The 72,089-nt window shown below is 34.3% G+C and overlaps 1 protein-coding gene and 2 non-coding genes across 3 annotated transcripts; 2 read left to right on the top strand and 1 right to left on the bottom strand.

Annotated features, from left to right (window-relative positions):
• Positions 1–9,462: 9,462 nt before the first annotated feature.
• LOC149570169 (uncharacterized) lies at positions 9,463–10,332 on the bottom strand. The gene has a single exon (XM_089817109.1). The coding sequence runs from the start codon at positions 9,700–9,702 to the stop codon at positions 9,463–9,465; it is 240 nt and encodes a 79-aa protein (XP_089673235.1). The 5' UTR covers positions 9,703–10,332.
• A 25,136-nt stretch (positions 10,333–35,468) lies between these two features.
• On the top strand, positions 35,469–35,551 carry TRNAL-UAA (transfer RNA leucine (anticodon UAA)). The gene has a single exon. It is a non-coding gene; the product is annotated as a tRNA-Leu (tRNA).
• Positions 35,552–35,626: 75 nt separating this feature from the next.
• On the top strand, positions 35,627–35,697 carry TRNAG-CCC (transfer RNA glycine (anticodon CCC)). Its single transcript has one exon. It is a non-coding gene; the product is annotated as a tRNA-Gly (tRNA).
• The last annotated feature ends 36,392 nt before the right edge of the window (positions 35,698–72,089 follow it).

Below are 72,089 nucleotides of genomic sequence, written 5' to 3'. Positions count from 1 at the left end.
TCATAATCCCAAAGCCTATAACCAAATTCATTAATGCCATATCCAACAAATACACATTTCTTTGACTTAGCCTCCAGCTTGGTTCTATTTTTAGAATCTATATGAGAAATGCTTCACAATCAAAGGTTTTGAGAAAAGAATAACTCACCTTCTTACCAGTCTATGCTTCCTCTGGAATACCACAACTCAAAGGAGTAGAGGGACCTCTATTAATCAAATATACAATAGTATTAACAACTTCCTTCCACATGTTTAAGGGCAACCCTACATGCAACCTCATGCTTCTTGCACGCTCCATTATAGTCCTATTCGTGCATTCAACCACTCCATTTTCCTATGGAGTCTTTAGAATAGTTTTTTTTCTACGAATACCATTAGTGGAGAAATAATCTTCAAATTCATGACTATAATACTCACCATCATTATCATATCTAAGACATTTTAATTTCTTACCAGTCTCATTTTCAACCAAGCATTTCCATTTCTTAAAAATTTGAAATACATCAAATTTCTATCTAAGGAAATAAACCCATACTTTTCTAGTTGTATCATGAATAAATGTAACATAATAATGAGAGCCACCAAGGAAAGATACTTGAGTTGGTCCCCATATATCTGTATGCACAAACTCTAATCTCTTACTTTTCTTTTCCTTCCCAGTCTTCACAAAAGTCACTCTCTTTTGTTTTCCATACACACAACTTTCACAAGAATCCATATTGACACATTTTAGACCTGGTAAAACTTTCCTTGAATGAAGTACTTTCATACCTTTCTCACTCATGTGTCTAGGTTTGTTGTGCCACAACGTTGTATTAGAATCTATAGTAGCTTTTTGTTCTCCCTGTTCAACTGCAACAACTATTCTCGAACATTCATTTTTCTTTGAAACAATCAAAGTAGAAGGAACAATGCGACTTATACAAAGATATAAGGTGCCTAATTTCACACTTTTTGCTATTACAAAGGAACCTTTTGAAACCTTCCAATTTTTATCATTAAAAGTAACTACACAGCCCTCATCACCGAGTTGCCCTACTGAAATTAAATTCCTACTCTACCTTAGAACATGTCTTACCTCATGTAGTAGCCAATGATTCCCATTCTGTAACTTAATCTTAACTTTTCCCTCTCTAAATATATGAAAAATTTCATTATCCCCCAAATAAACAAGCCCAAAATACCCTTGGACATAATTAATAAAATAACCTCTATGAGGTGTAGCATGAAATGAAGCACCAGAATCTAAAATCCATGAATCATCAACAGTTTCTAAAGATAGAAGCAAAACATCCTCTTTAGATTTGTTACTTACCACATTTCTCTCCCTGTACCCTTCTGGTTTATCTCCTTCATTGTTCTTTTGAGTCTAGCAATCTTTCTTCTTATGCCTTATTTTACCATAGTATCAGCAATCTCTCGTTCCTGTAGATTGAGACCGCTTCCCCTTTGATTTTCCTGTTGATTTTCCATGATTTTTGGAATTATTTCCTGTCTCAGTCATTCTATCTTTTCTTTGTGTGTTCAAAGCACTTCCTGATGTAGATCCACCTGAGGATTTTCTACGAGTTTCCTCACTCAAAATAACACCAATCACATCATCATATTTTAGGATATTAGATCCAAAAACATAATTACTCATAGCCATTACCAAGCCATTCTAGCTTTCAGGAAAAGAACACAAAATCAAGAGAGCCCTAATCTCTTCATCAAAATTAATACTCACAAAAGATAACTGAATGGTAATAGTATTAAACTCATTTAAATGATCTACAACAAATCCACCTTCTGCCATTTTTATATTAAATAAACACTTCATCATGAGAAATACCTTATTTGAAGCGAAGGGCTTTTCACACAATTTCACTAGGGTTTCCATCAACTCTTCCATAGTCTTTGCTTTTGTAATGTTAAATGTCACTGATGGTGCTAGGCATAACCAAATGTTTCGAAGTGCCTTTCAATCTAAAAGATCCTAGTTGTCATTTGACATAGATCCCCGATTCTTGGTTTTTCCTTCCAATGACTTCCATAAATCCTTCTGATAGAGATAGTCCTCCATTTGCATTTTCTATAATTGAAAGTTCTTCCTATTAAACTTGTCAACCCTTAGCTTACCCTCGTCTTCCATCACTCCCACTCAACCCTGAGACTCCCACTCAACCGTTAGACCTTCTTGTAGAGGATCGCTAAAAAAATGACAACGGTCTAGCTAAAAAAAAAAAAAAGATGATCATCTAGCTTTGATACCACTTTTTAGGATTAACCTTAGATAGAAATAATAGTTACATGAAAATATAACTAATATCAAAAAATAATAGATTGCATAGAAAAGAACACACGACACTAAGATTTAACATGGTTCACCCCCTGGGCTACGTCCACCAAACAATAAGTCCAATATTATTACAATCTAGTGATTACAACTTGATTATAATCTATAATCCCTTATAGCTCAATACTACTACAAGAACCAATTTTTGCATCACACATTATGAAATATCCCTAACCCTAAGCCTTTTTATACAAGCTTTTTGCTGCTTGCAAAATTAGGGCTAGAATAATAGAAACATAGTAGCTAATGCCTTTTACAATATAAGGTCATTTTTGGCTTGGGGTTGCTTCCCCTTGACCCTGTCTTGGTGGCACTACCCCCAAACCCCTGTAAAAATAATTAGGAGGGAAACTACACCGAATAAAACTCTAAGTTTGATTAGGCTCCACACCACAACAATCTACCACTTGGAGACTAATCAAGCTCCACAACAATGACCCATATCCAACATAGAAGCCTTGTTGTTTTCAACTCTGAGCATTGAGATCCTAACAATAGTAAGTTTCTGTGTAGTGGGACTGCCAACCCTAATGTGTTCTATCATTGATGCGTAAGTGTCAACAAATTGCAGACATTCAAGATGAAAACATACAAAGATATTTACTTTGGTATGTTACTTTATCTAGACCCTAGTATCCCTTTATAGTTAAATATTTATTTCATGCATATTTGTGAGTTATTTACCTTTAGATACATGTTTATCTTAGAACTTAGATGTAAATCAAAGTGGGGGAAAATGTAATAGTAAAACTAGTGCATCCATGTCAGTTCCCATTTAATTTTGGCCCTATTTTGAAAGAATGTCTTGATATGATTAACAATGAAATTTGCCACATTTTTGTGTTGATTCAAAATAATTTTATGGCATTGATCATCCCTCTCTCATATTCACCTACAATAATTGTTACACATCCACCTTTATCCCTATCTATCCACATTTATGCTTACAGATTTTCATCACTGGCCTACATTTTCATATATTTATCTTTAATCCCCCTATATATGTCATATAAACTTTATAGAGTCACTTTCGTGACATGTGAGAGGGGATCCTACATGGCATGAATTTGGCCCAAAAATAAAATAAAGAATTAAATGGTAGACTCCATCCTTTTCTCATAGCCTTTGCGAGTTGACTTACAATACCAATTTATGTGATATTTTATTACACCTGGGTAAATATAAGAACTCATTGAATAATAATTCACATCTAATCCATATAAATTTATTAGATTATCATTCATATTTAAAAATTCATTGTTTTTATGAACATTTAGAATTGGAATACTTAAAAGAACACTAGTTTGGATAAGAAATAATATCTACATCACTTATATGTTAATATATTCTTTATTGATCTTTATCACAATCATAATGCCAATGTAATGTATAGTAGGAGAACTCAAACCTTGCAATATGAAAATCTCCCATAAGCATTTTAAAAGACGGGCTCTCCCTTATTGAATATCATTGATACTTAATTGTTCACAAGTAGTTTACTAAAAACAACACCACTTTGGATAAGAAATAACATCTAGATCACTTGATTGCTAGTCTATTTTTTATTGATATTTATAAAAAAACATTAATCCAATAGGATGTTGTAGGATAACTCAAACCTTGCAAAATGACAATCTCCATAAGAGTGTTTTTAACTATGGCTCATCCTTAAAGTGTTTTGGAATTTAGTCAATAATTAATTGTCAACAAGTAGTGAGTATAGTGAATTAGATAACAAAAGTCTATGATGCTCCATATTAGAGCACATGTTAGAGTCTAGATTTGTATGACATGGAATCAACCTAGTGTTTTCTTTATTATTCTAAGCTACCGACTTATCTAGATTAGCTATTTTCTTGTACCTAGATGCACAAAATCTATGTGGTATGTGGTTTGATGCTTAAATCTTTACCATTGTTCTTGAAGCCAAGTACATTAAGTGATGCAGTGCAAGGTAGGAGAATCCCCAAAGGAGATGTCCAAACCCCCAACAAATAAACACACAATGGAAACACAAAAAAGAGCAACAATAATGCAAGATCACAACTCTTTATTCATAAAAATAACCGATTGCATGCAATATGGGTGACTATAAGACCTTCTAGGTTTGGGCCAAATACAAACAACAATTACAATATCAGTTCTACAAGATCCCACAAGATCCAACTTATAATCCCAATCCCAACTAGTCCAAAACCACAATTGGATAAAAACACCAAGAAGAATCCACACTTGTACCCTCAGGTCCACCAAGCAATCCTCTGGTTCTCAAGTTGTAGCTACTAGCTCTTCAAATTTTGCATCTACCCTTCATCCTCTTCTCCAAGATGGATGATAATAATGATCCTAAAGACTCCACAACACCCCCTAATTATACCCAACTAAACCACAATTTGGCCCAATTCATTACAAAAAAAAATTAATCCCCTACATTAAATACATGTTGAGCCACAAGTTGGCTACAACACAAATTAAATACCAAAAGTTGGTTCACAAACAACTCAGCACCAATAGGAGCCAAGACCAAACCAAGCGTCAAAAAGACCAAGTCAAGTGTCAACATTCTACCAGACATAACTGAGTTCCTTCGTAAGTAATCGAGCAACTAAGGCAACACTATAACCAAGCTTCATCGAGCTCCCAGTGTGTGTCAATCTCTTGCAAGCATCATCGAATGTCTTCATTAATTGAATCACTCAGTTAACACAAAAACCAAACCAACTCAGTATCAACTGAGTCACACTTCCCTCTTTGATTGAGTTCACAAACTTCAAAGCCAAACCACATCATCCTATAGAATTGCAAGCCAACCAAGGATGCTCCTACATCAAACACCCCAGGTTTCAAAAGATGTTCTTAATAGCTAGAAGAACATCTTATGGGATTCAACACATAAATCCCAAACTAGTTCTTCACATACATATCCTCCAAGTCTTCAACTTGTACAGTCTTTCCCTTGTTCTTATTTTGCTTCTTCATATCCATCCTAGGTGTGCTACATGTCTGCTTTCCATACTGATATCCAACCTTCTTAGAATTTGCTAACTCAACTCGACTACCAATACTCAGGTTCCTCCTATTGAGCTCTTCATTTTGCAAAGGAATCAAAGAATGCTTCCTGCCATCTTTCTCAATAGTAAACACATTCTTGACACAATCATCCACAACCTTGCAATCATATTGCCAAGGTCTACCAAGCAACACATGACAACTACTCGTGTCCACAATATCACACAACACTTGATCCTTATACTACCCAATCTAAAAACCAACAAGGCATTTCTCCCTCAATTCCAAAGCATGCTTACCTTGCAACCAACCAATCCTATAAGGATAAGAATGTCTCACTCTCTTCAAACCAAGTTTCTAAACCATCTCTTTAGCAACAAGGTTATTGATACTACCCCCATCCACAATCACCTTTTAGACTTTACCACTAGACTTACAACAAGTCTTGAACAAACTAGTCCTCTAACAAGAATCTAGTGTCCTTTGACCAACTAGTACTCACTGAGCCAACAAACTCTCTCTTTGCTCAAGTAGACTGTCTTGGACTACAACCTCGTTCACAACAACAACTTTCCTACCATGAGGACATTCAAAAGACCTATGCCCTTCTTCACCACATATGAAACAATTATCACTAAACCCACCTCCACTTGTCCTTGTCTTCTGATCAATAGGTTTTGGTTCACCTTCAATACTTAGTTTAGCCTTTGCTGAGTTATCCTGCTTCTCCTTCCCCTTAGAAATACCTTGAATTTTCCTCTTCAACTTATCTTTTTCCTTCATAGCATACTGATAAGCATCCTCAATTGAAGAATTATTCAACATACCAACCTCATCCTGAATATTGAATCTCAAACCATTACTGTACCAAGCTACCTTCTCCTTTGGCAATTCTTTGTGCCTAGATCGAATAGTCAACTTGTAGAACTCCTCGGTATAAGTCATATCTTTCTACTTCAGATTCTACAACCTCTTAAACAACTCAAGTTCATAATCAGCGAGAATGAACTTAGCCTTCAACTCTGTCACCACCAATCTCCATCTAGTGATCTTTATCTCACCTTCTTCTTCTCTTTCTCTTTGCAGTTCTTTCCACCAAACAAAAACATGTCTTTTCAGCTTAGTCTATGCCAACCTCACTTTGAGTGGATCCTCAATATCCTTAAGCTCAAAGTAGTCTTCCAATTTGTCAATCCAATCAATCAAGTCTTCAGGAGTCAAAGTACCTAAGAAATTAGAAACCTCCATCTTATGCTTCAACTTCAACTAAGATCCAGGTCTAGCAAATTGACTAGCCCTAGTTCTAATAGGTCTCTCCACACGATCAATTTTTTCCTCACCACTAGATCCAACAACTTCAAAGTCTTTAGCTACTTCCTCATAGCCATCTTTAGTACCTACATTCCTAGGTATACCACCTAAAGCACTCACAATTTCAGAAATCTTGTCACTCTTCATCAATGCAATCTCAGATCTGAATTCTGCTCTAATCTTCTTTGAGATCCTTTCTTCCACAACATCACTAAGATCATTAATTACCCTAGGGTCCAATCTTCTTGGAGGCATCTTTCAAAATTTTTCAAACCCAAAGGAATAGATCCACCAATGTTGGAGATCAATCAGCCTCACAAGATCAACCTTCTCCAACCCAAGATCTTTGTGCAAACTACCTCAACTTCAGCGATCGGTTCACACAATCAGGAACAACCAAGCTCTGATGCTGCCTGATGTAGTGCAAGGTAGGAGAATCCCCAAATGAGATGTCCAAATTACCAACAAATAACCACACAACAGAAACACAATAACACGCAACAATAATGAAAGATCACAACTATTTATTCATAAAAATAACTGCTTACATGCAATATGTCTGGCTATAAGGCCTTCGGGTTAGGGCCAAATACAAACAACAATTACAATATCAGTTCTGCAAGATCCCACAAGATCCAACTTACAATCCCAATCCTAACTAGTCTAGAACCACAACTAGATAATAACACCAAGAAGAATCCACACTTGTACCCTTAGGTCCACCAAGCAATCATTTGGTTCTCAAGCCCCAACTACTAGCTTTTCAAAGTTCGTATCTACCCTTCATCCTCTTCTCCAAGCTAGATGATAATAATGATCCTAAAGACTCCACAAAACCCCCTACTTATACCCAACTAAGCCACAAGTCGGCCTAGTTCATCAAAAATTAAATTAAATCCCTTACATTAAATATATGTTGAGCCACATGTTGGCTACAACACAAATTAAATACCAAAATTCAACTCACAAACAACTCGGCACCAACAGGAACCAAGACCACGACGAGCATCGGAAAGACCAAGCCGAGTGTCAACATTCTACCAGACATAACCAAGCAACTCAAGCAACACTATAACTAGGCTTCACTGAGCTCACAGTGTGTGCCGAGCTCTTGCAAGCATTGTTGAACGTCTTCATTAACCGAATCACTCAGTTAACATAACAACCAAACCAACCCAGTATCGTCCGAGTCACACTTCCTTCTTCGACTACGTTTCCAAACTTCAAAGCTAAACTACACCATCCTATAGGATTGCAAGCCAACTAGGGATGCTCCTGCATTATTACGTCCTTGAATTTAATTTCCTAAAACAACATTAATTTAGATGTTATTATCATTCTCAACTATGGTTTTAAATTAATCTAGGTTGTTTTAAGCTTAATTTTTGGCATGTAATTGATTAGCTAAATTTGTTTAAGGAAAAATATAAAGTTTTATTTACAATGTTATTGTAAAGAAATAAATGGACTCCTTTACTCAAATTATGAATTAATCAATATAATTACGAATTAAATAAATTTAGAGCTCAACAATATATTATATGCTAAGGTCTTGAAATTTAAAAATAAGCGATAACCACATAGCTAGTTATGGTTGTAGTAACAACAATCCACTATTTCAATTATAACTTTTGAATTGCAACTTCTTATATGCATTGGAAGCTAAACAAAAATTAAAATGAGATTGCCCAAGAAGTCAAATGGTCTCATGTTGCATATTTGGTCTCTACTATTTCCTAATGTTTAAGGAGTAGGAATGTGGACAAATGCCTTGGAATGATTGTTGGTTCATAAGGATTGAAATTTCTAACATCAACACCTTTGGTTGAACCAACTTTATGGTTGTGAATGATATTTCAAGATAGGCACTCATACATGTAAATGTGTTAAATGATCTCTATGCAAACTTTCATTCTTTTTAATGATATAAATTCAAATGTTGCTCAAATGATTTGATATTATATTCTTGATTTTTCTACATGTTCAAATGCACTGCCAAATGTCTTTAAGACTAAAGTTTAAACTAACATGACATGAGTGTGTACAAATAGAATCAAAACAAAAGAGAAGATCAAAATTTTAAAAAATGTAAAGTTGTGATTAGCTTGATATTACATAAAATCAATATTTGTTTTTTTGAAACCAAGGGGGTGTCTCCGCTATCTACCCAACAATCTCTTTTTTGGGGCAAGTAGGGCGAAACTAGTCCCCTTGGGATACGTGCACAAACTTCTAACACATGTGCACTATTCTAACCTGGGACAGTCTCGAACCTAAGACTATGGGTGTAATCCATGACCTCAAGTTCAACCATTACACCAAACAAACTAAGCTATTCACTAAATATTCATGACTCGCCACAAAAAAAAAAAAAAACTCAAAACTTTAGATAATAAAATGTGGGTTGTACTTAAAAACATATAAATGAAAATAAATATAGATAAAAGAAAATGTAAGATCAAATTGAAATATACTAAAACAAATGAAAGTGAATATTGATAATGAAATTATCAATTCCATCAAAACAAATTCGAAACTACATGTGGATAGACATGACCATACAGATTTCACGATTACAATCATGAATAGAATAGGAATTTCCAATAAGAGCTCAAAAGAATAAAAAATGGTTTACAAATCTAATTCGGTTACAGAGGCTAAAACGATGAGAATTAAGGGCCCGTTTGTTTGCTAGAATTAATCTAGAATAGGGAAACGGGAGTAGGAAAATTGGAATAAATCTATTCCAATTTTGACCCAAAATGAGAATAAATCGAATTCCAAGTTTTTTTAAGAATTAGAAAATGTCAGGGAGAGTTGTGATGCCAGAGGAAGGCGCCCATTGCAAAATTGCGCTTGTAATGAACATCCCCAACAACGGCCAAACCGTATTCTTGAAATAACTTGTCCAGAATCCATTCCGCCATTGATTCGTAGTCAGCCTTGGAATACTTGGGGTAATGCAGAGGCATCTGAAAGCCGAAGGGTTTCCCATCTGACCGTGACCTCCGCTTAAAGCCGTCTAATTTGGGCTCTGGTGTTCCCATGGCTGCCCTTGTTTTCTTCTTCTTCTACAGAAAAAAAAGGGCTTTGTGTTTGTAATCAGCTAAAGCGGGCTTAAAAAGGAGGTGAGGAGAGAGGATTGAGGAGAGGAGAGGAAAGGACAGCGGGTAAAACAAACTGCAAATAAATTTGGGGGGTGGTTGAGCGGTAAAAGGTGTTGCTGACGCCATCGTAACAAATTCTAAATGTGCTCACTAGATGCGCGGGGTGTTCGCTACGTTGTCCATTTCTTTAAGAAGGTTTTAGTGGCAGCTTCTCGCAGCACCCAAACTGTGGTATGTAGGCCTCGGCGACAAGAGGCTTTATGGGACAACCAGTTCAAAGTGTTAGGCTAAGAGGATATGGATTCCATTCCTAAAATCCAAAAGAGTTCTCGGTTGTGTCATGAGATATTAGGGGTCTGTTCATCCCCTCAACAAAAGTCCATGTTAAGAAGACTCTCCAAATCCACAACCTAGATGCCATTTTCGTGCAAGAAGTCAAAATAGGAGAAACACGCCTCCATCTTTCTCTTCAATTAATATGGAAAGAGGTTGGTTTAAATTCACCATGTATTCTCAGTGAAGTGTGGTTGTTGTTCTAGGAATTGTACTTTTGGTTAGTCAAGATTATTATATTTTAAAAAGTTGATCTCGACAATAATTGTGTTTGGTGTTTAATGTCATTATATGGGGGATCCATTTCCCTATGTTCTATAAATGCTTCTAATGACTTTGCGCTACGAATCAAATTATGGGAATGGCTATACAATAACCTCCAAACAATTTGGGAGTTTTCGACTCTATTGTAAACAAAAGAGATTCTCATAGTAATCATTGATTTACGTGGTCTAACTCAAGAGAAGGTGATCTAATGAAGTTTAGTCATTTTAATTGATTCTACTTAGTTGAATGTCTTTCCATCACTTCTTTTGATAACACCTAAGTTGTGAAATTTGATGTTGTTGTTGGATACAATTGTCTAATTGTGTGTTGTCTTTGATGTTACACAAATGTCATATTAGTTGTCAGTCTGTGCTTACCGAGCTCACTTGGTCAGCAAGACAGTTTTTCTTGTCTATCGAGCCTAGAGATTACTCTGCGAAGACAGTGTCTACTGAACTCACTCGGGCATCAAAGGAAATTATGGCAGAAAGTAGTGTTAATCGAGTTCTCATGGTTAACGAAAGAAATTGGTCAGAGTCAGTATTCACCGAGTTCACTTGGTTGCCAAAGGATTTTGCAAGTTCACAATGTTAACCAAGTCTCTGTTGGTCAACACAGGAAATCATTTTAGGATCAGTGTTTACCGTGCTAGGTCGGCTATCAAAAGATCTTGTTGATTTGGGATATGAAGTTTAATTATTTCAAGCATTGATTCCAGCCGACTGTGGTAATGTTTATTGGTCATTGTAATTTGTAATTAAGCCAACTTGATAATCTGGACAATATAAATATAAGGTCAAGTTGAGATTCTAGTGTGTGTGAGAGTATGTAAGTGTATTGATTGACTAAGAAGGAAAGTGTGTGAGCAAACTTGAAGGATGGTTAGATATCCTTGTGGAGCAACAAAGTAACATTCGATTAGGTGTAGACACCTAAATTTGATTACACTAAATTTGATTTAGCCATCTCTAAAGGCATCATTAATTAAATTCTTATTTAATTAATCCTTTGCCATCCCTAGTTGATTAATTTAATTAATCATCTATAGTCCTAATTGATAAATCAAATAATCTATTATTTATCAATTAAATCCTTTTCTCCTATCTAATTCCAAAAATTCCCATTTATTAAATAAATCTATTTGATAAATGAAATCCTCAAATTCAAAAACCCCTAACCTATCTCTAATCCTCCATTTAGCCTAATCCACCCCATCCACCCATACTAACCAAGCTTAGCCACTAACTCACCCACCCTCATTAATGCCATCCACTTGCACATCTCTAACATCCCTAATCTAATCCTAAACCCAAGCCTAATCCACCCCCTAATTTTGTCACATTCCTTAAACAAGTTTAAGACTTTCCTAATCCAAACCAAAGTCTCCCCTCAAAAAACCCAACCACTAAGTCATGAGTGCTCTTACAAAACATAAAAGACTCTTACAAGCCCACTCATGACTCTTACACCCATCTTCCACACTCATTCCTTTTACATCCCTCTTACATACTCAACCCCACTCATCATGCCTTTAACCAACCCTTTACCCTACCCTCTCACACTCATCCTCCTTGTGACAAGTGTCACATTCCCATTGGTGCTAAACAAGCACAATCCATGTGCTCCCCTTTGAGTGCATCTTAGCCCTCCTTAAGCCTTCATCCATCCTTGCATCTAAGCCCTCCATCCCTCTACCCCTTAGCCTATAAATTGAATCCCATCCCAAGCCATTTCATCAACAATCTTTGAGCTAAAGTTACCATGCCTTTTTGAGAGCCAAAAGCCATACCCATACCCTTATAATGCCAAATTGAGAGCTCACAAAGCTACCAATTTTCCATTACCCATCTCCATTGAAGCAGCTTTTGAGCATCTTGAGCATACATCCACAGCAAAAGGACACATCTACAGAATCAAGAAAGCATGGAGTGTTTTCTCTTGTGAGGTTTGCACTTATTGTTTGCTTTCTTTGTCTAAGCATATATGTGAATTTAGTTTTTGGTTTGTGAATGTTTACTTTATTTGTTAATGTTCTTTGCATACTAAATCTTGTTCTACATTAGGAAGGATCTAGTATGAAGCAAAACAGAGATCTGTAATTAGAAATTTAGTTGCATCTCATTTAGGTCATTTCATTGTTATTTTCTTACCATTGTAACAGTGATTCCAAAATCTCTTGATAAAGTTGGTTTAATAGCTAGTTGTAAATCCTCTAACAAGGTGACAATTCCATTAAATTATTTCAAGACCTCTTGCAAGGCCACACCTAACAGGGTGATTAAATCCTCTAACAAGGTCACACCTAACAGTGTGTTTTGTAACCTTTAACCGGGTTGGCTCCTAATAGGGCCCACTTCAAAAAAGTGAAAAACAATAACTAGTTACATTGGTGGTTTTTCCCATATTGGGTTTCCACGTTAAATCCTAGTGTCTCATGTGTTCATGTTATTTCTTTCATGCTTGCAAGTTAATCACTGTGTATGTTTGAGTTTAGCTAAAAGTAAATCACACTTTGCTTTTACTAAGTTACAACATTTTCTATATGTTTACCAAATAACAACAACATTTAGTTTTATTGTTAACATCCAAGGGATCTAAAATATATTTTGTGGTAACTGATTCACATCTCCCCCCCCCCCCCCCCCCCCTCAGTTACTCCATCTATATTTCCAATAGTTGCAACCTCTCTTTCTGACCACCTCCCTATTTTTTTTACTTGTCAACTCACCTAATGCCCCTTACAGTCTAGTAGCCTTCCTTGCAAGCTCAACTCTTCTCACCTCAATTTCTTTGACTACCTTGCTTATCTCATTTCCATCTAGAATGACACCCCTTTCTTCTCTTACTTCCATCTAGAATGACACCCATAGACCTCAAGATCAACTAGATACAATGGTGGAATGATGCTATTGCTCATTGCACTACTATCATATGGGCATATGGGTAAAGAATGGCTAGACAAAGATCTAGAATGAAAAACACCTTAAGGTACCAATTGGATAAAAAGTTGAGTTCTTAATTTTAGTGCCCAATAACAGTGCGCTCCAACATGTAGTGGATGTTGTTGCAATAAACCTTAGAAGGTTTGGATTTTATCGAGGTTGAGGGGTTTGGAAACAAGCTAGGCCTCGTTGGATGAAAGGAGGAGATAAAACTATGTAAAATTCTTTTTCAACCATCTCAAAAGAAAATACTATAAAGAAAGAATTTTGTCCATATCGATCAAGAAGGATAGATTTGAGACAACTTGGAAGACATTAAATCTATTTTTTCCAACATTATCAACAACTCTATCATATCCCCATTTTAAGATAGAATTTTAATAATTATTAGATAATACAATGTTATTAAATAAATAATAAAGTTATATTAAAACAAATACCAAAATATTAAACAAGAAAATAATATTTATTTAATCTATATTATTAATAAAATAATATTTAGTATGATATTTTAAATAATTAAAAAATAATAAAATTTCAATGAGTAAAGAAATAAATAAAATTAAATACAAGAGACAATATTGTAGAAAGTAAGTTAACTTTTTAAATACAATTTAATTATAAATAAAATAAACACAAATAAGTAAGTAAATAAATAATATAACATAGAATAATATAAATTAACTAAATCTAATAAAAAGTCAAGAGATGTTTAACAGATAGACATGACTCCTTAAAATTAAGATATAAAAGAGAGGAGAGTTTATTTTAGAGAGGAGGAAAAAAGAAGAAGAAGAGAAGAGGGTAGGAGTTCAAAAAGGGAAAATGGAAGAGGAAAGTAATATGAAGAATATAAGGAAGTGACTTTCTGAAAAGGTATCAATGATATTAAAAAGGATGCATACCTTTTGGAAGGGTCATTATTATGAACAGTTGCGACTCTTCAAATTATTGTGATTATAAAGTATTGAGATTTTTCAAAAGATTTTAGTTATGAAGGGTTGTGACTTTTTGGAAGGATTATAACTATGAAGTGTTGTGACTTTTCAAAGGAATTGTATTATGAAAGGGTGCGACTTTTGAAAAAAAAGAAGGTAAGAAAGGTATGTTTATGAATTATATTTGTTTAATTATGTTTATGAATTTATTTATGAACCATACTTGTGGATAATATTGTGTTAGCTCATGGGGTTAACACTATGGATATTAATTTGACTCGAAGCACGGAGCATGTGAGATATTTAAGATCTCCATTGTCCGCCATGGCCGAGAATTAATGTTACTCGTGGCATGGAGTATGCGAGATATTTAAGATCTTCATTGTCTGCCATGGCCGAGAATCAATGTTACTCGTAGCGTGGAGCATGTGTGATATTTAAGATCTCCATTGTCTACCATGGTTGAGTGTCGATATCGTGGCATGAAGCATGTGAGATATTTAAGATCTCCATAGTTCGCCATGGTCAATAATCAACCTACTAGAATATTCTGAAGTTGTCAACATATGCATATATGAGTAGCCTTGGATAGAGGATGCCTTTCCAAGAAGAATCTTAAGGGGTGTGCTCCCGGGAAGACGACAAGGTAGTTATGAGCTAGGAGGATCGACTTGGAGACATCCTTAAGATTCGGGTTAAATTAGAGGGTAGAGTAATATAGTTAGTTTTATTATTATTGTGATTCTAACATTTATTTTGCAAGTATTACTTGTTCCTAACTAACCCTATTAGTGGGGACATTAATTTAGTGCCCAATAAAAGTACACTCCAAAATGTAGTGGGTGTTGTTACAATAAACCTTAGAAGGTCTTAATATTATCGAGGTTGAGGGGTTTGGAAACAAGCTAGGCTTCGTTGGATGAAAGGAGGAGATAAAACTATGTAAAATTCTTTTTCAACCATCTCAAACAAAAATACTATAAAGAAGAATTTTGTCCATATTGATCAAGAAGGATCGATTGGAGACAACTTAGAAGACATTAAATCTATTTTTTCCAACATTATCAACAACTCTTTATTGATTCTCCTGGAGGTGTTGAACTGCGAGATAGTATTGAAGATATGGTTGGACATTGCATTCCTACTAAGACAAATCTTGAACAACAAAGATATTTGGATCACTTACTCTTTAAGAGTTTGAGCTTACTCTAAAGAATATGGATGACTAAAAAAGTCTAAGAATGGATGGTTTATGTGCAAATTTTAGAAATCTATGTGATACTTCATTAGGGAGGAATTACATGAGGTGTATGAAGAAGCTTTAGTGCAAGGCTTCCTTGGTTCCTTTATCAATTAAATTATTATTAAACTGATCCCTAAGGGACAAAAAGAGAATAACATTTCAAGATGGAAACTATGAAATGGGCTCAACAAACTGGTTGAAATCATCTCCTCATCAAATTAGAATTTGACAAAGCATATGATAGGATTAGATGGAAAATTATATTGAAAATGCTTAAGTGGTTAGGCTTTGGTCCCAAATTCATTCCCATACAAAACTCTTTTTTAATGCTAATTCTTGCTTAGCTATTAATAGTTCAATTTCTCAAGCTTTTCCTCTTCATAGATAAAAAAGACAAGGTTGCCCCTTAGCTCCCTTTCTATATGTCCTCATTGCTAATGCACTTGGCTACCATCTTCATCATTAAAACTAACATAATATCACTCATGGAATCTCTCTACATAAAGATGAGCTTGATTTGAGTTCACATTTCACATATAATAGCTTTTTATTCATCCAAAACTCTAAAGAGGAGCAAAACAACAGCTTTGGAATTTCTGACTTATATTTTTTAGCTTCAAGCTCACTAATTTCTCTTAGTAAGACCAAATTCTGAATGACCTTACTTGATGAGCCATTGCCTTCTAGATACCATCTCAATGGAATAATAACAACCATGGAGTTATTTCAAGATACCTTGACACCCCATTTGGGATAGGAGCTCCTTTATTGGAAATATGAAAATGATTCATACACAAATTAAAAAGAAAACTTCATTTTTGGTCAAATATATTTCTATTCATGGCTAAACACATCCAAATTGCTAATAAATTCCTCATTGTTAGTCATGTTTACATTTCATAATGTCGGCTCCCCTGAAAAATAATTATAATCAATTAACACAAACAATTAGAGGATTACATGGTTATATTGTAATCAACCAAAGAGCAATTGGGGTTTAGGAGTGATTGACCCTTTTAAGGAGTTTTCTTATTTCTCTAATGGATTAGAGAACTTGATGGAGCAACACCATGGAAGCCACTAATTAGACATAAAATTGCTACTATTAAAATAAATAAAACTTGGAAAGAAGTTGGGTGGAGATATAAGTTTTTTGTTACAAAATATTTTAAGCATTAACCCTCTAGACAATTTTTTAACATATGAAAAGCATGATGCCAAGTGTCTCCTCTTCTTGAATGGAATGGACAAGATCTTAGCCATGGGTCTAGTTTTTCATCTTCATCCATTTGCTGGAATTGATTGATAAGTTCTCAAGAGCAACCTCTTGCTCTCAACTCATAATTACATGCTAAGCTCTTCTTTAGAAAAAGGTATCTCAAACATTTGGGAGTTTTCTACATCAAGTTGGAAAAAAATGACTTGCAACAAGAATTCAAACTTTCTAATGTTTTGATCAATGACATCCTGTAGTGCCTGCCCCTAGTTTACATTTTTCGAGCTACATTTATGATATGATTGCCAAACTCTTTTAGGCCAATTTATGTTTGATGAGTAGTATTATTATTTTAGAGATTATCAGAGGATGTTTACACTCAGTTTATTATATGATGAGATTACTTGGTACTCTATATTTCGTGCATGTATGATGATTATTCAATGGTTTTAGTTATCGATGATGATTAGTTAGATGGCTTATTATTTCATGTGCCTCTTATGGATACTTACCCCATACTGCATGTGTATGGTGTGCGTGTTGTTTTATTTATGTATGGTGTTTCTGATATGGTTAAGGAAGGGAGTCGTAGTCACCTGCTAGTCGGGATCTACACGATGCACCACTTCCTGCCATTGCCTGTTTAGCTTAGAATATTGTGTTTGTACATGCGTGGATTTTATGCAGGTTGCAGGTACCGGGTATCGACTTCCCTAAATTGTCAGGATGAGAGTACCCTATCGCACTGTCTCAATGGTAAGAGAGGGGAGATAAACTCTTAAGTCCAAATCCTAAACCCTTTAGCCAATTGTCCTAATTGATAATTAGGACAAGTATCTGAGTTAAGTGCCCTCCGAATGCATCAAATGATGTAATTTCGTGATTATAACCCTTTTGTTTGATTTGGTATGTATTTTTCTATGATGGGTTTTCGTATATTGCTTTATGAGTCCTTGGTGTATTTTCTATTAATTAAGTCTAATTAAAAAAAAAAAGATTAATTAATGATTTAATTTAATAAAGAATTATTATGATATCTTTATATTTAATTAATTAATTAATTAAATAAAAGAATTAAAGTTGGAAATTAAAGTTCAAGATATATTTAGAACAGGATAATATTTATTTAATTTAATAATAATATATTTGGAGTTCATTTTTAAATAAATGCTAAATATTATTGTTATTTAAATTAATTAAATATGTTATCAATTAAGTTCTAAAATAAATTAAAAAGTTGAAAGATATTAATTTATTAAGAATTCTAGATCGCATGATCTAAACATGAGTTAAATATAAGAATTAAATTAAAAGATTAAATTATAAAAATTAATAATGTTATTTTAATTTCTTAAAAGTGCACATAAGATTTAAAGTAATAAATTAATTAAGAATTGAAGTCAAGTGAAATTTTAAATAAAGTTATTTAATAATTCAACTTAATGTGCATGAAAGTTGAATGCAAAAGAATAAGAAAAGATAATAAAAGTTAAATTGGAGTTAACTGAGTTGTGCAAAGAGTCTTCTCAGGTAAATGCACAATTAGTGCCCCGAATTGAGGAGAAATTGCTTATCACAACTTTGGGGGTTCATTTTTGAGGGAGACGTATTTTGGACTGGGAATTTAGGGGGAGACAAAGAATTTTGGAGAGACAACTTTTAGAAGCGAATTTCAGAGGAGCGGATTCTCGGGGTTTTCATTTTAGCATCAGAATCAGGTAGGGTCTTGTGCTTTGATCACTGGTTAAATTATGCAATTTGAGATTCCTGTTTTCTTCGTGAGTGTTTTAAAGAAAAATCAAGTCTCTGGGTTCCATTGCATGAATCTCTTGTTCTTTGGTTCTGTATCTACGATAGGGTGTTGTTAAATTATGAATAGTAGAAAAATAAATTTACTTAGGAACCCTCATCTTCTAGCTTAAAGAAGACACGATTGGATTGGGAAGGGTTCAAATTTTTTTTATAGCCGGAGTAGTACTGGGATGGGTGACCTCTCGGGAAGTCCCGGTGTTGCACCCTTCTTTTAACGAAATTTTAAATTGATAATTTGGATAGTTGGCAATAGTTTCTCTATCAGAGTAATGTGGAGATCAAATTAAAAAATTAAAATAATAATAATAATAATAATAATAATAAACTTTAAACTTTTAAAAATAATAATAATAATAATAAATAAATTTTTGGGAGGGGGCGGGAATACCCACACCGCCCCCCCGTACCGCTCCGGTAGCTCTGCCGTCCATGCCGCAGAGTACTGCGGCAGCGGCAGTACAGAGTACTGCCGGCTGCTGCAGTCCTCTGTGGCAGGCCGCAGGCGGCCTTTAGGATTAAGCCGGCGGGCTTATAAAAAAAATACGCATTTTTTTTTTAATAATTCAATTTTTTTTTTTAAGGTTATTCATAAAAAGGTTTTATGAATATTTAAAATTTTTATTTATAAATTTTAATATGTTTTTATAATGTTTTAATAATAATCTTTATTAATATTTAATAATTAAATATTAATACATTTCATATAGTCTTTTTTTGTAAGTATTAATTTATTAATAATTTTTGGGTAAATATTAATAAATTAGTAATTAATGAAGATATTAAAATAGGTAATTAGAACAATAATTATTGAGTAATTTAATTAAAATTAGTTTAATTAAGTTAATTAATAATGAATTTTATTTGACTAAATTATAAATTTGGATATTGATTTAATGAAAGTTATTATAGAAAAGGGTTAATCATAAAGGGTAGTTGAGAAAACCTAGTTACTTGAATTTGACATTAAACTGAAACATAAACCTTACCTTAACTCAATAATATACTTTCAAATCCAATCTCCGAGACTTTGATGTTGTCCTTATGCTTTGAGTGTTTTGGGGTTGTTCTAGTATTGACCAATTTAGGTTGTTACCAGAGGCTCGAGGTTGTGAATGTGATGTCATGATGATTTGGTTTCGAACTTTCTTAACCTGACCATGGTAATGTGATGAAGTGCTCTATGACATGATTGTGTTTACTATTTGTTATTGCTTTCTAGTTTCCTTGTGTGAAGCTGAGATGTATGTATTTGAGATACCTGACTTAACCATTTTCGAGTCTCGATCAGTTATATTGATAGCCATTTTTGAGTCTCGATCAGTTATACTTGGATTGCTTTTCGGTCGCTTGAGAGGACTGAAGTGTTTGTTATGTTCTTGATGATGTCATGTTTTGACTTGACCATTTTGGAGTCTTCGATCAGTATTGTAATTTACTATTGGGATACTTTCTGGTTGCTCATTGGAGAACCATTGGATTTTGTGACTTATCATTGATGCCTTCAGTTACTGATAGAGAACTGTCGTGATCATATGATTACTATTTGATATTATCGGTTGCTCATGAAGAAATGATGTAATTTTGTGGCTTATCTTTTATGATATTTTTTAGTTGCTTGTATAGGACTGAGGTAATTTTATTATGATTCTTGATTTGTAATTTCATGAGCCTAGGGTAGGTTATCTATGTGTAGTGTCGGGAAGTGGCTTGCAATGGGGATCGGGGCCCTAAGAGGCTGCCTGGAGTAACCCATTGTAAGTTGATTTAATAAGTGAAAACATTTACACTAAATGGGAGAAAATGAACCTAACAAGATAATTGTATGTTCTCTCCCATGCCTTGAGTGCTAGTACAGACTAGGATGGGGTAGAGAGAACGCTTGGTTACGACCTTGCATTCCATAGTATGCCTCGTTAGTACGAGAGGATACTAATGGCCGCAGGGATCAGTAGGGACCCGGGATTCCTAAGGGATTGCTCGGGTAACTTCTACGTGACTTTTGCGATGACACTTTCCCGCTTGCATATTAGGTTTCCTACGTGTCTTGTGGTACCTCTGGGATTTAGATGTCGATCTTTTTAGGAACCCTTGAGTTAGCATACTTATAGGTTTTCCTGGACTTAGAGAGTATTTATGATTATAGGTTTTGTTATCCTATTTGGGACTTGAGACTATCTCCTCAGCGCGGTGGGAGTGGACCATTTAGGTTCCACGCGGTCGGGTGGTAGTGCTTTTTACTCTTACCATTGAGAGCCGTTCCGTGGTCACCGTGGTTGGAGATTTCATGATTGGCATTTACCTACACTATGTTCTTGGATTAGTATGATGGATGGTTAGATTTTATGATAGATGTTTTATCATTATGGATGTATCATGTATGGTGAATAGTTTCATATATTTTTACTGTACTTTGTATCATGGATTTGAGGATGTTGTATCTTGATCTTTACATATGTATATTCTTTTAAGCCTTTCATACCCTGTGACATGTACAGTGGATGAATGAGCATTCCGAATTAATTTGCCAAGGAGCATTCGAAACAAATGTATATTATGGACATTGGAGTTTCTGATTATTCTTTTATATGTATGTGATAGTTGTTAAACTTAGAATTAATTAAATTTAAACGTGACTCAACGTCTTGGGATCTTTAAGAAATGTAACTTGCAATGTATGTTTGTCGATGATTTCATGTTATTGCTTCCGCTACTATTTGTTTGATGTGTATGTCATACTTTCTTACTTTAAAATAAAATAAAATAAAATAAAATGTTTAGCAAACTTAGTGAAACTTTAGGTTAATTCTTTTGGATCCCTTGGCGGGGCGTTACATCTGGTATCAGAGCCTGGTTTCTACATTGGGAGCTCTGGGTATATTGGAACGCCACTAGTGTTAACTAGTTGAATAAAAATGCAAACCTTAAACTAAAACTTGAAGCTAGTTGAACTGAAACAGTATATAAACTATTAGTTACCTATTTTATTCATACTTCAACACTCAAAACTTCAAAACTGAAATTATACTTAAACTAAAATTATAGGTAAACTGAAAAACTGAAAATATCTTGTTTGCAAAACATGTGTCTTTTATCTATGTATTTCAGTCGTATGTTTCATGGTTATTTTAGCATCTTGTGTCTTGGATATTATTGTAGGATGGTATCTGGGACGAGATCTTCCATTAGGGGCCGTAGCCTTGGCTGTGGCAGAGGCCGTGGACGAGGCAAAGATGTTAGTGTTCATGAGTCTATCCATGAGAGCCCCATTCAGGAAGAGAATAGGGAAGAGCATGTCAGTGAGCATCAGGAAGAGAACCACGATGAGGGACATGCCGACTTTGAGGAGGTTGATCTGAGGCAAATGATGCGAACCCTTATTGATTGCTTACCTCCTGTTCTTGAGCAGGATAGAGCACACCAGGTTGGACATGAGCATAGACGCAAATCTAGGAGTCCTCAGAGGGATCGACATAGATTCATAGTATTTTCTCAGATGAAGGATCTTCAGAGGTCCAAGATCAAGCCCTTTAATGGGCAAGGTTCTGGGTATGTAGCTGAGCAGTGGCTTATTACCCTTGACAGGATTTTTTCTATGCAGGACTTTGACAGTAATGTCAAAGCGAGGTTTGCCATTACCAATCTATAGTTATTTGGAGCCACCTGGTGGACTATTGAGGAGAAGAAGTTGGGCATTGACATGGGTAGTGTCACTTGGGAGATTTTCTTGGAGAGTTTTCATGAGCGATTCCTACCAGAGGAATGGAAGCAGCATAGAGCAGATGAGTTCCATAACCTGAGACAGTTCACTATGACCGTTGTAGAGTATGAGCGCAAGTTCTATGAGCTCATGCCTTTTTCGGGATTCAGCGACAACCCAGCACAGTTGGCACAACATTTCATCTGAGGCTTGAACAACCGTTTTATTGGGGGTGTTAAGGTATTTGAGCCTAAGACCCTCAAGGATGCGGTACATCGAGCTATCCTGGTAGAGCAGAGTGTCAACTTTGGGCAAGGAGGATTTGTGGGAGCGCCTACTATAGCAGGATCTAAGGGCAACCACAATTTCGGTGGAATCAGGAAGCCTCCCTTCCCTAGGAGGAATCAGTATTCTCAGCAGCATTCTCAGCAGCAGCCTCAACAGCATAAAGGATTTTACCCTCAGACACAGAGTGGTGACGGTGGATCCAACTCTAGGATCAATCGCAATGCTCAACGTAATAGACAGAATCAACAATCTCGGCCTACACAGAGCAACCAGTCTTTTGCTAGCAGGGGTAGCCACCAGCGGTCGAATGCACCACCTATAGGGAGAGGATCTGGCAGAGGCACGGGATGTTATTCGTGTGGACAGATTGGTCATATTGCAGCATACTGCCCACAACGAGCATCTCAGTATTCAGGACCCAGGCCAGCAGCATCTGAGCCTACAGTTAGAAATATAGGTGGATCTCATAGAGTATTTGCAGCGGTGGATCACCGTCAGGCAGACCATCAGGGGACAGTAGTTGAGACTACAGGAGCTATCCGAGGTACACCTCTCTTTGTATTATTTGATTCAGGTGCTACAGATTCTTTCATTTCTCCATCTCTAGTTGATAAGTGTAAGCTGGAGTCGGTTAAGCAAGATCATGGTTGGCAAGTGGAACTAGCCTCAGTCGCTAAAGTTTCCACAGATTCTGTAGTTCATAAGTGTGGACTTAGCATAGGAGGGTTTGAGACTTCAGTCGATTTTCGAGTTATTCCTCTTGGCTCCTACGATGTGGTCTTAGGTATGGATTGGCTTGGCTCTCATAGTGCTAGTATTGACTGCAAAAAGAAGACCATTATGTGTCAGGATGACCAAGGGAAGGATGTTGAGATTGTGGGGATATCGAGGCCTATATCCCTACGGATGATCTCTGCTATGCAATTAAAGCGAAGCTTTCGTAAGGGATGTCAGGTATTTGCCGTTACGGTAAATGAGCTAGATGAGGAAGAATCTACGAGGAAGACCCTAGATCACCCTATTTTACAGGAGTATGCTGATGTCTTTCCGAGTGAGATTCCAGGCATGCCTCCGAAGAGAGACATTGATTTTAGCATCGAGCTCACTCCAGGAACGAAACCTATCTCTAGAGCTCCTTACCGTATGACCACTCAAGAGCTAAGTGAGTTGCGTTTGCAGTTAGAGGAACTTTTGGCCAAGGGTAGTATTTGACCTAGTGTATCACCATGGGGAGCTCCAGTGCTCTTCGTGAAGAAGAAGGATGGTTCTTTGCGCCTTTGCATTGATTACAGACAGCTGAATAAGGTGACAATAAAGAACAGGTATCCTTTACCAAGGATTGATGATTTATTTGATCAGATCAAGGGGGCTACAGTGTTCTCTAAGATTGATCTTAAGTTAGGATACCATCAACTTCGCATCAAGGAGGCTGATATTCATAAGACCGCCTTTCGAACTCGCTACGGGCATTATGAGTTCATAGTGGTACCCTTTGGGCTGACGAACGCTCCATCAATTTTCATGTGCTTAATGAATGGGGTGTTCCGTTCCTATCTTGATAGATTTGTTCTTGTGTTCCTCGATGATATTCTGATATATTCTAAGTCCCAAAAGGAACATGAGGAACATTTGAGTTTAGTTTTGCAGTGCTTGAGAGATAATCAACTTTATGCCAATGCGGCAAAGTGTGATTTCTTTCAATCAGAGATACAGTATTTGGGACACGTTATTTCAGGCGAAGGTATCTCTGTAGACCCTGCGAAGATCCAAGCAATAGTAGATTGGCCTGCACCCACTACTGTGTCGAAAATTCGTAGTTTCATGGGTCTAGCTAGGTATTATCGCAGATTTGTTCAAAACTTCTCCAGAATAGCACACCCTATTACCTCCCTTCAGAGGAAAGGAAAGAAGTTTCTTTGGACAAAAAAGTGTGTAGAAGCATTTCAGAAACTCAAAGAGCTTCTGACCAGTGCACCAATCTTAGCAGTACCTGATCCAGAAGGTGATTTCATGGTGTGTACAGATGCTTCCCTTGAGGGTATTGGAGCAGTTCTAATGCAGAATGGTCGAGTGATTGCATATGAGTCACGCAAACTCAAGGATCATGAGTTGAATTATCCTACACATGACCTTGAGTTAGCAGCAGTAGTTCATGCCTTAGTGAGATGGAGACATTTCTTGTTGGGACACAGATTTGAACTACATAGCGATCATCGTAGTCTTCAGTACATATTCACGCAGCCTAATCTGAATGCTAGGCAAAGGCGTTGGATGGAGTTTTTGTGCGAGTATGACTTTGAGGTAAAGTATATCCAGGGGAAGGAGAATGTTGTAGCTGATGCTTTGAGTCGCAGGAAACATGTGATATCATCTATGACTCTTAGTGTCGATTTGAGGTGTCAGATACTTCAGGCACTCCCCACTGATTCATGGTATCTGGAGGTGTGCAGTGAAATCAATTCAGGGAGACCCTTGGAGGGTAACTTTTCAGGCTATGTCCTAGAGTCAGATGGCCTTTTGAGACTTTCAGGAAGGATCTATGTGCCGCTACTGGATGAGCTTCGCATATTGATCCTATCAGAGGCCCATCGTGCACCTTACTCAGCACATCTAGGTGTCAAGAAGATGCATGCAGATTTGCGACGTTTATTCTATTGGTCCAGGATGAAGCGCGACATTGCTGATTTTGTGGCTAGATGTCTTGAGTGTCAGAGAGTCAAGGCAGAACACCAGCATCCGGCAGGACTTTTGCAACCGAATCTCGTTCCTTCATGGAAGTGGGACATCATCTCTATGGATTTCATAGTAGGATTACCTATGACTTTTCATCGTCATGATGCTATCATGGTCACCGTTGACCGGTTGACCAAGGTGGCACATTTTGCACCAATCAGGTCTTCCTACACTGCAGCTTCAGTAGCTAATGTCTTCATGCGTGACATTGTGAGACTACATGGTATTCCCTGAAAGATCATTTCTGATAAGGATCATGTTTTCACTTCCGCATTTTGGACATCACTACAGCATGATCTTGGAGCGCAGCTGAATTTCAGTTCAGCATATCACCCAGAGACAGATGGGCAGACGGAGAGAGTGAATCAGGTTCTCGAAGATATGTTGAGGATGTACGTGATGGATAGGCAGACTCATTGGGAGGACTATCTCTACCTAGTGGAGTTTGCTTACAACAACGAGTATCAGTGGCATGGCACCTTTCCAAGCCTTATATGGACACCCTTGTCGTACACCTTTGAGTTGGGATAGCCTTGAGGATCGCATCCTGTTGGGCCCAGAGATGCTTCGTGACATGGAGCAACAGGTGGCGCGTATCCGAGAGCACTTGACAACAGCACATGATAGGCAGAAGAAGTATGCTGATGCTCATAGGTCAGATAACCAGTTTGCTGTGGGAGAGAAGGTTTTCTTGAGAGTGCGTCCGCGGAAGAGTCCGATCCGTTATGGAAAGGGCTCGAAGCTAGCACCTCGCTTTGTGGGACCATTCGATATTCTTGAGAGGATTGGTCCAGTTGCCTATCGTCTTGCTTTATCACCCAGCCTTGCTCGCATTCATGATGTTTTCCATGTTTCAGTACTTAGACAGTATATTCCTGATGTTGTACATATTCTTGATTGGAATGCATTGCAAGTAGAGGACGGGCAGCTGGCTTTGGAGCCAATACGTATTCTGGAGCAGCGGGAGTTGACCCTCAGGGGTCGAATCATAGAGCAGGTAAGGGTCCAATGGGACCCTACTGATGACTCTTCAGCTACATGGGAGGATGCATCTAGATTACGGGATTTATATCCCTATTTGTTTATAGGCTTCCAGGAGTAAGCCTAAGTCTAGGGGGGGTGGATGTAGTGCCTGCCCCTAGTTTACATTTTTCGAGCTACATTTATGATATGATTGCCAAACTCTTTTAGGCCAATTTATGTTTGATGAGTAGTATTATTATTTTAGAGATTATCAGAGGATGTTTACACTCAGTTTATTATATGATGAGATTACTTGGTACTCTATATTTCGTGCATGTATGATGATTATTCAATGGTTTTAGTTATTGATGATGATTAGTTAGATGGCTTATTATTTCATGTGCCTCTTATGGATACTTACCCCATACTGCATGTGTATGGTGTGCGTGTTGTTTTATTTATGTATGGTGTTTCTGATATGGTTAAGGAAGGGAGTCGTAGTCACCTGCTAGTCGGGATCTACACGATGCACCACTTCCTGCCATTGCCTGTTTAGCTTAGAATATTGTGTTTGTACATGCGTGGATTTTATACAGGTTGCAGGTACCGGGTATCGACTTCCCTAAATTGTCAGGATGAGCGTACCCTATCGCACTGTCTCAATGGTAAGAGAGGGGAGATAAACTCTTAAGTCCAAATCCTAAACCCTTTAGCCAATTGTCCTAATTGATAATTAGGACAAGTATCTGAGTTAAGTGCCCTCCGAATGCATCAAATGATGTAATTTCGTGATTATAACCCTTTTGTTTGATTTGGTATGTATTTTTCTATGATGGGTTTTCGTATATTGCTTTATGAGTCCTTGGTGTATTTTCTATTAATTAAGTCTAATTAAAAAAAAAAAGATTAATTAATGATTTAATTTAATAAAGAATTATTATGATATCTTTATATTTAATTAATTAATTAATTAAATAAAAGAATTAAAGTTGGAAATTAAAGTTCAAGATATATTTAGAACAAGATAATATTTATTTAATTTAATAATAATATATTTGGAGTTCATTTTTAAATAAATGCTAAATATTATTGTTATTTAAATTAATTAAATATGTTATCAATTAAGTTCTAAAATAAATTAAAAAGTTGAAAGATATTAATTTATTAAGAATTCTAGATCGCATGATCTAAACATGAGTTAAATATAAGAATTAAATTAAAAGATTAAATTATAAAAATTAATAATGTTATTTTAATTTCTTAAAAGTGCACATAAGATTTAAAGTAATAAATTAATTAAGAATTGAAGTCAAGTGAAATTTTAAATAAAGTTATTTAATAATTCAACTTAATGTGCATGAAAGTTGAATGCAAAAGAATAAGAAAAGATAATAAAAGTTAAATTGGAGTTAACTGAGTTGTGCAAAGAGTCTTCTCGGGTAAACGCACAATTAGTGCCCCGAATTGAGGAGAAATTGCTTATCACAACTTTGGGGGTTCATTTTTGAGGGAGACGTATTTTGGACTGGGAATTTAGGGGGAGACAAAGAATTTTGGAGAGACAACTTTTAGAAGCGAATTTCAGAGGAGCGGATTTTTGGGGTTTTCATTTTAGCATCAGAATCAGGTAGGGTCTTGTGCTTTGATCACTGGTTAAATTATGCAATTTGAGATTCCTGTTTTCTTCGTGAGTGTTTTAAAGAAAAATCAAGTCTCTGGGTTCCATTGCATGAATCTCTTGTTCTTTGGTTCTGTATCTACGATAGGGTGTTGTTAAATTATGAATAGTAGAAAAATAAATTTACTTAGGAACCCTCATCTTCTAGCTTAAAGAAGACACGATTGGATTGGGAAGGGTTCGAATTTTTTTTATAGCCGGAGTAGTACTGGGATGGGTGACCTCTCGGGAAGTCTCGGTGTTGCACCCTTCTTTTAACGAAATTTTAAATTGATAATTTGGATAGTTGGCAATAGTTTCTCTATCAGAGTAATGTGGAGATCAAATTTATAAAAAAAAAATTAAAAAAAAATAAAAATAATAATAAACTTTAAACTTAAAAAAGAAAAATAATAATAATAAATAAATTTTTGGGAGGGGGCGGGAATACCCACACCCCCCCCGTACCGCTCCGGTAGCTCTGCCGTCCCTGCCGCAGAGTACTGCGGCAGCGGCAGTACAGAGTACTGCCGGCGGCCGCAGTCCTCTGTGGCAGGCCGCAGGCGGCCTTTAGGATTAAGTCGGCAGGCTTATAAAAAAAATACGCTTTTTTTTTTTAATAATTCGATTTTTTTTTTTTAAGGTTATTCATAAAAAGGTTTTATGAATATTTAAAATTTTTATTTATAAATTTTAATATGTTTTTATAATGTTTTAATAATAATCTTTATTAATATTTAATAATTAAATATTAATGCATTTCATATAGTCTTTTTTTGTAAGTATTAATTTATTAATAATTTTTGGGTAAATATTAATAAATTAGTAATTAATGAAGATATTAAAATAGGTAATTAGAACAATAATTATTGAGTAATTTAATTAAAATTAGTTTAATTAAGTTAATTAATAATGAATTTTATTTGACTAAATTATAAATTTGGATATTGATTTAATGAAAGTTATTATAGAAAAGGGTTAATCGTAAAGGGTAGTTGAGAAAACCTAGTTACTTGAATTTGACATTAAACTGAAACATAAACCTTACCTTAACTCAATAATATACTTTCAAATCCAATCTCCGAGACTTTGATGTTGTCCTTGTGCTTTGAGTGTTTTGGGGTTGTTCTAGTATTGACCAGTTTAGGTTGTTACCAGAGGCTCGAGGTTGTGAATGTGATGTCATGATGATTTGGTTTCGATCTTTCTTACCCTGACCATGGTAATGTGATGAAGTGCTCTATGACATGATTGTGTTTACTATTTGTTATTGCTTTCCAGTTTCCTTGTGTGAAGCTGAGATGTATGTATTTGAGATACCTGACTTAACCATTTTCGAGTCTCGATCAGTTATATTGATAACCATTTTTGAGTCTCGATCAGTTATACTTGGATTGCTTTTCGGTCGCTTGAGAGGACTGAAGTGTTTGTTATGTTCTTGATGATGTCATGTTTTGACTTGACCATTTTGGAGTCTTCGATCAGTATTGTAATTTACTATTGGGATACTTTCTGGTTGCTCATTGGAGAACCATTGGATTTTGTGACTTATCATTGATGCCTTCAGTTACTGATAGAGAACTGTCGTGATCATATGATTACTATTTGATATTATCGGTTGCTCATGAAGAAATGATGTAATTTTGTGGCTTATCTTTTATGATATTTTTCAGTTGCTTGTATAGGACTGAGGTGATTTTATTATGATTCTTGATTTGTAATTTCATGAGCCTAGGGTAGGTTATCTATGTGTAGTGTCGGGAAGTGGCTTGCAATGGGGATCGGGGCCCTAAGAGGCTGCCTGGAGTAACCCATTGTAAGTTGATTTAATAAGTGAAAACATTTACACTAAATGGGAGAAAATGAACCTAACAAGATAATTGTATGTTCTCTCCCATGCCTTGAGTGCTAGTATAGACTAGGATGGGGTAGAGAGAACGCTTGGTTATGACCTTGCATTCCATAGTATGCCTCGTTAGTACGAGAGGATACTAATGGCCGTAGGGATCAGTAGGGACCCGGGATTCCTAAGGGATTTCTCGGGTAACTTCTACGTGACTTTTGCGATGACACTTTCCCGCTTGCATATTAGGTTTCCTACGTGTCTTGTGGTACCTCTGGGATTTAGATGTCGATCTTTTTAGGAACCCTTGAGTTAGCATACTTATAGGTTTTCCTGGACTTAGAGAGTATTTATGATTATAGGTTTTGTTATCCTATTTGGGACTTGAGACTATCTCCTCAGCGCGGTGGGAGTGGACCATTTAGGTTCCACGCGGTCGGGTGGTAGTGCTTTTTACTCTTACCATTGAGAGCCATTTCGTGGTCACTATGGTTGGAGATTTCATGATTGGCATTTACCTACACTATGTTCTTGGATTAGTATGATGGATGGTTAGATTTTATGATAGATGTTTTATCATTATGGATGTATGGATGTATCATGTATGGTGAATAGTTTCATATATTTTTACTGTACTTTGTATCATGGATTTGAGGATGTTGTATCTTGATCTTTACATATGTATATTCTTTTAAGCCTTTCATACCCTGTGACATGTACAGTGGATGAATGAGCATTCCGAATTAATTTGCCAAGGAGCATTCAGAACAAATGTATATTATGGACATTGGAGTTTCTAATTATTCTTTTATATGTATGTGATAGTTGTTAAACTTAGAATTAATTAAATTTAAACGTGACTCAACGTCTTGGGATCTTTAAGAAATGTAACTTGCAATGTATGTTTGTCGATGATTTCATGTTATTGCTTCCGCTACTATTTGTTTGATGTGTATGTCATACTTTCTTACTTTAAAAAATAAAAATAAAAAAAATGTTTAGCAAACTTAGTGAAACTTTAGCTTAATTCTTTTGGATCCCTTGGCGGGGCGTTACACATCCACAAAGTCCAAGAAGTTGTTATGCTAAATCTCTAATTAAAACTTTCAACTCCCATTTCATGATACTTTTTTAAATATTGCAAGTGACTGGTAGGATATAATTTAAATAGTTTTCCTCTTAAACTAATTTATTATAAACTTTTACCTTTTGTCTAGATCCAACCAAGGTCAAATTTGAAATGGTGTATGAATTGGTCTATGTCCAAATGGTTCAAATTGAGCTTGGCGGTTTGGAAATCCAAAGCTAAAGTGAAAGAATAATCTTTTTTTGAAAATCATCTACTTTAAGTTTTTTATTGGAGAACGCCTTTTCTTTCTCTCTACTCATTTCATCATATGTTATTTTTGTCAAAAGATGGAAACTATTAAGCATGCCTTTTGGCTATGTAATCATGCTCAAAAATTTGATAAATAGTTAATTCCTTCATTCTTGCTATATTCCACAGACATTTAAGATAGAAATCAATAGTGGTAGGGTTGTATTCCCTAGAAAGTGTGGTATCAAAATCATTTTGTCACTATATTTTATTGTATATCTAGATGCTTAGATGCAAATTAGTTATCTTTTCTAATGCCTACCTTCCTACATAAGTACTATGTATGGTTTAATTTCATGTATCATTTTGTAGCCATCCTCCATTTCTAAATCCTTAAAAGTGAAAATTAGCTTCAATGAGGAGCTAGAAATGCAAATTTATCAAATTCAATCCCGAGTGCTTGCTATTGCTAAAGTTTACGATGGATCCTTTCACAAAACTGTGAAGTTTATAGCAAGGATCATGTTCTTGGTATTCTTGGAGAAAATTATTATCTTTTGTCATAAAGGTTTTCTTTGTAATGACTTGTTACAGTTGTAGTCTTCCTCTAATTTTTCTTTCATGATTTGTGCCTTAAAGTCACCCACTTTTTGAAATTATTTATTTATTAATATTAACATACATCTTTCCAATAAAATATGTATTGGGTATTGTGATTATAAATTAATTAGAACATGAAATACAATGGATATAATATTTTTAAAGTTAATTTGTAATTTCAAATAATGAGCTATTTTTGGGTGTTACATAGACAATTATGTTTTGTTTGATGAGGTTACATTTGTCACATTAAATCAAATTGTCTCTTTTTTAAGAACTCTTATTTATCTTGAGTCTAATGGATACATTCAATTTATCCTCATTAGCATGTGATAATGTATGAAAAGTTTGTATTGAGGTGCATTTATCTAAAGTTATATAGGTGGATTTATCCAATGATCTTAAAGAAAGTGTTAAATTGAGTTCTTTATCTAAAACCGCTTAACTATTTGTTATCTATTTTAGTCTTCTAATGTAAATTATGATTTGAAATTATTCTTTAACTTCTACTCATCTAAAACCTCCCATGTTGCACATTTTTTGATAAGCAATGCAGATAAATGGATAGCTATTAGTCATAAAGCCAAGAGCTTGAGAATTATATTTTCACCTTAAGTATCTCTAGCTTTAGGGTTACGATAGGTGAGTATAGGACCATGGGTAGAGGAATTAGGGTAAAAATACAATGTTACTTAACCAAAACCTAAAAATGATTTTTTTTTGCTATTAGGTGCAAAGTTTGTTTATGTTTGGTATAACTAGGCCAAAACATATTTACTTTTTAGTATAATGGACATTGATTTTGTAATAATAGATATCCATTTTTCAATAATGGATGTCTATTTTAAAGACTAGATACGTATATATTAATATTAATAAATAAATGCCAAAAAAGGTTATAGGGTTAATGATAACCCATGGGTTTCATAGAGTCTAGAGAAAGCTAAAGGGTTGAAAAAAGGACATTCAAAATTACAAAATTGGTATCCATTTTAGAGGGCACAAATTTTTTATCGCAACATATTTCCTTACTCAGTTTCTACCATTTCACTTTTTTCCTTCAATTATATCAAATTGTCATGGGTTTCCCTTCTAAATAATTTGAGTATTGAGCAATCATTGAGTTTATTATATTTCAAAACTTGTATTAACATCTAAAGATATCTTCTCAACCTTGTTAGCTCTGAAAAATGTTTTTTTAACCCATCTGAAACTCGGTAATGATATCACAACCCCTTTGGCTTTGAAATGCTTTTAAAGTCTAAGCATTGTAGACGTTCTAGAATTTGTGTCCAACTATTAATGAAATTTCATTAAATTCTTAACCTCTATCCTTATACATCATAGAGAAGGGAGTCTCAAATTTATAAAGTGAACTTCATTAAAACTTTTTCCCTAAATAATTTCTCATCCAAAAACAAAATTCCACCAAATTGGATTTACTCTAAACAAATGTTTTTTTTTTTTTCTCTTTTTATGAAATAGACTTCTAAAAATAAAGTTTATATATATATTGGATATAAGCATATAAGAAAGGTTCCAATCTAGGGCACAAAATCTCAAATATTTTTGAAATATAATAGGTAGTGAAAAGAGGTGTTCAAGAATATTTTTGAAGAGTGGACCATATGTTCACAATGCATGTAGTCAAAGATATTCGAAGCCAAATGGGAATTAGGACATCTCTAAAGGGCGATCAATTAATTAATACGTATGAGAACTATTTTACTTGGTTCAAAAGATTCACCCAAGTCTAAGTATTATATTTAGATGTCATCAATGTTATAATTCCTTTTATTGAATTATTTCCTAATATTCAATGTTTATGATTTACCATAAGAGGTTAAACTATTTAATCCATGGAGGTGAAAGAGACCATGTAAAGAAAAAGTTATTTTTACCATTTTTCCTCTAGGAAAAGGATAGAATGATTAGGCATCCTCTTTTGGAAGATCTTATTTTGAGGTCTTAGACAACTGTCAGGGGTTGTAAGTGCATGCATGATAGTTTTGCTAATAATTATTAATTCATATGACAAGAATTTACGATAGAGAGTCCTATATTGGTCCAGGGATGCCCAAATTAGTTAGACACCTTATAATATCTATACGCCGAATCTAAAAGCGACCATCATTTGGGGTGAGTGTGATTTTTTACAAGTAAGTTTTCTACATATTGTTTGGTGATGCCATAATGATATTTATCCTCACAAGTTTCTATACATTGGGGCCATGACATAGAGTTATTCATTCATTCTTGTTCAATATGCAAGGTAATAGAGTGTTATTGGATTTTATAGGGGTTTATAGAGAAGTGTATTGTTGTCATAATCTTCATTGATGACCAATATAACTTCCCTTATTGTTTGTGATGATTTTTTCTTTTCTTAAAAGGGGTTCTCCATGTAAATCTAGTTTTTCATGTGCAATGGTTTCTTCTTCTAGTTTTGATTCTACATATAATCTATTAAGAGTTGAGATTTACTGTCAAATATGAATAATATTAAATTTAAGTTCATATTGCAATCTTTCTTCACCCTTTTTGCAATATTTTATATCAGAGTTAACAATTACTATGAGAGATGAACAACTTTTTGTATAGGTGTTAAAGGATTTTTTCCATAGTGGGAGCTTTTGTTTTGTGGGATTTTTTTGTAGATCGAAGAAAGGTTGTATACCATGATCTTTACTTCTTGTCATGATATTGAGAAGTTAACACTAGGACATGCAAAAGTTGAAATTTTAAGATTTGTTTGAAGAGATAGAGCAATGATTATATATTTTTGAATAGAAGAAACTAGTTAAATCTTAGATGAAGAATGGAAGAGAAATGACAAGAAGGTATGGGGAATCATTTAGTTGAACCTTAGAAACTGTGTCCTCTTGAGAAAGTGGAATACTACCTTGATCTGATAGTATAAATGTCCTTACTAAACTAGCACAAATCACTTTTATCTATTATTTTGATTAATTTCTAAACCTAAAATACTATTTTAAATATTTCCTTCTTCTAAGAAGACTTAACTAAATTGATAATTGATCCAAGATAATGAAGTTAATACAATTTAAAAAAAATTAAATGTCCACTAAATTTTGAATTGTCATTTTACAAAATCACAAAAGCTCAATGGTATGAAAAAGCTTGAGTGAAAAACTCTAAATATTTATTAATCATTCATAAATATATATTTATAAATTTTACATCCAATATATATATATATATATATATATATATATATACAGTTTAATTATTTCTCTCTTTAGTAGATCCATAGTAATTACTCAAACAAAAAATAATTGAAATCAGATTTAAATTTAATTTTAATTAAATTTTTTACTTAAATCATAATTATAACAACAATCTTTATATTTTCACAAATACAAATCTAATCTAAAATTAAGAATAAATAAACTAACAATATTAGTTTAGAGAAAAGCAAGAGCCACAATGGTAACTTCTCTTTTATGTGAAAGATTGAATTTAAAAATCAGAGCTATAACTAAAATTAGATCTTTAACCTCAAAAATATTCAATTTAAATTATGTATCTTTTATCTTTCCTATTTACCTTTTCTCATTTCTTATTTAGTGTTCTTATTTGATGAAAATCCTTTCTTGCTCATTATGATAATAGATCACAAATATGATCACATTTGATTAAAAAAAATGATCCTAATCCTTTTTGCATTTAATATATTACATAATATATTATGTTGGGGAACGTAGCTCTGTAAAAAATGGTCTTTTTGGCCTTTCTTTGGATTGCCAAAGGCAGATTCTAGTTGCGTCGAAATTAAACGATGAAAAAGCGAGGCAATATCCTTCATGATAAATAGTTTTAATTATTAAATCTGGCAGCTGGTTTGCCCGAGAGGTTAAGGGGGAAGACTTAAGATCTTCTGCACATAAGTGCGCATGGGTTCGAACCCCATAGCCAGCATTGGAGTTCTGAAATTTTGTCATTGAGATGTTTATTGAGTTAAATAAATTTATACAACATCCTGAAATATCATTAGCGCATCTAGTGTAGTGGTATCATAGTACCCTCCCACGGTACTGACCGGGGTTCGATTCCCCGGATGCGCAATTCATCTTTTTCTACAGTTTCTTATTAGTACGGTGTCTAATTTGCGGTGAAAAGTTTTCACACATTTTTGCGCCCCATTAAACGAAAATCTTAATGTCTTGCCGTGGCCGTCGTCGTCATGACATTCCGTTCTTTCTTCCTGCGCTTAAACGCACAGTTACCTTCCAAATTAATTTTAAAAAATAAGAACTTTGAGGTTTTTGTCAGTTCACGTCTACATAAAAGCCAGGAACTAATATTTTCATCTCTCTCTATTATTAATTTGTAGATTGAAAATCATGGATTTTTTATTATTGAGGAAGGATAGAAAGTTCAGACATGTTTTTATCCCTACCCATAAGATACGTTATCAACTATAATTGCAATCTATGAACATGTTTTGGCTTCTCTATATTTATTGTCTTCTGAGCATATACCTTGGATGCTGCAGCTTCACCGCCTAGTTCAACGAGATATTTAATTTGGAGATGGTTGCGCGCCGCTCACAATATTAAAGTTTAAGGCAAAGAAAATGCCTCGCCTTTCATGGTATTATCGACAACTAAACTTTAATGAAAAATAGTTATAGGGAGTGAAGAAACAACAATCACCAGTCCTCTCAATTATCTTTCAATTATCACATCATTACATGATAGATTTAACATTACATGACAGCTTAAACATCTTATACTAAGATTAATTCTTACGTTAAAATTTTATATAGTCAAAATGGTCTTATGTTTTTCCAAGTTTTTTATTTATTTTTAATATATAATATTTAATAAAGATGTATTCAATAGATAATCATAATTACAAATGTAGCAAAACTCTCAACCACCAAACTCACATATCTGTAAACTTGAAGTTGTACAAACATCTAAAACATAAACAATAACCATAGGTGAAGAATCATTACTCTTCTTAATTGAATCAAAGTGAAACCCAATTTTGTCTTGAGAGGTGAGTTGGAAGGTTGTCACCCTTAAACAACACATAGTAAAGAAGAAATTAAGCTTGAAAAATTAACTCAATTTTGATATTTAACACTTTTAGCCTACAAATCAAGCCTTAGTATGTGATATTCAAACCATCTATTAGAAAACAACCCAAGTTACATAAATTTTATTGTAATTGCCTCATTGTATTGACAACCTATGTGCTTTCACAATGCCATATGTCTAGGTGCACTCTATATTCATAAATCATTATCATTTTGGGGTTGTATGGATTCTGAAAAGCTTGATCAATACTTTGGCAAGAGGGTAATATCTTATTTGTTTGGTACTTTTGTAGTGCATGAGAGTTTTTTTAACCAATTTTTTTTTGTTGTAGATAGGAGTAGATGTGCATAAGAGAGTTTAACCGGGGGGGGGGTGCGGGGAGAGAGAGAGAGTTGACCGAAAATCTTTGAATTGAACAAATTGTAAGAGAAAAAGGTTTAGATCTAAACTAATGTTTTGAGAGATAGTTTTCCTTCATATTGTGCATTCATTTAATTTTCTATTTTTATTTTTTCTTAAACAATAACAATATGTCATATGAGGTCAACAGTTCTCTAGTTTTTAGACAAAGATGATTGCTAATTTTTTTGGAAAAAGCAAGTCAAATTTGACTATTCAACGCTTTTAGCCTAAGAATCAAGCCTTAATGTGTCATGTTTAAGTCATGCAACTTTTTATGCTAGCTTCCACATGAATAGCCAAATTCAGATTCACTTGTAGTTGGATTGTAACACCCTACCAAGGGATCCAAAAAAATTAACCTAAAGTTTTACTAAGTTTGCCAAACATTTAAAAAAAAAAAAGAACAACATGCACATCGAACATAAAGTAGCAGAAGCAATTCCATACAATCATACAGAAGTAAACATAACAAATTACATTCCTTAAGGATCCCAAGACGTTGCGTCACATTTAAGTTTAATTAATACTAAGTCTAATAAATACCACATCCACATGAAAGAATAATTACAAATCCAAGTCCATTTAAATAATATACGTTTGTTTCAAATACCACTTGGCAATAAAATTCGAAATGCTCAATCATCCACTGTACATGTCATAGGGTATGAAAGGCTAAAAGAATATACATTTATTAAATAGGATTCACCATCTCTCTAGTATCCATGAAACAAAGTACAATACAACAACTGAAAACATCCATCATAAAGATATAACCATCCATCATAATATGCAAAGATAGAATGAAAGGAAAAGCAAACAAGAACCTCCAGCCATGACAACAATGGACGGATCTCAATGGTAAGAGTAAAAAGCACTTCCACCTGACCACGTGGTAACCCAAAAAGGCCCACTCCCACTGCCCTGAGGAGATAGTCTTAAGTCCCAAACATGATATCAATCCAAAAATAAAAAGTAATATCTAAGTCAAGGAAACCCTAAAAGTAATCTAACTCAAAGGTTTCAAGATGAATCGACATCTAGACCCAGAAGCAAATATAGACACATAGGAAATCTATACTGCTAGTGGGCAAGTGTCATCGCACAAACCAACTCTAGGGTTACTCGACTAGTCTTTTAATCCTCTAGCCCCTAGTGACTCTATGCAACACTAGTATCCTTTCGTACTGACAAGGCATACTAATGAGTCAACTCTAAGGTTACCCGACTAGTCTTTTAATCCTCCCATATAATAATTTTTAATAATTAATAATTTTTTAAAAAGCTCCAGCAATACCCTGATAGGGAAAATACGGCCAACTAGTCAAATTTTCAATTTAAATTTTCTTTTTCAATTCAAAACCCTTCCCGATTTAAATCTCAATTTGTAAAATTTCTGAACAAGGATTCTATGATATTTTAATCTTTATGTATATAGAAGAAATCAACATGCATACCAATAATTCCAAATTACAATATTAAAATATTCGTCATAAAGAAATTCAGATAAATAATTCATAGTCACGAAGAAGATAGGAATATTTAAATAATGTAATTAACTAGGTGAATCAAAACACAAGAACCTACGTGGTTCTGATGCTAAAATCATGAACAGACAAAAGATTTGTGAGAGAAATTTCTTCTCTCAAAACCTTCTCTCTGAAAATTCCTTCTCTAAAATTCTCGATCCTTCAAAAATGAACCCTCAATTGCTGATAAGGAGTTCTCTCCTAAATTCAGGGCATTACTTGTGTAATCACCCGAGAGGACTCCTTGCTCACAACTTTTTAACTCTCTATTATCTTTTTCGAAACTTCATGCACACTTTATCTAATTTTAAATATCTTTATTTAAATTTATTTGCCTTCTCTTTTTAAATTTATTATATTTTAATCTCATGCATACTACATGAAATTTTAAATTTTTTTAATAAATTAATATCTTTTCTATTCTTTAATTTATTTTCAAAGCATTAATTGATAAAATATTTATTAACTTAAGTAATAATAATATCTATCATTTATTTAAAAATGATCTCCTAAATATATTATAATTAAATAAATATTATTACGCTCTAAAATTAAACTTATAATTTTATCTTTAAATTTAATTCTTTTTATTTAATTGATTTTCTAATTGATTAAATATAATTAAATATTAAAATATCATAATAATTTCCATTAAATCAAATCATTAATTTAATCTTTTAATTTGACTTAATTAATAGGAAAATCACCAAAGACCTATAGGATGAAATATGAGAACCCATCATAAAATACCACATACAAGATCAAACTAAAAGGTTATAATCATGAATTTAAGTAATACAACGCATTCAAAAGGTAATCATCTCAAATACTTGTCCTAATTTTCTAGGACAAATGGGTTCAAAGGTTAGGATTAGGACTCAAGGATTTATCTCCCCTCTCTTACCATTGAGATAATGCAATAGGGTATGCTCATCCTGGCAATTCAAGGAAGTCGATACCCAGTACCTACAATCTGCATAAAATCCATACATGCGCAAACACATATATACTAAGCTAAACAGGCAATGGTAGGAAATGGTGCATCATGTAGATCCTGACTAGTAGGTGACTATGACTCCTTCCTTAACCACATCATAAATGCCATACATAAAGAAAACATATACGCACACCATACACATGCAGTATGGGGTAAGTATCCATAAGAAAACACGTATAACCATCTATCTAACAAATCATCATCAAATAACTGAAATCACTATAATAATCATCATCATGCATAGATGAAGTAAATAATACCAAGTAGTCTCATCATAAAATCAACTGAATATGAAACAATATCTAATACTCTAAAAGATAATGCTACTAATCATTAAGCATAAAACTCGCCTAAAAGAGTTTTACAATAATAACAAAATGTAAACTAGGGGCAGGCATTGCATGGAAAAACACTCATGGCAATGATGATGCATCTGAAACCATGGGCAATTGATTTATTTTCTTATTTAGCTTCCATTTGCATATCAAAAAATTTATATTATATTGTCAACTAGAGCAGAGAAATGACAAATAATTTAGAGGGCACATGTGGATACATATCCAACACACAAGTTCTAAGAACTACTTCATTCAATAATGAGATTACTCACAAAACATTATTTGAAATTGAATGCAACAATATGGTTTTGTGTTGTTGTTGATAAACATTGTTTCCTTTTTCTTATGATTTTTTTTGAATATTAATCGAGAATCATTTTGTTTGATATGTTTTTTTTAATTGTCTTCTAGCATTAATAAATTTCCTAATCATTCTTACTTTTACTCATAATTTGAAAGGTCTTGGAGCCAACGTTGGAAACTTATGAATTCGTTTAGGTAAATATTCTTTTATTTGACCAGTCAACTAGCCAATCAAGATAATGAGTTAAAATATCATGCACCAAAATATTATAGTTGATTATCATTTTTAAATTTTTAGGAATTTTAAAGTATGTTTTTTTTGCTTTTGATTGGTAAGAGCAAGCAGAGAAATCATTTTTACTACAGAAAAATAAAAATTACTAACATTAATCCTCATCAACCTTACACACCAACATAACACTGAAGATGTCGCTTTGCACGCACAAGAAGGGCAAGAGCAAGTGAGGCAATCCCTTCCATTTCAAGGTCTCATCTTTCCACTAGATTATCCCCAACTTTATGTGCCACAATGGTGACCTCACCACTAGAAATGGCACTGATGGTGATTAGGGCCAGTCTTGAATAACCAATTATGTTAGGGTTTGTGCAATCTTGTTTTAATTCTCTTTTAAATTGAATAGGGTTTGTGTTGAGAAAGTGATGTTGATCTAGCACATCTTTTAGTCCTCACTGAATGTTAAGACTTTCCATGCAAATTTGGTTTTCTCTTGCGGAACAACCAAGTAGAGCTCCAAGTTTAAATATAATGCATAAAATCCATGAGTTATGCATGTTTTAACAAGAACTTCAATTATTTTTTAATGATACATTAAACTGATGTATACAAGCTCTAAGCTCTATAAAAGAACACAATTTGATTGTTTTGATAAGCTACAAAATGCAAAGTGTAGCAACCTACAATATGTAATAGATTGGTAATTGCAATGAAATAAAATTGTGTGTTTGTGTAGTTTGCAGTATTCTATTCTATCCTATTTTTCCCTATGTTTTGGATTTTGCAATTAGTATTAGAGTTGTAAGGAAACATTTTGGGTATGATAGAGAAAAATGATAAGCATGACTACAAATTTGAGCAAGGAGATCAATGGAGAGAAGAGCTAGAACTTGTGTCTGCCATTGAATCAAAGTAGAAGAAAAGGGCTTCGGATATAAAGAGTGTTTGTGACATTATCAAGTGTATATGTTTTGAAGAAGATTAGAGTATGAAAGGTGTTTCTAGGAATGTATGATGGTTGCAGATTGGTTGAAGGAAAATAGAAGGTTGTGCTAGAAAGAATATATGTGTTTTTATTTGTCAAAGGAAGATAGAAGATTTATAGAGATTGAAGGAGAGATCTATTTTGTGCAAACCAAGAAAGATACCCACTAGTAGAGGTAATTCATTTGTGTAAGAAATCATTTTCTTAAACGATGAAATATGGAAAGAAGCTTAAAATTTTTTTGAGCTTGATTCGCAAACAATAAATTTTAAATTATGAATTAATAAAATTGGACAAGTCTAATTTAGAATTGATGGAGAATTTAAATAAGGTTTGGAAAGAAGAGATGAATATTTGTGTCAAATTGAGAAGCTTGAAAAAGAATCAGACGGGGTTAAAAATGAAAATGTTAAATTGAAGGACAATTTAAAGTTGTTTGATGAAGTTAAGAAGAAAATTGAAGATTTGGAAAAGAAGTTACAAGTTTTGGGAAAAGAAAAGAAAAATTTTAAATAAAAGAAATCAATTTGTGATGTCTCTTTTAGCACATAAGATTTGGTTTTTTCTCCTGATTTATTTGTTTTGTATGGTGCACCTAATATTCTATTAGGTAAGTATGAAGGTAAGGATGTATCTAGAAGTTTGGATGCAATTTATCATGATGATAATATAAGTTGTTTTAAGAATAATATTGGTTTGAAGATTATGCTAAAAATGGGCTTTAAAGGAGGCAGATTAGGAAAACATGGGAAAGGCATGAGGGAATCCATCTAGCCCATTTGGAGGCCAAAACATGAAGCCTAGGATTTGGTAAAAGAGAGAGATTTGATGCTGCTAGTGTTATAGGTTCAAACAAATTAGTTTAGAGTAAGGAATGTATTTCATTTTCCCATTGTCATAGAGAATGACATTTAACAGATAAATGTTGGGATCTTCACCCTTGTCAAATTTGTGGATTGAAGAGTCATAGTGACAAATCATTTTGGAATAGAAGTTGTGATGGATAATCTATGAAAAGTTGTATGCAAATTGATTATGGATGGATCGATGGGTCTTATTGGCAAAAAGTGACAAGGATGTTGAAAAGGTTGTATAAACCTCAAAGTTTGCATGTCAAAAGTGACAATGTTGGATCAAGGTTCCAATTTTTGAGAGAAGTAGTTGATGACTACTTGCTTTGATTGGCACATGGAAGTGTCACGAGTCTTCTCTATGTTAGAGAAAGAAGGGGGATATTGAGCCTTGTGATCTCTCATGAAAAATAGAAATTAATAAACAATTAGTTGATTTCTATTAGAAGTGCTATGTTAGTCTATCAGACTCTAGTGATAAAGAGTTATACTATAAGGTGAATGGATAGGGTTGAGTCCTGTTAGATGAAAAACTATGAGTAGCAACATCAAGGGGGAGCACGTTGAGAAAGTAATGATGATCTAGCACATCTTTTAGTCCTTAATAAATGTTAAGACTTTCCATGCAAGTTCCTATGTACCACTTTTACTAGTCATGCACAATTTAGAAATTCAATTTACTCTTGTGGAATATCCAAGTGAAACTCCAAGTTTAAATATAATGCATAAAATCCATGAGTTATGCACATTTTAACAACCACTTCAATTATTTTTAACATTGCATTAAAACTGATGTGTATGGGCTCTAAGCTCTATAAAAGAAAATAATTTGATTGTTTTGATAAGCTGTAGAATAGAAAGTGTACCAACCTACAATATGTAATAGATCTATAGTTTCAATGAAATAAAATTGTTTGTTTGTGTAATTTTTTAGTGTTATGTTCTACCCTATTTTCCCCTATATTTTAGATTTCATAGTTTGGTTAAAATGGACACATGCAGTTTATCAAGGGATACCATATCCATTATGTGAAACTAATTTGGTCTTTCCTCTCAGGTATCCATCGCCACCACACTCATCATTATTAATAGCAACATTAACATGAGATTCTAAGGTACACAGTTCTGATAACACTGTAAAGAGATCATCCCCACCACAATAAAAACCTAAAATTTGACCAACCAAAAAATAAACTTGTGGGTTACCATATGATTGTAGATCAGTGTCTAGTGTGTAGTTGATGTAGGGACAAACAAATTTAAGAGGAACAAGCCCTACTTAAACCTACAAGCATCCCCTACTTAGAGTTACACACAGAAGCAACATACAAATTAATTGAACAAAGAGAATAAAAAAATAGGTTCCATGCAACCATACTAATGTAATCAATTAAATTTCATAGAAGAAATCCAAAAATGCTCCACTGTGAGGCCTTCTAGGTTACGACCATATACAATGAAATCAAATCCAAGCTCACATTCTACCTTCTTCACTAGGATCTTCAAATGATCTATCTTACTACCCTCTCCCCATTTTTATTTCAACATCAACCCAAGATCCTTATATAGCTAGCTAAGCCACAAGTCGACTATTCAAGCATTTATGTTAGAAATTTATTTAGCACTATCCTCGAGATTCATGAAAAGGGGTCTTGGGTACTATAAGTTGAGTGGTTGTATTAGGAATTGAAAGATCAATATTTTGGTGCAATAGAAACCCCACTCTAACAAGTGGTATCAGAGCTTGGTCATAGGTTTATATCCTCAGACCCTCGAGTAACGTTGAGGGGGATATTTTTAGAAATTTATTTGAGTGCTCTGCTCAGGATTCATGACAAGGGCTTAACTACCTCTTGTGTACTATGAGTTGAGTAGTTATATCAGGCATTGATAGATTGGTCTTTTGGTGTAACAAAAAACCCACTCTAATAATTTAATTACATTATATGTTCACCTTAGGGGAGTAAACCAAAACCATCACAAATCTTAACATAAAATGATGCACACTTAGAGGTGGATCAAAATGTATGCAAGGAATCATCTCCTAACTGCACAACACATAACATTAACATATGAAACCACACCAATCAAGATAACATGCTACATAGGAAGGAAAATCAAAGGAACATGAATCGTGAAGAATGACGTATAACTCCAAGAATATGTAACTTCAAAGATTGCACACTTAGGAGAAGGATCTAGGATAGGTCCTCAACATGGTGTTAACTGTAGATAACATGAAACAATAAGTAGCAATGATTACATTACAAACAATATGTTTGAACAAAAAATAAGAAATATCTTTGGTTGATGCAAGATTTCTCAAAGACCCAAGATTCTCTTGCATCAGAAACTTGGGGTTAATAAAGTACTGATGTACACATCAAACATTCTTCATATTTTGACCTAGATCATAAAGATCCAACTCAATGTGTATAATCCAAGAACTATCTTCGACTAGTTTATGATTCCACTGAACAAGTTATTCCAAATAATCTTTTCCTCTGGTGCTTTTTCTTATCCTGGTATCCAAAATTATTTCAATGCCTTCAACTTGTTTCTTAGGATAATCTGGTTTATCGACTACTTCATGATCTGATTCATGGTACTCATATATATATATATATATATATATATATATATATATATATATATATATATATATATATATATATATATATATATATATATATATATATGCAGTATTGAATATAGGTGAAATATCCATATCCTCTGGTAATTCAATCTCAAAAGCATTACCACTTTCTAACTTCTTCAAAATTTTATGAGGCCCAAATTTCTTCATTTTCAACTTGCTGTAAGTTCCAACTAGAAATCTATTCTTCCTCATGTAAACCATTACTTCATCACCAATTTAAAAATATTTATGTCTTCTTTTTTGATTCACTCATTCCTTATATACTAGATTACTGTTGTTCAAGTTATCTTTAACTTCTTGATGTAGTTTCTTCATGAAATCAAAAAATTCTTTAGCCTCAACAATCCTATTTGTTTCCATGCTCAGTTGCCTCAATTCTATAGTTCCCTTAGGATGAAATCCTATAACAACCTCAAATGGTGTTTTCTTAGTAATTCTATTCATAGAATCATTATATACAAACTCTGCTTGTGCCAAAGCTAAATCCCAATTAGCAAGCTTATCTCCAACCAAACATCTCAACAAGTTACCCAAACTTCTGTTCACAACTTCAAATTTTTTTTTATGTCTAAGGGTGAAATGTAGAACTAAACTTCAACTATATAGTTAGCTTCTTCCAAAGTGTCTTCCAAACATAACTAGTAAACTTAATATCTTTGTTTGAAACAATAAATTTAGGTAAACCATGCAATCTTACCACTTCCTTGAAGAATAACTCAGCTACATGTAATGCATCAAATGATTTTTCACAAGGTATGAAACAAGTCATCTTTGAAAATCTACTAACCACAACAAAGATAGCATCATTACCCCTCTAAGTTCTAGGTAAACCAAGAACAAAGTCCATACTGATGTCTTCCCAAGGCTTATCAGGTACAGGAAAAGATGAATACAATCCAAAATTCTAATTGGTTCCTTTTACTATTTGACAAATTCTGCAACCTTTTACCATTTTCTACACATCCTTATAAATCTATGGCCAAAAGTATCTATTTGAAATCAATTTCATTGTCTTATCAATCCAAAATGTCTAGCAAGTCCACCACTATGTTTCTCCTTCATTATGTTTTCTCTCATAGATCCTCTAAGTATGCATGACTAAATTCCTTTAAACAACATGTAGATTCCTTAATGAAACAATCAACCCACTTATCACTCACTATTTTTCTTTACAAGATTTCCAAGGTTTTGCAAAATCAAGATCAGTCTCATATAAATGCTTCAAATAATCAAAATCAAGTACCTCAACTCTCATCTCTATTTGCTAATTTATTCTTTGGCTCAAGGCATCAACAACTTTATTCAATTATCCACTTTTAGGCTTCAATGAAAAGGAAAAATTGCGCAAAAAACCAACCCACTTCATATGTCTCGGATTCAACTGATTATGACTTTCCAAATACTACAAAGCTTTATGTTTAGTATACAACACAAAATCCTAAGGCATCAAATAATGTCTCAACTTCTTCAAAGTTTGAAGAATAGCATAAAATTCCTGATCATAAATTCAATATTTTCTCTTAGAATCATTCAAATTCTCACTAAAGAAAGCTATAGTCCTTCCATCTTGACTCAAAACAACTCTAATTTCACTTCCACTAGTATCACATTCAAATTGAATTTTTTTACTAAAATCAGGCAAGGAAAGTGTAGGCAATTCCTCAATATTTTGTTTTAATGTTTCAAAAATTCTTTGTACTGCATGTGTCCATTTGAAATCATTTAACTCCTCTCATAGTTTCAGTCATATCATTACAAATAGAATTGAAATTTCTAATAAACTTACTATAAAAACTTGCAATCCATGAAATGATCTTACCTCTCCAACATTCTTTGGTGTAGGCCAATCTAGAGTAACTCTCACCTTTTTAGGGTCCATCTTTAGTCCATCAGCTGAAATTACAAAACTGAGGTATCCAATTTCCTACTTGATGAAGGAACACTTCTTCAAATTAATTAACAACTTTTCTTCCTTCAATTTCTACAATACTTGTCTGATATGCTCAAGATGCTCTTCCTTACTCTTATTGAATATCAAAATGTCATCAAGATATACAATCACAAATTTACCCAAAAATTTCTTCAAAATCTCATTCATCAACCTCATGAAAGTACTAGGTGCATTAGTTAAGCCAAATGGCATAACCAACCATCCATACAAATCTTCATTAGTCTCATAGTTTTACATTCATCTCCTTCTCTGATTCTAATATGATGATAGCCATATCTCAAGTCAATCTTTGTAAAATACTTTGCTCCACTCAAACTATCCATTATGTTATCCATCCTTGGTAATGGATATTTGTCTTCATTGTTATCTTGTTTTTAGCTCTGGAATTAGTCACATTCTCCATTCTCCATTCTTTTTAGGTGCTAACATAATAGGTACTACACAAGGACTCAAACTTTCTCCAATCAAACCATTCTCAAGAAACTCTTGCACTTGTCTATTTAGCTCAATCTTTTCATTGGGTGTCAATCTATGTGGTGCTTTATTAGGAAAGCTAGCTATGTATCAAATCCATACAATGACTTATACTTCTCATAGGAGGAAAACCGTTAGGTACATTATTATAATTGAATTCATGAAATCTAATCAGCAAAGGTTCAATCTTAGGTGCATGTTCCAAATCATCTTGTTTCTCAATATTTCTAGGAATCAAAGCATAAAAAACATTCTATTCTTTCATTTCATTTTCAAATTTATTATCCTCTACTGGACATACTCTTATTGTAGTATAATGACTTTCATCAAAATTTTCCACCAAAGGCAACAATATTTGTTTCTTTCCTTCCACCCAAATATCATAGTGATTCAATCTACCATCATGCAAAGCTTTTCTATCATATTGTTAAGGTCTACCCAAAAGAACATGACAACAATCGATAAGCATAATATCACACAAGACTTCATCATGATAATTTCCAATTTTAAATTTGACAAGGTATTGTTGACTTACAAGTAAGTTATGATCCTTCTAGATCCAAGAAACATGGTAAGGATTAGGATGTCTCAATCTCTACAACTAAAATTTGTTAATGAGGTCTTTGGATGCCAAATTATCTAAACTTTCACTATCAATGATTACTTTGCAACATTTTTGAGGGATTTTACATATGGTTTTGAATTTTGTTTTTCTCAAAATAGGTTCCTCATCAACTTCTTCATTCCACAAGATCCTCCTTAACGTTAGGTTCTCACCATTTTCAAGTTCATTAGGGGTTTCAACAACTTCTTCACAAGCTAAAGTATTTCTTCTGTTACCTCCAATCTTCTTTCTAGAGCTAGTACATTCAAAGGCCCTATGTCCTTCTTCACCACATTTGTAACAAGTACCTCTAAACCAAGATCTCTCTTCTCTTTTTCTACTATTATTATTCCTAGAGTAACCGGTATAGCTACCTCTAGAGTAATTACCTCTTTTAGTAGGTTCATCTATCCATCCCTTATCTTGCATTGTTTCATCAGATCTGCTACTTTCTCCATAGGTTCTACCTCTACTTCTTGAAATCTACCACCTCTTCCTCTTTGCCTTTGTTCATGTATCTTTGATAATCTTTCTTTAGCCTTCAAAGAAAATTGATATGCCTCTTCCATGATATCCATCTTAACATAGTTGATCTCATCTTGAATTGATGCTCTCAGGCCATTTAGGTATCTAGCCACTTTCTCAAATTCATCATCAACATGTCTAGATCTAATATCCAACTTGTATAATTCCTCAGTATATTCCTTGACACTCATATCCTTTTGTCTCAAGTTTTGTATCTTTCTCAACAAACTAACCTGGCAGTCTGCGGGGAGAAACTTCTTCATCTTTTAAAGCATCGTCATCTATGTTTTGATATTTTCTTTTCCTCTCTTTTATCTGTCAATTTGCAAGTGATCCCACCAAAGAGATGCATGACCTTTCAACTTTGTGATTGTAATCTTAACCTTCTTATTATCAAGAGTACCTTCATACTCAAAATATTTTTCCATCTTAGAGATCCAATCCAACAATGCATCAGTCTCAATTTTTCCATCATAGTGAGAAACTTGTACAATAGGTCTGGAATTAGCTTTAAACAAAAATCTCAAAAGTCTTTTTGAATATGGCACTGCCTCTTCTTCATCATGAACATCTTCAAGATGTACACCTCTTCTATGAGTTGTCTCTACAACTTTAAGCCTAGTTGCAATTTGACTCAACATGTCCATAATAGCATTGTCCAAATTTCCTCTACCAAAAATCATCTTGACAATAGTTCCTACATGACCATAACCTTCTACAAGTTATAGGTTAAATTTTTGATCTTCCACCCTATAACCAATCTAGAAAGGTTCTCCATGATCCAATCTCCAAGAAATAACTATGCTTTGATACCACCTAATTTAGGGACGAGGAAGATTTAAGAAGAATAAGCCCAACTTAAACCTATGGAAATCCCCTACTTAGAGTTACAAACAGAAGCAACATACAAATTAATTGAACAAAGAGAATTAGAGACCAGATTCCATGCAACCATAGTGATGTAATCAATTAACTTTCATAGAATAAATCCAAACATGCTCAACTATGAGGCCTTCTAGGTTACAACCATATACAATAAATTATGAAATCAAATCCAAGCTCACATTATATATTCTTTTCTAGGATCTTCCAATGATCTATCTTGCTACCCTCTCCCCTTTTTTATTTCAACATCAACCCAAGCTCCTTAAATAGCTAGCTAAGCCACAAGTCATCTAGTGAGGCATTTAATTACATTATAGGTGCACCTTAGGGGAATAAACCAAAACCATCACATATCTTAACATAAAATGATGGACACTTAGAAGTGGATCAAAATGTGTGCAAGGAGTTAGCTCCTAACTTCACAACAAATCAGGTTAACATATGGGACTGCACCAATAGAGATAAAATGCTATGTAGGAAGGAAAATTGAAGGAACATGAATCATGAAGAATGACACATAACTCTAGGAATATGTAACTTCAAAGATTGCACACTTAGGAGAAGGATCTAGGAGAGGTCCTCAACATGATGTTAATTGCACATAACATGAAATGATAAGTAGCAAAAACTACATCACAAAAAATAGACTGGAATAGAAAACAAGAAATATTTTTGGTTGATGCAAGATTTCTCAAAGAGCCAAGATGCTCCTACATCAGTAGTTGGCTCACTAAAGTAGAGTTGGCTTATCAGCAACAAGAGGTTTTGTGTAGTAGAGCCATGAAAAAGGCTAGCTAGTTAAAAAATCTTGAGAGGTAGGATTACTGGATTCTGCAAATGAAATCAGTCCTAGAACCAATAAAATTGGGGTGGTTAATAAAAGACCCATAGAGAATAGAAGTGTGAAATACATTACCAGTGCTCACCTTGTTTATGAGAGCCCTCTATGGATATTTCCTAGACTTTTTAGTTCTAGATTAGTTGGGTGCTAAAGAAATAGTTTCTCTTTAGATAAGGATGACTTTTCTAAGTGAGGGCTCAAAACTAAGGCCAAAGGCCACATGTTGATGATAAGAAAGCTATGGAAGTCAAGTCTAAACAAACCAATCTAGAAGTCCTAGAATTGTTTTTTTTTTTGTTGCATTAAATGATTACTCATCGATTGATAAAGAGAAGCAACAAGTGAAGGCTAAAAGGCAGCTTAGTGTGAGACCCAAAAATTTTTTCAAAGGATTTGGGAAAGATGGTGCAACATTTTATGGTGTGCCTTTTCTTGTTTCTAATGATGGGAACCAAACTTCAAGGGTAAGTGTTGGTAAGAGCCAAAGTAGGGGTTGGGCATTCTCTAGTGCAACAAGAATCTTTAAGTATAAGAAACCTTCTAGGAAAACAATTAGTATCAACAACATTGGTTTCATGAATCAGGATACAAATAAGCTTTCCAATTCTTATTCAACTGATAAAACTCTTAAAGGAGATTGAAAGAGGGTAAGTTTGAATTTACCCCCTAAGAAAATTTTCTACATTGGTTAAACTTATTGGGTGTACACTAGGATTCCCTTTGAATTGCTTAAGGAAGGGCCCACCCCAACAACACAACACTCCTCATACTATGCCCATAGAGCCATTATTTTATAGACTCAAACCAACTAACATCTTGAACATCTACATCTAGATACCACCCATAAGAGTAATAGTAATAGTAATAGCTCGAGTGTATTACATATAGATACTATGTCACTACTTAGTGTACACGCATCAAAGTTGTCTCAAGTTGACAAAATAAGAGTTTATAATCTTTGTAAGCATATAGTTCACTTTTAAACCAATTCAAGAAATAGTGCAAGGGAGAAAAATATGGATTCTTTTTCTTTTCTTGTTATAACATTTCTTACAGGTTTGGATTTTAGTGGTCATTTGTATAGGTTAACTTGACGTTGGGCTTTTATAGGTAGTTCTCATTATGGGAATACTAGTCCCTCCTTTTAGGAGGTAAAAAAATGTCAAAAAATACCATGGAAATTACATTCAATCCATTCATGGAGTCATCTAGAAATATGAACAATAAATTTCCAGTCTATCTATTATTAATGACTTTCCATGATACAAATAATTGTCAATCTAGCTATTGTTAATGGAAAACTATAGAGGGATGGTCTCCTCAAAATTGGATGATTTAAATGTTTTTTGATGGTCATCTCTCATTGAATGTATACAACAACATCTCAATTCCCAATATGGGAGACTGCATGAATACATAGAATAGGGAGCATAACATGTTGTTGGGAATAATCAAAGACTTACAAGCATATTGGTGTAAGTGTTCCAAGGCTTTCTTGCACTACTACTAAGAGACCTAGCTTATATCTTCTAGGAACCTAGTCTCCTCTAGGTCCTAATTGTCTTAGGTGATTAACTAAGTCCAATTCCAACTCTTCTCAAAGAGTCCTTAACCCTTGTGCTAACCTTGAAAGACAAACACCTTTAGATAGTACTATCCTTCACCCTCACTTAAAAAACTCCAAGCGCCACTTGCTCGCAAAATCCATTCTTCATTGTAGGGGTATCTATGGACATGAGAAAATTCCATTTTCTTCCTTTTTTTATCCATTTGGAGAGATCTTTAGGTCATTTCCCTATCGATTTCAAGATTTGGTCTCTAGGAAGCCTCTCTAGGCCTAGTTCCAATTACCCCTTGAAAATGACTAATTTCACTTTCTTGCCAAAACTTTCCAAAAAATTTGGAAAACCAATCCCAAACTCAAATATCATTTTGGATTCTCTAAAGGATTCTATAGGTTTAAGACTCCTAGGTTATCCTACAAGGGGTTCCTACTATTTAGGTCTAATAGGGCTAAAAGGCATATTTCTTAAGAATTCATTGGTTTCTTGTTCAAATCCCACTCTCATGGATTGATAAACCCTAGATCCTTATAACATAGCAAGATATGTTAATATCACACATAGAATTGTACTTCTTTACCCTGTAATAAATCTTCACTTTCTCCTATCTTAAGCCTCTAACCAGACCTTGTCTACTTGCCTAGGGCTTAGTAGTAAAAATAGCTTCCCATACTTCCATGACTCCCAATCATAAACCTATATACATTACTAATTCCCCTAGCATTTCCATCTACCCTTAGGTTTTTTCCATTTCTATATTTCATGGGGGATCCATATCTATACAAATTGGTAAGCAAAAAACCAATCAGATGTTTAGAACTTAAACAATTTATTCAACACTTAATACTTACTCTAATCATCTCACTTTTTAAATGTAAAACTCTCCAAACTAAACAAAGAACACTATAAAATCATCAAAACAAATATTTCAATCCATCTTAAGGCACTATCACTACTAAAACTCAAGAAATTGCTGAAAAATGATGTTGTAGAGCTTTATTCCCCACTCAAAACTATTACAATGCATACCCCTATTTCTAGATTTGAGTCTTTTTTGATATTAGATGTCAAGTCCACCATTCTAGGGCCTACTGGTTGATTTCTCACTTCCTATCCTTAAGGGAATCTGAGATAACTAAGTTGCAAGAAAAATTTGCAATACTTGCAAATGTTGTCATTACAAATACTTGACAACATTTGGCATCTTTGCCATTATGCATTCCTCCTAATTTTTATGACCTCTAACCTCTGTATTATGAGGAACCAACACCATTTATGGCCATTAAGCATCTTTCTCACCACTTATATGTGTTTAGAATACATTTAAGACTCCAATCCAACACTGAGATTCTAAGCCTAATAAATATAAATGCTACTAACAATGACTATTTTGATGACCTTAGTCCTAATGACTAACTCATCTAGTCCACAATGAAATGACCTTCTAAGGTCTTAAAACAACTTAATATAAACTTATGGACTTGGATAGAGTAGAAAGAAAGCCAAAATACTAGACATGGAGAGGTTAGCTTAGGTGTGATCCTACACCATCCTCCCCATAATGAAAAGACCAATCCATCCTTAGATTGAAGATGTTTGGATCAATCCCCATCTTCTTGAACTTTGACTTCTTTACTCATACTACATCAACATCCATCTTTCCATGCTCCTTTAACAAGTGTTCCTTGTATTCTTTTGTTCTAGTCTTTTTATTGACTCTTGTGTCCAATATGTTGTTTGGTCCTGTAGCTATAACAATAGGTGATTGGAGATCCTCCAAAATTTTTGTCACTTCATGAAGATTCTGATCCATGTCTTGCTATAGTCCTCTATAATGGACTAAGTCTACAATGTTAAAAATAGGGGACAATTTACTATCTTCTAGCAACTCGACTCTAAATGCATTATCACCATACTTAGCCAAAATAGGAGAGGAGCCTATCCTCCTCATCTGCAATTTGTGAGGGACTCCCTTTTTCAGTCTTGACTTGTTAAGATACACAACGACTATGCCACCAACATTGAACTTAATTGTATTTCTACTTTCATCCACGTTTGCTTTGTGTTTCACGGTGTTCTTTGTCAATGTCTTCCTCACTATTTCATGTATCTCTTGCATTACATATGAAAAGTCATTAACATAGCCACTCCCTTTACTCCATCTTTCAAATTTCTTAGTTGATAGACAACTTTAGGATGTAGTCCATAAACTATCTCAAATGGACTCTTCACTATTGATCTATTGATAATATCATTTTAGGCATATTAAACTTGTCCAATCAACTAATCCCATTGTTGACCATGCTCTTTAGTTAAACATCTTAGAATATTTCCAAGGTTTATATTAACAACCTTGGTTTGACCATGAGTTTGGGTATGGTAGGCTGATCTGAAGGACAACTTAGTGCCTAAACTTTTCTAGAGAGTCTTCCAAAAATGACTCATGAATTTAGTTTCTTTATTTGGCACAATGCTAGTAGGTATCCCATGCATTCTCACTATTTCTTTGAAGACAAGAGAGGCTATTTGACTAGGATCATTGGTGGTTTTACATGGTACAAAGTGAGTCATCTTGCCAAATCTATCTACAACCACATAAACACTATCCATACCTTGTCTTGTCTTGGGTAACACAACTACAAAATCCATACTTAAACATTCTCATGGCCTAGTAGGAATAGATAGTGGTAGATAAAGGCTTTTATTTGAAGAAGTGCCCTTGGATTTTTGACAAACAACACCATTTTCAACATACCTCCTAAAATCAAGATTCATCCTTGGCCAATAATAGAACCTTGAAACAAGTTCTTGGGTCTTAGTGATCCAAAAATGACCACTCAAAGCATCATTATGGTTTTCTTATATCAAATTCTCTCTAATAGAACCTCTAGGGACACATAAATGATTCCCTTTAAACAAAAGATCATTTTACAAAGTATATTCAACATATCTACTATGAAAATGATTCTTCTATTCAACACATACCTTGTAAAAATTTGAAAATCCCACATCATCACCATATAGATCCTTGAAGTGATCTATCCCCATGCTCTTCAATTGAATTTCTTGGATTGTGAATTAAAGAAACTAAGTGCCTGATAGTTTGAATACATAATGAGTTCCTTTGGGAGAAAATAGTGCCTCCATTTCCTTAGAGCTTGCACCAATGCGTACATCTCAAGGTCATATGAAGAGTACTTCTTCTTGGCTTCACTTAACTTTTTTGAATGAAAAGCTACTAGTTTTCCCTCTTGGATTATAACAACCCCAATTGCTACATTTCTAGCATCACACTCAATAGTGAAAAGCTTCTCAAATCTTGGCAACACTAAAATAGGTTGAGTAGCTATCTTCTCCTTCAGTAACTCAAAGCTCTTGTTAGCATGCTTATTCCATAAAAACTTAGTTTTCATTCCCCTCTTGATAGTATCTAACATAGGAGCACAAATTGTACTAAACTGCCTTATGAATTTCCTATAGTATTGTGAAAGGCCATGAAAACTTCTTATCTCTGTTGCTATCCTTGGAATAGGCCAATTTATGATAGCCTCTACTTTGTTCTCGTCCATTTTTGTTTTCCATGTGATAAGAGAAACCCAAGGTTGACTAGTTCTGTTTTGATGAACTCGCACTTCTCCAAGTTGATCATCAACTTCTCATCATATAACTTCTTGAAAACAATGTCAAGATGTTCTAGCTGCTCACTCAATGTCTTACTATAGATTAGTATATCATCTAGATATACAACTACAAAATTTTCTATGAAGTCTTTGAGGACTTCATTCATGAGCCTCATGAATGTGGAGGTGGCATTAGATAATCCAAATGGCATGACAAGCCATTCATACATCCCTTCATTGGTCTTGAAGGTTGTTTTCCACTCATCTCCTTCATGTATCCTTATTTGGTGATAACCACTCTTCAAGTCTATCTTGTTGTAGTATTTAGCTTCACTTAGGAAATCCATTAGGTCTTCAATCCTAGGGATAGTGAACCTATACCTTATGGTTATCCTATTTATATCCCTTGAATTAGTGCAAAGCCTCCAAGTTCCTCCATTCTTGGGTGCAAGTACAATGGGTACAACACATGGACTAATACTCTTTCTAATTAGGCCTTGGTTTAGGAGTTCTTGTATTTGTCTTGCTATTTCCTCATTTTGTTGAGGGGTCATCTTGTAGGTTGCTTTGTTAGGTAGGGTAGCTCCTGGGATAAGGTCTATCCTATGGCTTATGAATCTTTTAGGGGATAAGGTTGATAGTTTTCCATCACTTACAATACCTTGGTAAGTTTGTAGCATACCTTGAATCTCTTTAGGTAGCTCTTCCTTCTTAGTCTCCTTTCCTTCATCTCCCCCCTTTGGTCTTAACACCAATGCAAAGCCTACACCTTCACTTTCTTCCATGGTTTTTAGGAACTCCTTTTCACTCACCATAAGTACATTTGGACTTGTTGTCTTTACTTCAACATCTTCCAACAGTGACTAAATCTTAAAAAGTCACATTATCTTTCTTAAAAGAATAGGAGTTCTTTCCTCCATCATGAATATCTTGGGGATAAAATTTCCATGGTCTACCTAGGAGGAAGTGACATGCATCCACAAAAATTTAACCTTGTACCTTCCAATTGAGAACTCCTCCCATGCTTGTTCATTTACTAACACATGTTAGCCTTTATTGAGCCATGTGACCTTATAATGATTGGTATGGGGTATTCTTGTCAACTTTAGTTTTTTGGCTACTTCCTTTGACACAATATTGTTAGTAGACCCTATGTCAATAATAACTCTACACACTTTTCCCATCATCTTGCACTTTATTCTAAACAAGGACCTTCTTTGGCTTTGCTCTTCTTTTACTGCCTCCTTGATCAAAATTTTCATCATTAGGTTCTCCCCTTATTTTGAATTCAATGCTACCTCAACATGCTTCTCTCAAAATTTTTCTCTATTGTAGTAGACTCATATTGGACTAGGTTAGTTCTTTTGTCACATCCTTGTGATAAATAGGTCACCTTCCTCGGGACATCTATAGGCAAGGTCTCCCATTTGATTGCAATGATAGCACTTCATATTGGAAAATTAATTGCCCCTTCCTCCTTGTCCACCACTCCTTCCTCTACCACCTTTTCTTGAGCTTCCTTCTTGCTATTAACTGAATTTTATCTCACCTCGAGCCCTTGAATATGAACTTCTTCCACCATAGACACCTCTTTTCCCTCTACTATCCTCGCTCTTAGCTTTACCTTTAGAGGTTTCTTGTTTCCTCTTACTTTTCTCTTCTATCTTCAAGGCCATTTGATAGCATTAGTGAATGGGTTTGAAGTTCACTAGGCTCATCTCTTCTTGAATAGACCATTTGAGGCCATTCAAATATCTTACAAGTTTAATGTTTTCATCTTTACCTACCTTGGACCTCAAACATAGCTTTTGAAACTCCTCAGTGTATTCTTGGACATCTAAATCTTTTTGTCTAAGATTTTGTATCCTCCTATGAAGCTAAGCTTCATAGTCATCAAGAAGGTAGGCCTGCTTCAATTTGGTTACCATGCCCTTCCATGTAACTATAGGACCTTTTCCATCCTCTTCTCTTTTAGTTTGCACAAACTTCCACCAAGTAAGAGCTAAACCTCTTAATCTAGACTTGGCCACCATAACATTTTATGCCTCAGAGATACCATCACATTCAAAATATTTCTTAATGGTGTCAATCCAATCCACAACTGAATCTAGATCCATTCATCCACTAAATAGTGGCACTCCTTCTAAAGCTTTGCCACTCAATGCTTATAATGCCTTTAAGAATGGCTCTTTGGGAAGAATAGGATCAGGTGTTGGTGCTTCCTCCAACTCTAATTCCTTATACTTTTCTTCTTTTTCTTCCTTTAGGTCAATCTTCTCTTTGAACCTATCAACTTTGTCTTGGACTTCACCCAAGAGATGCTCCATTTGAGCTAGTCTTTCCATTAGAAACTTGTTATCTCCTTCTTGTTCCTCCACCTTCTTGGCTAACTCAATATTAGTCATAATGGATGTATCTTTTACTATTCCACTTGGTGTATTTTCTCCCACTAATTCAATAGGCTACAACATCTACCACAAGCCTGATCAATTCAAGCTCTAATACCAATATGGTATAAGTGTTCCAAGGCTTGCTTGCACTACTACTAAGAGACCTAGCTTGTCTCTTCTAGGAAACTAGTATCCTCTAGGTCCTAATTGGATTAGGTGATTAAATAAGTCAAATTCCAACTCTTCTCAAATAGTTCTTAACCCTTGTGCTTAACCTTGAAAGACTAACAACTTTAGATAGTACAATCCTTCACCATCACTTAAAAAACTCTAAGCACCACTTGCTCACGAACTCCATTCTTCATTGAAGGGGTATCCACAAATATGGGAAAATTCCATTTTCTTACTTTTTTTTATCCATTTGGAGATATATTTAGGTCATTTCCCTATTGATTTCAAGACTTGGTCTCTAGGAAGTCTATCCAGGCCTAGTCCAATTAGCCCTTGAAAATGACTAATTCCACTTTCTTGAAAAAAAATTTCAAACAACTTGGGAAACCAATCCTAAAATAAAATACCATTTTTCATTCTCTAAAGGATTCTGTAGGTTTAAGATTCCTAGGTTATTCATAAAGGGGGTTCCTACTATCTAGGTCTAATAGGGCTAAAAGGCCTATTTCTTAGGAACTCACTGGTTTCTTGTTCAAATCCCACTCACATGGATTCATAAACCCTAGATCCTTCTAACATAGAAAGATATGTTCATATTACACTTGGAACTATACTTTTTTAGTACTATACTTCTTTACCTTGCAATAAATCTTCACTTTCTCCTATTCTAAGCCTCTAACCGGACCTTGTCTACTCGCATAGGGCTTAGTAGTAAAAATAGCTTCCCACACTTCCATGACTCCCAATCCTAACACTATGTACATTACTAAATCCCCTAGCATTTCAATCTACCCTTAGGCATTTTCCATGGCTAGATTTCATGGGGGAACCATATCTATATAGGCTAATTAGCACAAAACTAGTAAGATGTTTAGAACTTAAATAATTTATTCAACACTTAATACTTATTCTAATCAAATCTATTATCAAATGAAAAAATATTCAAACTAATAAAAGAACACTATAAAATCATCAAAATGAATCTTTCAATCCATCTTAAGGCACTATCACTACTAAAACTCAAGAAATTGTTTAAAAGTGTTGTTACAGAGCTCTATTCCCCACTCAAAACTATTACAATGCATACCCCTATTTCTTGATTCAAGTATTTTTTGATAGTATATGCCATCTCTAGAATTATAGGGCTTGTTGGTCGATTTCCCACTACCTATCCTTAAGGGAATCCAAGATAACTAAGTTGCATGCAACATTTGCAATAATTGCAAATGTTGTCATGACAACTTCTTGACAACATTTGGCATCTTTTCCATTATGCCTTCATCCTACTTTTTAGGACCTCTAACCTTTATATTCCAAGGAACCAACACCATTTATGGCCATTAAGCATCTTTCTCACTATTTATATGTGTTTAGAACACATTTATAACTCTAATCCAACACTAAGCTTCTAAGCCTAAAAACTTGAAATGCTACTAACAATGACTATTTTCATGACCTTAGTCCTAATGACTAACTCACCTAGTCCACAATGAAATGAAATTCTAAGGTCTTAAAATAACCTAATCTAAAATTCTTGACTTGGTTAGAGAAAAAAACAAGCCAAAATACTAGACATGGAGAGGTTAGCTTAGGTGTGCTCCTGCACAACATATATAGTTTACATGCCCAAGGCCAAATAATAGTCTACATAGAGATAGATCTCTTAGACATTTGGTGAAGATTCTACATGCCTTGTCTATATTTCTACATTTTTCATGCTTTATATTGAAAAATAAAAGGAAAATATGACAATAGTATTAGTAGGCAATAATGAAAGGATGTCATAGAAAATTACTTTTTGTCATTGTTAGAGACAATGCTTATAGATGTTATTAGTTTGACAATAGTTCATATTTTCATATACTGTAGGAGGAATCTGTTTATGGGGAGGAAGTTTTTTACACACCTTGACAAGTGCTACATAAATCTAGTTTCTCATCCATGAAAAGTGTTGGGTTTTGGAGTTTGGACACTAGGTGTTTCACAAAATCCCCAAAAAAAGTGTTGTTGTCAAGAATACCATGGTTGTAATTTATGTTAAGAATAGAAAACCTATTTCATGAAATGCACCATCTTGGCCCCAAACCTAATTATGTGACTATTGGTAGCCTTCTTCTTGCTTGCATTAGCTTAGTGGCTCTACATTAGGGTAAGGAGCTGCATGATCACATAGTAAGAAGTAAATTTGGTGCCTATATAGTAGTCAACAAGGCCCTCATAGACATGTATGAAAATGTGGGATTATAGTGGTTTCATATGAGTCTATAATTTTGGGGGAACTAGCTTGGTATGGATTGAACCCTGGCTTTAATCACACAACTTTTTGTTTTCCTTTAAATTGATTTCTCTACAATTTTAAGCTAATCTAGTTCATAAATTTGGTACCATAGTAGGTCCTTGAATCATAGCCACAAAATTTTAAATATATTCTAAAATCAATGATAAAGCCACTTTTCTAAGAATTAAATATAGTCATCAGTCAATATATAATGCTCATTCCTTGTAAATTAATTTATCCATGAATATGATGTATGGGAACATAAGTTTAATTTAGGAAATTGATTCAAGAATTTTATTTGTAAAGGTTGAATGAAATTAAGGGTGGGCTACCATTTTTTTTTGTGCATTTATGAAATGAGATTATAGAATTTTCAATATTGGGTATCGATGACTCAATCGGTGCTAGAAATTCTGATTCTTTTACAAATCAATAAAGCAAAATTTTAGGATACTTGTCGATCAAAATGATTTATATTCTACTTGTTTAGAAAATTATTGTACAAGATGTTGAGAGAATGGATAACAAACAATAGGTGGAATTGAAGTTGATTCGAGAGAATGGGTATAGGGCATGTGGCTCAGGGTTGGACGATATAGTAAATGAATAAATGAATAAATGAATAAATGCAACAATCAATGTTTCTTTTAAAATGACAGACATCGAATTTCAATGGTACACAAACTATTTCTGTACATTTTTTCATTCAATCCTAGATGAGCATGGGGTAATTCCATGAGAGGGAGGAATATCTTTGGGCATGGACTACATGACTATCCTCAAGATAATTTCTTATTTTTTTATATTTGAAGAGTTCCTTGATTTGAGGCTACATACACACACAAAGAGAAGAGAATCGAGAGGCTAAAATCTCTGAAGATGTTGATCAAACCATTCAATTCAATTAGGAAAGATGAAGATGGTTTGTTTATACTTGTACAATTTTTTTAAAGTATTTTTATTTTTTTCCCTTTTCTTTGATTAGGGGACACATTCTATTGCATATCAATGCCAATGTCAATTGCTTCTTTTTCCTTAGTTTAATTAACTACACGACTGGACTTCTTCAAGGAGAGAAGATCCCAACTTATGGAACACTCATCTTACACTTGCTCAATATTTTGTGTAGGGAGACTGTGATTCATTCATATCATGGTAGCTTTGCTGCTACATTCATGGAAACCTCTCTCTCTCTCTCTCTGTCTCTCTCTGTCTCTCTCTCTCTCTCTCTGTCTCTCTCTCTCTCTCTCTCTCTCTCTCTCTCTCTCTCTCTCTCTCTCTCTCTCTCTCTCTCTCTCTCTCTCTCTCTCTCTCTCTCTCTCTCTCTATCTTGATAGAGCTCCTTATGAATGTTTTGAAATTTTTTTAAGAATTTGTATGTGTACATGTCTATATTGATTTTTAATAGTAGTAATCATAGTAACATGAATTGTAAACATATTCTAATGATATTTTGCCAAGACTACAAATGAATAAAAATTCAATTGTAAAATAATTTTTTATAGCAGTCAAACTCATGCCTCATAGTTAAATAATATGGATCATAGGCCTCTGGTGACATTTATAAGCCTAACAAAAACCAACAAGGGAATATAGCTACTGTAAAGTCCCACTAAAAGAGATCACATAGAGGATTTAAATTCACTAGTCTTTATTCAATTTTAACAATACAACAAGGGAAATATCTTAAACCAAATACCAAGTACAACACAAAAAATTAAAATATGACAAGGGAAAGGATTTATTCAAATAGTGAAAATACATTATTAAAAACATGGTTTATTTTTCCCAACTCAAAATTTACATCATCTTAATGAATTTTCTTTTCCGGTAGTAATTTTTGGAGTCTCTTCTTTGTAAGCAAGGAATAAAGGATTCTTGAATGAGTTTCCATACTAAGACAAAAAATGTTTAACTCAATAGCATTATCAAGACTATATTGATTTCTCCATCTTCTATTGAATTATGAGTCTACATTACCAAACATGGGTCAAGCAGAAGTAATATTTTCTTAGCCAATTCCTAAGTATCATCTTCAAAGGTTTCAATTGCATTCAATTGATTGTAGTCTAGACAGTGGTGAGGTGACCAACTCATGCTCTTGTTGTTATTATTTTGATTGGCTACTCCATGATTAAGAGAAAATAAAAATTGTAATCAATTTGAAATCAAGGCTTTTTATAAATCAAATTCTTATATGCTTAGACTATTAGTCACGACAAGTCACTATGAAGATGTTATTTTTCCTTCTATCTTTACAAGTGATTACATCTTAGCCAAGGTTCAAGCTTGGTTTCAAACTTCAAATTATTAAAATTTTTATCCATTCCAAAGCTTTATCAAAAAAATAAAGAATATGTGATAGACTTGATAGGAAGACTTACACATATGATGGGTTACATATGAAGCCTTCATATCACTGATAAATAGTAATACATACTATGAGTTATTAAGCTTTCTTTATCAAAATAGTAGAGCCTATCTTCTATTCATTAAGAAGATGGTCACTGAGTGTTTTCCAATGCATGCATCTTGAAAACTTTTATCTGAAAGTATAAATGATTTTTGCTAGATAAATGTTAATATAGGTTACTATTGGGGACACTCCATATACTTCAAAAAATACATTTGAGGACTTGAACCTTTTATCTAAACTACTTAAGGGTCTCTATTCAAAGATGGGATTTGAGAAGTTGAGAAAAATCCAAGCAATAACTCTTCCAATGATTATTAGATCACCTCATCAAAACTTAATTGCTCAGGCTCACAATGGTCTATAAAGACTACTTGTTTTGTTCTGGGTATGTTGAGCATAGTTAATATGGAGATTAATACACCATGGGCACTTTATGTATGTCCAACAAGAGAGGTTGCAATGTAGGTTGTTATTGTTTCTGCCTAGATTTTGTTTTGCAGTAATTTGAAATATCATCCCATGAATCAATATTTTTGTTATACAATCCTCATTTCAAATAAATTTTATAGAATCAAGAAGTCCTTTTTAAAATGGGCAAGCACACATCCATAATTTCAACATGTGTTGTGTTTACTGATGGTGCAAATTATGACAAAAGGTGTGAACCTTTTATTGATCATGTGTATACCTGGTACACTTAAAAAGTGGATGACGATAAACTTTTTGAGCATGAGATACATCAGTATACTTGTCTTTGATGAAGTAGATCATATGCTATCTTAGGTAACAACATTTTTGACATATAATTGTCTTTTTCTCCATTATTGTATTTTATTTTATATGATTCAAAGAGGTAGTGTTTGATGAAGCTTAGTAAATTGGTATACAAGAATATGTAGTTGGTCGCACCTTTTTCCTATTACAGTTGTTAGAGATGATGTAAACACAAACACTATGTTATTGTAGATATTCACTTTCTTACTTGTTTTATTGAGGTGTAGATAAAACTTACTCCTCTTCCACTCCAATCTAATGCAAATAAAGGGCACAAAGATCACAAGGGAATGCCATGAAAATGAAATCACAAAGCCATGACACAAAGATCACAAGGGTATGAAATGACAAAAAAATAAAAAATCAAGGACACACCATGGAAATGAAATGCAAAGCAAGGGCACAACATACAATGAAATTCTAGATAAATACTCTTTCACAACTGATCTCCACCATTGTTTAGAGCTCTCCACTCTCGTTCAAAGCTCTCCACACTCTTTCGCGTGCAACTCTCCACAATTGATCAAGTGGGGAATAATTAATGTCATATTTTCTTTTTTTGTTGTTGTTTATGTGAACATCACAATTATGTCACCAACATCAACATAACGATGACATTGGGGACAACTGCAAAAAATAAAAATAAAATTACAAATAAATCACATCACCATCATAAATTGCCATCACAATTTGACCCCAAATGTTGTGTGTACACATGAGTAAGACCATCAAAATAATGTAGTCACACACATGTACTTCCTTTGAATATCAATCTTTTAAGCTCCTAGGTTACCTTTGAAGAAGTGTCAAACTCCCTCTTAATATAGAAGGATACTCATAATCTCAATCATCAAGGATATTTTATTCAAGAGCCTTACTTTATCCAACTTGATCATCAAATTGTTAGGAATAAGGTGTCTCAACCTTGTATAATTCCTATTCCTATTATTTATTTTGTAAAATTTATTTCTTGCAAATAATGTTGATGTGTCGACATCTTGAATTGTGTGTAAGGAGATCATGACTAAAACGGTTATGACGGATTCCTATGACACGCAAAAGCTATGTTAGAAAGATTCAATGACAGGTGAAGACATGTGGCAAATAAAATATTTGAGTACTATACACTCTACCCCAATAGTGGGGTTCGGGGCATCGCCTCAAAAATTTTTTTGGGGTTCCTATTTTCTCGGAGAATGGTAAAACCCTAATATGGTTTACCTTTGGGAGTAGCCCTAAAGTGAAGTGCATGTTATAAGCATTTTTTAGGGTTGCGAAGAGATGTGATGCGAAAAAGGTGTATTGTTGGTACTGTGAGTAGCTACTGGAGTCTTCTGTTGTCGATGTTGAACTTGCATTGCAAGTGTATTGTAACCTTGCGTTGAAGATAATACATTGTGCAAGTTCTGAAGGGGTGGGGTTGTTTTACCAAAAGGTTTTTCCCCACCGAAAAATCCTTGTGTTACGTGTTTCTCTCTTTGTCTATTTTCTGTATGCATGGTTGGCTGCAATATTGTTGTTTACATGATATTGAATCTGTAAGTGTAGAAGATTTTAATAGGATTTACATCATACTTTCCTTATGAGATTAGTGTAGGAAGCTGTTTCCGCACCTGAGTTTTCTTACACAAATGACTAATGAATTCTAGGTCATAGTCTCTTTAGAGCTACTAGCATAAGATTGAGTCTGCTCAATATTTGGTAGCATGTGTAAAATACCAACCTTCGTTTCCTGCAAGAACATCCTTACACATGAAGGAAAAGATCAAGGCAAATAACTCTTATAGTACATATAATTTAGAGAGAGAATACAATGAGTAGATAAATGTAATACTCAAAGCTAATTGATTATTATCTATGCATTATTGATACAATTTGTTTTAATGAATGCACATATGCATCAAATCAAAGGATGCCCCTTCTTTGATATCTCCTCTTTTCAAAGATGGTTCAAGTAAGTAACATATTTTATCATTTCCTTCCTTAATGTGAAGTTACCACTCTTATATTGAAAAAATAATAAATTCTTTTCATCATATTCAAGTATGAAAAATGCTTTTTTTTGCCTTAATAGATTTGAGAACCTTAGACTATTTGATGGTCAATTTAGGCAAATCCTCTAGAATCTCCCTCTAAATTTTGATTTCTCCTCTTTGGAGAAACTAATCACAATATGTATTTATTCTTTCTCTTAAAAAACTATCTCAACTCAGTCCTTAAAAACAACATAGGCAGGTCCCTCTCTCTTCAACTTGAAGATAACCATCCTTCTATCATTTCTAGGTGCCAAGACATGTTTCTAATAGGAACCCAAAGTGATTTTCTCTAATTTTGGTTTCCTTTGAGGCTTCCACTTCCTTGAACAATCCACACCTAAGTTTGTTAGAGCTACCAAAAGAAGATGTAGAGATGATGCTCACTCAACTCCAAAATTTCTCTTCCCAAGATTCGATGAAATAAACAAAACATGCATGTGGGCCCGTAGAGGTTTGATAAAACTCAATCAAGAGTATACACAATTTGAAAACCTTATTGATATCTAATTTCTTGATAGATTGGTCTTGAATTGTTGTTTGCTGCACTACTTTTGTCATTAGATTCATATACAATATTCTTCTTGACATTCCATGGGTATCGCATAGAAGTCATATGTGAGTCAACTGAGAATAATGGGTATCACTTCTATGACAATGATTTTGCTAGATGTATTGACGTCATAAACTCTTCTACCAAATTTTTTTCATTCACATTTAACCTTCATTTAGAAGTAAATAATCCACTATGGTTTCTAATTGATTTATGATATAATAGATGTATTGAACAAAAAATATTAAATTCAACCTAATAACATTAGCAAGATTTTTGTTGGAGATATTGTCACATGTTTTTCTAATATTTGTCATTTTTATTGTAATTGATACAAGCCTTGACTCTTTCATATTAAAGTGCAATACATCTTTTTGTTTGTATTCGTTTTATCTACTCTCATCTTCCAATGATCAATGAAAAAAAACCAATTTTTTTTGCAATGCTTGCCCCAAATAATGACTAAATGAAGAGGACTCCTAAAAAAATAAAAATCTCACTATAATTTCTTAATTAGCACTCACAAGCATGAGTCCAACCTTCACACCTTTTACTTAGATATATTCTTTTCTCTCTTCTTTACATACTTTGATCCTCATATTTAATTTTTACCCTATGTCCATGTCACCTTCTCTTTCTTTATAGATGGACTTTGCTAGGACTCCCCTATTTTAGTTGGTAGTGTACATGTGTATATTTGCACATTCCAATGCTTATCTCCCTCTAGCTTGTGCTTTATGCATGCACTCTATGCAAACAAGGGACAAGCTAATCTCTGGAAAAAATGCACTAAAGACAAAACAAAGTCAATTTTTTTTTTCTAGATTCATGAAAACGTAGTGATTTTTTTCCAATTTTTCATTGTTTTCGAATACAAACTATGTAGATCATGAAGATCAAATGCAAAAATTTTTGCAAAAATTCATGATGTTTTTATTTTTTTAAAAATTGGTCAACTATACAGTTTGTAGGGAGGATAGCGGTGTCCCCCAAACAATACCTCATTAGGCTAGTCAATATGCTTGTAATCACAATATTTGGGATAAATGTAATTGGATGAGACCTTCTTTTGACGTGATATTCTTTGGATGTGTTGGCCTGGTTTTTCACCTTTTATAATTTTGTTACACCCTATAGTGAAAAACCCTACCTCTTTGTTTAAAATTATGAAATTTGTTAAAACCCTAGATGAAATCTTTCAAATTTTGTAAACCCTTGTTTTTATGCTCTAGCCCTCAAAATAGCGGAAAGTAATATTTTATTAATTGTGCGAGAAGCCCTTATCCTAAGTTTTCATTCTTACATTTTCCTATAATTAATTTTTTAAATTACTTTTCACAAAATAAAAACCTTTCACTGTAAGCAGTGCCCTAATAGTGGTTATTTCCTAAGTATTTGGGAAAATGTCTTAACCATGGTGGTTTGTTTCTGCCAACTGTTGATCTTCAGAAGATCAATGATAAGTGCATGTCCACAAGATAAAGTTGCTCAAAGTTTATGGGATGTAGGAAAGTACCCACTTGCCATGTGGCTTTTGTGTCATTATCTCAATTATTGCACCATAAAAACTTGAAGCTGTCAGAGCTATTGCAGAATTGACAGAAGTTTTCAGAGCACATTTGAATTTCAAGCAATTTCATTGGTTTTGCTGAGCAGTAGGACCATCTTTGGTATTGTATTATTGAGCCGTTGATCTTAGAAAGATCAATAGTGGGTGTATTACTATTTCATGAAGATGTGTGAAGTTTAACTAAAGTGGTAAAGTGCTCGCATGAAACGTGTCTTTAGTGATGTCATGCAAGACATTGAAGTATTTCAAAAGGAATAAGATACATACATCGTTGATCTTGAGAAGATCAATGGATAGTGCTTGCCTGCAATATGAAGTTTCTCAAAGTTTATGGGATGTAGGCAAGTGCTTGCTTGAAATGTAGCATGTGATGACGTCATGGGACAATAGTTTTTAAAAAGGTAGTAATATGGTATATATAGTTGGTGACTGTTAAAACACGTTGGGAAAAGGTAATGCATTTATAGTTGACTTTGTTAGATTTAAAAGGGCATGATCTATATATACTGTTGATCCTAGGAAGATCAACAAACAATGCATTCCCACAAAACATAAATGACTAAACTTTAGTTAAAGCGAGGAAGCGCCTGCTTGCCATGTGGACAAGTGGGATTGGTTGCTGAGAAATTTTCTTCATCGTGCCAACATGGAAAAATATGGTGATATGGAACATGTTAATTGGTGGGATAGTCCATGTGTTTCTAAGCTAGAAGATGATTGTACCATGGGCCCATAGTTTTTAAAGCTATAATTATTAAATTGTAAGGATTTTTGTGATCATCGATCTTTCGAAGATTGATGATTCGCGCTTCACCACTTTGTGAAATTACTTTGATTTTAAGAAATGTGAGAATACACCATGTTGACGGATAGAAATTTTAAAAAAGGAGTTATGAAACTTTTTAATTTTAAAATAAGTTATTCAATGCTTGATGATCAATGGTTGAAATTTAAATTTCATGGCATGGCACAAATTTTGATTGTTAGAGTATTAATTTTGATCAATGGCACCTTGTGCAACCTTAATGCTACAGTTTAATTTTGAATTCACCATTACTGAGTCATAAGATCACAAAATTATTGCAGTGCAAGTATTTCTAGAGCTAGGGAAAGAATTTTTAAAGTTATGCAAAGTAATTCACAAAGGTGAAACATCAAGAAAAAGGAGGGTAAGTCATTTGAACTTCTGGCAAGTAAGGAAAATTATGATTGTGTTAGGGTAAACTATAAACAATGCCTCCATGCAAGGATTTTTCTAGACAAGTATATTATTTGAAGAGGGTAGTTCACAATGATTTTTTGTAACAAATGCCACTATCAATAAATGAGTTGGCTAGGCGTAGAGAATTGATTTTGGAGAGCCCTAGGTTACTGGTTAGTGAGGGTTTTTATGTGATGGGGACACAACCCAAGAACATAATGGACACAACAGAAAAGGGAAAATTATATTAACTAAGAAAATAAGCTAGTACAAACAATACAGAGAAAATAAACTTCAAAACATGCCCTAAGGGCTTCCAATAGCATAAATTTGGAGATAATTTCTCCTTTCAGTACCTCCTCTCAAACTCCACTCCGAAATGCCTGTTACAATGCCAAAAATCTCCTTAAATAGACCCCAGAGGGTTAAGAACTAGGAGTATATTCTAGAAAGTGCTAGTAGGCACCCACCAACCAAATAGAAGGTTCTGAAAGCTGCAGTAGAAGTCGGCGCAAATCTAGAAGAATCTAGAAACTGTAACCGAACTTTCGGGAGGCATAACTTTTGAACCGTAGCTCCGATTGACAAACCGTTTACATTTTCGGAAAGCTCTCGAAGTGCTCTACAGCCCTATGGACCAGCTTCTCTCGTCCCCCATTTTTTGACCCTTTTTGATGTCATTTAACACCCCTTACCTGACTTTGAAGCATTCTTAGGAGGTCTCCAAAACCCAAAAAACTGCAATAACTTTCAAACCGTGGGGCCTATTGACCTGATTCTTTTTCTGGAATGCTCTAAATCATGATTACATTCATTTGACCAATTCACACCTTCTAGTTTTCCAAAATGATGGCCCAATTACATGCTCCTATTTTTTCAGGATTTTCAAACACACTGATAGTGGAACTGTGAGAGTTGGAACCTTTATTTGACCCAAATGGGTATCCAAAAATGAAAACACATGAAACAGAAACTAAGTCTAAGTATATTTTTTTGGGTGACACAAGATTGCCCTTATACCTTTGGATGCTCCTGCATCAGACACCCAGGGTAGATTGAAAAGTGACCCTGTCACTTTATGAATGGTAGAGGAAATCCCAAATGGGAAACCTCAGCTGCTGAAATCCAAGTTGAGTCCTTGATCGATCGTCCTTTCCATTTCACCAAATGCTCTTCATACTACCTATTTCTGGTACTTCTACCCACAAGATGATCTAGAATGTCTTCTATCTCCTCCTTCTTAGAAGCAAGAATCAGACATGGCTCTAACACCAACTCCTCATCTGCACCATCATCATGATACTCTGTTAAATCTGCAATGTTGAAAATGGGAGAAATGTGAATACCATTTGGCAGCTCCACCTCATATGCATTTTTTGAGTCATGTTTCTTCAAAATTTTGCAGGGGCCAAATTTCTTCATTTTTAGCTTGTTGTAAGTACCGGCTGGAAATCTTTCTTTTTGTAAGTGCACCATGACGAGATGCCCTACTTGGAATTCCTTATGTCTTCTCCTTTGATCAGCTCTAGCTTTATACTCTTGATTTATCTTGGTAATGTGTGCTTGAACCTCCTCATGTAGACGCTTGATGTGTTCAACAAATTCCTCAGCTTCAGCACTTGTCCTCTCCCCTTGTTCTATCTTCCTCAATTCTGGTGCAGTCCTTGGGCTATTCCCATATACAATTTGAAATGGTGATTTTCCAGTACTCCTATTTACAGAGTTATTATAAGCAAACTCTGCCTGTGGTAGAATCAAATCCCATCCCTTGGGCTTATCTCCAACTAAACATCTCAGCAAATTGCCCAAACTTCTATTTACCACTTCTGTTTGGCCATTAGTCTGTGGGTGATGCGTGGAACTGAATTTCAAGTCTGTTCTCAACTTCTTCCACAATGTCCTCCAGAAATACCCCACAAATTTAATATCTCGGTCAGAAACTATACTCCTTGGAAGACCATGTAGTCTTACCACCTCTTTGAAAAACAAGTCTGCAATATGGACATCATCATGAGTTTTGTGGCATGGAATGAAATGTTCCATTTTGGAGAACCTATCAACCACCACGAATACTGAGTCATTACCCCTTGTATCCTTGGCAGTCCAAGAACAAAATCCATACTTATGTCCTCCCATGGCCTTGATGGAACATGCAATGGCTGATATAGGCCAGTATTGTGACTAAACCCCTTGGCAACTTGACAAACCTGGCAACTCTGTACAAAATTCTTCACATCTTGTGAAATTTGAGGCCAAAAATAATGTTCTCTAAGAATGGAAATGGTCTTATCTTGACCAAAATGTCCTGCCATCCCTCCACTGTGTTTCTCCTTAATTAGATTTTCCCTCATGGAACTCCTCGGAATGCACAATTGACTACCTTTGAACAACATACCATCCTAAATAAAATAGTCTAACCACTTGGTTCTATCTACAACAACAGGTTCTTTACAAGCTTTCTAGGCTTCAGTAAAATCAGGATCCTCAGGGTACAAATTCTTGAGTTCATCAAACCCAACTACTTCAACCTGCATTACTGTAAGCAACAACTGTCTCCTACTTAGTGCATCTGCAACCCTGTTAGATTTTCCACTTCTATGCTTCAACACAAATGTATAACTCTGCAAGAACTCTACCCACTTCATATGCCTCTGATTCAATTTACCTTGGCTATTTAGGTACTGTAATGCCTAATGATCAGTATACAAAACAAATTCCTTTGGCAATAAATAATGCCTCTATTTCCTTAAGGCCTAAACTATTGCATAGAACTCTTGATCATAAATATAATACTTCTTCTTTGCATCATTCAATTTTTCACTAAAATATGCAATAGGCTTACCTTCTTGGCTTAATATAGCCCCAATAGCGCTGCCACTAGCATCACAATCCACTTGGAACACTTTTCTAAAATCTGGAAGTGCCAACACAGGTTGTTCTGTTACCTTCTTCAGCAATTCAAAACTTCTCGCAGCTGCTGCAGTCCATTTGAACTCTTTTCTATCCCCTCTTATTGTATCAGTTAGGGGTGCACATATGCCACTGAAATTCCTAATAAACTTCCTGTAAAAAATAACTAGACCATGAAATGATCTTACCTCAATAGCAGACCTTGGAGTAGGCCATTCCAAGATGGCTTTTACCTTCTCCGGATCCATTTTGAGACCTTCAAGTGATACAAAAAACCCCAAATAGACTAACTCCCATTTTGCAAAATTACACTTCTTCAGATTAATTAACAGTTTATCTTCCCTTAGCCTTTCAAGG

This window comes from Cupressus sempervirens, chromosome 3 (assembly GCF_028749045.1).
Source record: "Cupressus sempervirens isolate cs-2001-9-10 chromosome 3, ASM2874904v1, whole genome shotgun sequence".
Classification (NCBI taxonomy): Eukaryota; Viridiplantae; Streptophyta; class Pinopsida; order Cupressales; family Cupressaceae; genus Cupressus; species Cupressus sempervirens.
Note: the sequence above shows the minus strand (reverse complement) of the source record. Positions and strands in the feature narration are given on the sequence as shown.

What these genes read in the sequence shown, in the direction of transcription:
- LOC149570169 (XM_089817109.1), bottom strand. Translation starts at nt 9,702, where the DNA reads ATGGGAACACCAGAGCCCAAATTAGACGGCTTTAAGCGGAGGTCACGG.